Source organism: Pyrgilauda ruficollis, unplaced genomic scaffold, assembly GCF_017590135.1.
Source record: "Pyrgilauda ruficollis isolate IOZ18807 unplaced genomic scaffold, ASM1759013v1 scaffold4, whole genome shotgun sequence".
In the NCBI taxonomy this organism is placed as follows: Eukaryota; Metazoa; Chordata; class Aves; order Passeriformes; family Passeridae; genus Pyrgilauda; species Pyrgilauda ruficollis.
This window is the reverse complement of record NW_024525489.1, coordinates 12,696,572-12,757,519: the sequence shown is the minus strand read 5'-3', so window position 1 is coordinate 12,757,519 and position 60,948 is coordinate 12,696,572. Positions and strand designations below refer to the sequence as shown.

Here is a 60,948-nt window from a genome sequence, read left to right as displayed (position 1 = left end):
AGGCCCAGTTTTCAGTCTTTTAAATTTCTTTCTCTATGGTCCTGATGGAGAAGGATGAAAAAAAAACTAACCTAGAAGAATCCCAAACTGAACAGTTTATCCTTTTCAGAATATTCTCCCTCAGTGTGCCTAAGCCTTTTCTACTGTTTACTAATCCCTCCCTTCTGCCAGTCCCCACCACTGGGAGCTATTGTCCAGCTAATGCAGAGCAGACCATGCCAGTAAGCTCCAGCCAAATTCAAACCATTACTTGTAATGTGTCTACCACTAAAGTATCTGCAAATAACTGTGAAATCCCAGAGAATTAAGCTTGAACACTAAACATCAGAAACTGGCCTCCTGATTCTTATTTGCTATAATGGCTCACTCAAACACATCTGATAACTGAGGAACTGCAGCTGTAACTGTCCAGCAGAGCTCAGTGCCTTCCAGCCCTTGACAGCATCTTCCCCACAAGTGTGTCCTGCATCCCACCTTCCCTGTTCCCATCAGAAACAGGAGAGGGGGTCAACCTTGCTGGTGCACCTCTTGGACTGTCACTTGCCCCCCAGTATTGCACTCACAGGGCTCTGCTGAAAGCCCAGTGACACAGCTACAACGCTGAGGTGGCACTGTGCCTTCCCCACGAGAGCACCTTAACAGCTCACCATGTATCCCTGCTCACAGCTGGGCCTTCCCCAGCACCCAACACTTCCAACAGCACCTTTCCTGTGTCTCTCCTGATACAGCATCAGAAGCTACCTGATCCTTGAAAAAAAGAACATCTTTCTCAGCAGGTGTCCTGAGCCCCCCAGGAAGTGTTTGCTGTTCTCTGTTTGCAGATCTCTTCCCATTTATCAGGCCAGCCTGGTCACTCATCACCTCCTGATGTTAATGCTGGAAGATAGGGCCACTGAGTGCAAGAGTGGCAAAGCTGTCATGCTCCAGCTGGGCAAAAGTGGAGCCTCACTCAGTAAATATTGACATGTCTGCAAGCAAACAGAAAGCAGCTTTCAGCAAGCAGCTCTCAGGCTCCCTGAGCTGATGCTGGACCAGGGATGCCTGATGCTTTGTGGTTATGAGCTGCTGTTTACAGAGGGCAGGATATAGGAATGGATGTCCAGCAGCTGTGATGACAGTGGCAAATTGATGGACTCACAGGAGCCACCAGCTGCATGCCCACTGCCCACCTGCAATACAACAAGTGGCTGCAACCACTTCAGCTTCTGGAAAAACAAGCTGTCTTTTCCATCCCTCAGCAGCTTCCAGACAGGCTTTCTTCATGAGGATACTCAAGACAGTCTTCATTAAAAAATAGATAGCTCAAACCAGATTTTTGTTCCAAGTCTTTAGTTCCCCCACTTTTCTGCCCTAAAACACTGCCGTTGGTATTTAGGTGATTGCACATTCTGTAAATTGTCAGATTTAGGCAAGTCACAGGTGCAAGTGAGTATAATCGGAGTCCTTCTCATGGATCTATGGAATTGAGTAGCCAGTCATTAGTAGCATTAGCTCTTACCCTTTACAAAAACTACAATTTAACCTGCATCCTAAACTGGGAGTGTTATGCTCCCATTCAGACTATTGCCTGGTAGCTATATGACCACATTCCCTGCACAGATGGAGCAGAGCCCTTATTTAAAGAAGAGATGGGACTGCAAGCAAAGGCTAATGATGGATTGGGTTCATTTCCTGACCCACCCTCTCTATGACTTTGAGCAAGTTATTTGATCTCTTAATGCTCTAGTTCCCATACATGAAAAGGAAGTGATAATGCTTTCTTCTCTTCAGGTCTTTTTTAAAAATCTTCTTAGACTGAAAGAATTTTTTACTTTTTTTTCTGTGCTTCTGTGTTTTCTGTTTGTTTGTATTCCTAGAACAATTAGATTCTGATACACAGCACAAGTTCCCTAGTACAGCAGTAAATGCAAATAATTGTCTGTTCTCATTTGGAGTCTGTGGGCACCATGAACAGCCAATAAACAAATGGATGACGCAGATCCTTAACTGACGCTGTATGGCTCTTAGATACAGGACTAAGGAGTGGAACAGTAAGTTCACAAGTAAATTCCAGGAGTCATCATGCATTTAATTCCTTTCAGCTTTCATGAATGTGCAAGTTAATTCTTCACAATACTTTTCCACTCCCTGGTTTGTTCCTACTACCTGCTGCTTGCCCATGGAGTAAAGACAACAGCTAATCCCCAGCTCCTTTCCCCTGCATGAAATAAACACTCCAGGCTGTGCTCTGGGGAGAGGGCAGGTGTCTGCCATGGAGCACATCTCTTCTCTTCTTCCTCCCATTTTTCACTTCTAAATCAAGCTGACAATTTCTTAGAGGAGGGATGTTATCTGTGTGAGGCATCAAGCACAGTGTATCTGTAGCACAGCCATATGCTTGACAGGCCATTGGTGTGGCAGAGTTTCTCATTTATTAATTACCTAGAATATGTCAGTCACACAAAGTTTTCTGCCAGATAGCTCCTTTGCTGAGCCAGGTGTTGGGTGACTACAAGAGCCATAAGCAAGGAAGAGGTGGGTGGAAACCATAGCCTAAGGACAATGGAAGGGAGACCAAGGGTTTGGATGGTGCAGGACTGGATGTCTCACTGCTACAACAGCTGCAGCCCCAAGCAGGGCCAGAGAGCACCTAAGTGCGTCTTCATCAGCACTGCTCTTCTGCTCCAAACCTCAGCTTAGACAAAGAAACTATTTGGTAGCAAATAATTTCAGTTGTCCCTCTCCTTTGGTCACCCCTGCTCTGTTGGGCCTCTGCAGAGCCCTATAAGGAAACCCACAGCTCCAGGCTGGGGTCAGTTCTTTCGCCAAGATCACTGAAGATCACATCAAAGCCAGTGCCAAAACTTCTGTGTGCCTCCAGGCCTGGCAAGCCCAACGGTACAAATGAATTGCACGGAACAAACATTACAAAGCACATTTCTGGAGAACCATGGGAAGGACAGAGAAAGAAGAGAGAAACACAGCAAAGGATGAACAGAAAAAGAAAGGGACATAGTAGACACAACATGGACCTATGGGTTAATAGAAGCACAAACTGGTGATATTGACTTTCGTCAAATATTCATTGAAGAATGGTTTGCACAATCACAACCAGAGGCAACATTAACAGCCGGCACTGAAACACTGCTGGCAAGCTGCATTCTTCTTCTAAAAGCCACCCATCCCCACCACTGCAGAAGAATCAGCAGAGCTGTCAGTATATGCAATGCAGAAAATTATTCCAGGAAAGTTTTCCCTACAAAGTGCTTCCATTATACACAGGTAGAGAAAGTACACCATATGCCACCTATGCATTGAAGACAAAATGCACAATCCGTTTATTTGGTCACTGGTCTCTCCCCTCAACACAGTAAAAAGTGTGCCTGGACTGCACCTTCGCCTTCAGAAGAAGATGAGCAGTAAATAATTTATTTGGAGGCTTTTTCTGGCACAGACAGATGTGTTTAGACAGGGAAGGGAAACACTGCTTGTTGAAAGGTCAGCAGATACTGATTATGAGCAGGGGAATGTTCTCACAGGAAACACTGAAGACTGTGCAGAAGTAAACATACCTCCAGTGTGGAGTGGAGTGGCGTGGTGATCCAGCTGAGTCCCCCTCTGGGGACTAGCTTCCCAAGGATGATGCACAAGGCCCTTGGGGTATTTACACAGCCTGTTTTCTAAAGACCAGCTGCCACTCAGCAGAGTTTATCTTCTTTTCCTGATTATTCAATCTGTGTTTTCTTTGCTCCTTCTGGCTGCCTTTTCCTCCAGTTCCTGGAACTGTGAGCAGCTGAGGCTTCAGTAGCACCTGTGTGTGCGCCAGGCACGGCAGCTGCCGCATCCACGGATGTGCAGTCCATCCAGCACACACACTCCCACACCACAGGGCAACAGGCTACTTTCAGATTCTTCTCATGCAGATTTGTTTCTAACTCAGAAACTTTATGTTTTCTTGGAGTGTGAAAACTCTTAGCTTCTGGTATGTCTGCATTTTGTGTTTCTTTCAATGAGGAGGGCTTCCAAAAAGACCCATCCTCTCGTTGCTACCAAAATTAGGAGAGGAGAGGCATTTCCAGCTTGTGACAAGCCTGGCTGAACTCTAGCAGAGGCAGAGAATGTAACAAGTGAGGATCTCACTGGATCCTTGCATCCCTCAAATGCTCCAAACTTCAAGAGCCTTTCAACAGAAAGAGCATTTGAAGCAAACACAGTGCTGGTGCTCCTACAGAGGGTCAAAGCCCCTCTTCTGCTGGCAAAGGCTTGTGTGTCCATGTCTGACAGATCTCCCTGCAGGGACTCAAACGTCTAAGCTCAGATATTTGTTGCAGTCTCTGCTTTGGCCTGGAGGAGCCCTGACTTGCACAGCATTTCCAAACACACAAAGATTGAGGAAGCCAAGCTGAACAGCTGGCATCCCTTCCACATAGATCTCAGCTAGAATTTTGCTTATTTCTTGCAACAAGGCTCAGCGTGATGCACTCTTCTCTGTGGAACAAAGAGGGCACTGTGTACCAAGCTTTTGCTGGACAAAATCAGTTCAGTGAAATTCCCATTTGCTGTTTGCCTGCTCCTAGGCTGCTCAAAAGGCCTGCTCTTCACTACCTCCACTATTTTTTGATCCAACAACTGTAACAATAAAAGACGTCAACGAGTTACCCATAGAACACAATTCACATCTGGTTTTGAACACAGTACCTGAGAGAGAGATAATTTTGCATCCGCTCCAGACCTTTTCTAGCCATAACCTTGCAAAGAGAAAATCCTTATAAAATATGATTTTAAAAGGAACTTTAAAAAGCACTTACTAAACAAACAAACAAACAAAAGCTTCCCTTGCTACCTTCAGGTTGTATTAGCATTAAATCTTCTGCTTAAAAACAGTGGAGGGGAAGATAAATAGTAATGTTACTTACTATTCATGATTGTTCAGAGTACCCAAGGAGATGTTGTTTAAACTAAACAAAAAGAGATTTCTTTCATTCTGCCTTCTTCCAAACCACTTCCTATAGGGTAGGAATGACTGCTTGATGTTCCTACTACTGAGGAAGCAGGGGGCTGCTCTGGTGGGTGCAAAGCCTGTGAATATTTACTAGGTAGGATTTCTACAACATACAAGGGAGTTCATCCTCAGCCAAGGTTACTTCTAGCTTAAGCAATCAGTTCAATGGACTTTAGTATTGTTATACAATTGTAACCAGAAGTCCTCTGGGAGTTTGGACCATGCTGTTGTGCTCTCACAAGTAATTTGTGAGGAATCTCTCCCCTCAGGAGTCTGCTTTAGTCAGTAATGGGAGACAGCTGTGAGTTTTCTTTGGGAGAGAGGATCTCTCAGAGGCCAGAGCCCAGGCCGTGCTCTAATCATCTCCCATGATGTTATCTTACAGCTTCTCTTCAGAACAAGTAGACACCTCAAAACCACTTTTAACTTTCTCATCAAGTTCATACTGTAGGTTTCTAATTTTGTTTCTCCATATGAAACATTGACCACAGCTGCTTTACTTCTCTTTCTGCAACTGCAGTTCCATTGACTCTGCATTTGCACTCTCCAGATGAGATCCTGATCCAGCAAAATCAATGAAAGCTTTGACACTGACTTCTGCTGGACCCAGGCTTCAACCAATAGTCTCTGGCTGTTGTTAAACTGGTATTTTAACCTACTCCTGATTTCAGTTTTTTTTTCACAGCACTATTCTTCCAACCAGTCAGCAATGCACACGTCTAACAGCATACTTGGGATCCTATTTCTCTTTACATCCAGTAGATGATGTTTAGAAAATGGCTGCAGCCTTCACCTTCCCTCATCCAACTCCATACAGCTGTGGCACATAATTTCTAAGACAAATGATCTCAAGCTGAAAGGATGTGATTCTGGGTTAACAGGGGCAAAAATAAAGCTGTGGTCAAATGAAAAGGAAAGTTCAGGTGGTTTTGTATTTTAAAATTGATTAAGCATTTGCACACAGAGACTCACTAAAGTCCTAGAACTAGGCAGATTGGTCAGAATTGACCCTAACAGCCCTCTCCCAAAACAATTATACCTTAGCTCATCCCTACTGGTAATGGTAGCTGTAAAACAAAGAATGCTTGAGGACACCATGTGGTGGTCATCTGGGAAAGGAAATTTGGTTCAAAAGCACTACCACAGTCCCAGTCTGCGGGTCTTAGGTGCTCAGAAGCCGGCAATAGCCCATCCCACAGCGATCCTACCATGCCAGGTCAAGCTTTGCAATGTGTTGTTATTAGTCTGAGGTGAACTGTGTGAAATTCTGAGGCAGTCTAAACCAGGAATCCACCACACCACCCACCGTCCTGCCTTCAATCTGCTTTCTTTCCAATGGAAATCTGGAAGCATGGGAGGGAGGAGAAAGAAGAGAGGGCAGACAATTACACACCCGGGCTGCATCCTGACAAACAAGCACATGTGACTGCAGTGCACATCTGGGCCTCCAAGCTGGAAAACAGCCCCAGGCCTCACAGTTCAGATGCACCTCTACGCCTCACAAGTTGTTTTAAGCAGGAAATTGCCCTGTGGCTGGCTATGAAGCCCAAACGACTGGCTGTGAGAGACCCGCACCATCTTGCATGGGCATGCTCTGTGCTGCTGCATGGGCAAACTCACAGGGGGGACTTGGGCATGTGGTTTCTCTTATTGTCATAAGGAAACTTCCGCGGCTCAGATCTGCAATGACCTCCAGACCTTGCTGGCCAAGGTCACTCTGCTGCAGGAAATTCTGAGGTGGAGGTTGGTGGAAGCAAAGGCAAATGTAACAGGAAAGCAAGCTGGTACTTATTACTGTGACACCACTTGTAATCCCACACAGACTAAAGGCCAGACTGGGAGGAGGATTCATTCTGCAAGGTGCCCAGCAAACCCAGAGTGACCTCCACCCTTGCAGTTGTGAGCTGGACTCAGGTAAAGAAAAGCCTCCAAAGCTGCAGCATTTACTTGTTCACTTTTTTGGTTTTGCTATCAATTGTTTAAAGATCAAAGAACTGGAAAACAGATGAAGCCAAGAAAGGCAGGAGTCTGAAAAGAATGTGGCTCAGGCCTACAAATTATGATTTTATAGAGTAGATCAGATTTTGGGAGTGATGCAGACAATGACAAACAACTCTAGACAAGAAGGACAGAGGTAGGAAATAAATTTTAGGGGATTAGGACTCTGGATCAGGTTATTAAGAAGAGTCTTCAGGCATGCCCATGACACCAAAGATTGCATTCTCTCTTTAGACCAAATAGAAGCCTCTATACAGACAAGAAGGAAAAATACCAGAGCTCTGTAAATAAAGAAATGTCAATAAAGGTTCAGTTGTTAAAACAATTTCCCAATGCAGAGAACAAAATACTTTTTACATGGTGGTCTATTACTTCTTTCAGTGACAACCCTATCATCTCAGTTTAAAATTATGACTTAGCTTTTCAATAATAGCTATGTTGGAGGCACATATCCATTTAACATTTGGAATTTTTCACATGTAATTCCCTTATGAATGGGAAATGTGTGTTTAAGATTACTAAATGAATAGAGACAAATTCTGCCCTTTGAAAATTTGATATAAATTATCTGCTCTAATATAGATTTACACTTGTAGTTAAATCAGAGTAAATGAGAATAAATTTCGGCCTCATGATATTCAGCACAGTGGTAGGAATGTAACACAAGAAAGGGTTACAAGAAAGGATTTAAGGCAGATAAATAAATAATAATAAGCCTCTGTTTCTGAAAGGAGATATTCAGTCTACCCAAAGCACCATCCAAGTCATTAAAGGATTCCCAGGTGCCAGCATTTGGAAAGGGTATTATCTATTCAAACAGTTTAGGCAGAGGTCTCTGCTGCTCTCTCTCCTGGGTCATCTCAGATTTCCTCAATCTCTGCCCAGAGCTGCACTGAGGCAGGAAAGAAAAGCTGGAAATTTCAGAGGAGTAACATTTTCTCCTGAATTAGACAGAACATATTTTTCAGTCTTGCAGTAAAAATGAGGAAACCCCTCCTTTGTTAGTGCAGCTGCAAGGCTGCCTGGGTGAGGGCCACACACTGCATGTGGAGAAACAGCCTCTGCAGCAGATGCTGTGCAAAGAACCCTCTTTTCCTTCCCCTTTTTGGACATAATTTACCTGGCTCATCTCTATTACTGGGAATAGAAACCACATATAAATGTCAGCACAATGCAACTGGGTTTTTGAAACAAAGTAATTCAGCAGCAGGTGGAAGAGTGAATCCACACAAAGGCAAAAGGCTTGCTGAGGAGATGGCCAAGCTTTGGTGGCAAGAGTCAGTGCCCCAAAGATGGGGATGCAAACACCTCTCTGGATGTTTGAGGCTTGGAGGACACAGACAGTTATCTGAAGCTGCACACCCCACCTGAGCTAGTCTCAGGCTCCTGTACATTTTTAAAGGTTAGAAGACATAAGCAGGTGCCTCAGACTGAGTAGAAATTACATATTGGGAGGTATTTTCTGCGGGGGAAAAAACCAAACTGTTGAAAACAGCAATCACTGTAGAAAGTGACACTGAGAAAAGGCCAGTGATCTCTGACTATCTGGCAAAGAGAGACATGCAGATGTCTCCAACAGGAATAAGCTCTGCCTGGATAAAAACCAAGACTACTACAAGAAGAATATTTTCTGGAAACCTTATCTTTAGTTAATGAGATCTGCCCCATTAATCGTTCTGATCCCAGAGCTCCCTCCATGCACTTCCTTACTTCTGCTCTGGGCTCTCAGGTGCTAGGCCAGAAACACCCATCCCATCATCAGCTTGCCACATGCATCAGGCATCACCCCAGTCTTCACTGCTTTTTTTGCTTAAACACTTTAGAGGGATTCTGCCTGGAACCACCTGAAAGCTTCAGACTTGTTGAGCTCTCTTCCAAGGACAAGATGATTAAACCTTGTTACACCAAGACTGCGGTTACTGCTGGCTGCGGATTCATTCTGATCTGTGATGTGCAGTCTTGGTCGTGGCTCTGAAAAGCCTAAATCAGTCAGGTCCCTGCATTATAAGGCATGCTCTTCTACCATTTTGCTGGAGCAACTGCAGCTTGTAGAGTTGAGTGTCAGTCCTAAAAATTGAACTTACAAAGATCAGGGAATGTCATCAGCAGGTTGCTTCCAGGAAATCGCCAAAACAATTTAGCAATATTCCATGCACGGACCATCCTTGCGGGATGTCTGGAAACCCCTCTATTAGTTATTTGTAAATACATTAAATCCTAGTGCCAAGACACTAAAATGACAGGTGGGATAATACCCATACCAATGTGGATAACACCTATACCAATGCATTAAATCCTCCTGAAGCCTAACCACAGTCAGAACTACACAGACAAAGCAATTTCTCCCTGTGCTGTTCTGACTTCCACAGGATTCCACAACAGCACCTTCCTGCTCAGGCTGTCAGCAGTCCGACTGGCAGCATGGTATGTGCAAAGTCACAGGGCTACATCTCACCCCTCTGGGTACCTGAAAAACAACCAAGACAGACATGTGTGCTCAGCTGTCACCTAGAAGCATCACAGCAACTCCAGTGATGCCCAGGCAAGATGATGTAATCAGCACATTGGTATTTCTTACCCCAGTAAACTCTCCCTGCCCCCTGTGCCAAGAGAAGTCAGTATGATAGATGCTATTAGGGGAGTGATGAAAAGCAGGAAACAAACCTTAAAGACATAGAAAATTTCATGTCACAAAATGACAAAGCTCTTTGGCTCTCATGCTTGTCTCTTCCTGAGTAAGGCAGGATAACCACTTTTTTTGGGCATATTGCCTGCCCAGGATTATGCCAAAGAGAATCTCCAGGGAAGGTTTGTGACAGTCATCCTGCAGATTTTCTCTGTATCTCAGCACAGCTGCTCCCATCCTGACCTACTAGCCAAATTTCTTGCTGAGTTGTTACTGAGAGCTACTGCAGACATTCCAGAAGTGGAGGAGTCCAGTTCATGGCATACACACTGCATTTTCACCCCCTCCCCTCTGTGTCTCCCTATGACTGCACACAGCTAGCTCAGGTCCCACTAATGGAGAAAATGGCATTGGTCCTGGACAAGCCAAAAGACCCACACTTTTTTCCTTTGAACAGTGTGCAGTCAAAATATTTCCAGCATTTTTCCCTGTTTAGTACAATCTCCAAGACAGAGGAAAGTGTCTGTATTATATCAGGTAGGGACACTCCTGATCCCTTCTGTTGCTGTTAAACCATCACTTGGCTCTAGTTCCTTACTTTTTATGCTCAGCATAGCTCAAGGCTTCACTTTGCAGTTCTTGAAGTTTGTTCAGCTGTTTGTTATCCACAGTCTCCTCCTTTTCTGACAAGCAGCCATCTATCTTTCCTTCCTTATTGAGAAAAACCCCACACTTTCCTTTCTTGCTTACTATCTTTTACTATCCTTAGCAGTAATGACTTACAAGCAGGAAAATTATTCAAAGCTGAAATGTTTATGAAGTCAGAGACAGTCTGAACTTTTGAGATGATTTGAAGGAAAATGAGATTTTATATTCAACACACCTGGGAGTAATAACCCTTATCCATTTTTTTGCTGCATCAGAACCAACTGTGGATTTGTCCCCACCACACAAAAAAGCAGGTGATGGATAGCACTATACCTTGTGATCAGTGTCAGCCCAACGGATGCCCAGGATAGTGCAAGAGTTGTTCTGCAAGGGGGTTTTGAGGACAGCCTTATTAATTTGTACCAGCAGAAACAGAAGTGACATAACTATTTTTCTTTCTTTGGAGATGAGGTATATTAAAGGACATGTAGGAAGATGAGTTCACTTCACTACATCACTAAAAGTGTTTTCAAATGTTTTGTGGAAGGTGTGCAAGCATCCAGGAGCCACTGTGCACACAGCAGCAACTCACGTGTATTTCAAGATGCTCAGTTCTCTAAGCTTTGCTACCTTGCCTGGGATGAGTGGAAGGGAGCCTGAGACTGTTTTCTCTCCCAAAAGGATGCCAGCTCTAAAGGGTGGAGCTGGGAGAAGTAGAAGCTGCTTGGCACACAGGTATGTGCATGCTCTGTGTGAAGGCAGGATAACTCAGTCCTCTGATGGGAGCTGCTGGACTCTGGACCTTCCCTTGCTGAAGCAGTCATCTCAGAAAAGCCACCTAGCCAGCTTCCAGCTGAATGATGCCTGGTGCCTCTCTTCCCTCCTGTCTGCCCGGTGCTGAGAAGCTCCTTGTTTCAGCCCAGGATGGCAAGGAATGGGAGAAACTGCTTTCGAACTGTTTAATAACAGTGATGGTAACCTTTGACCTTACTGAATAGCAGTGCTTTTGACCTTTCATTTGTTAAATAATGCAACCACTTACTTCCCGATCCTTATCAGTGTTTAGTAATTGGGGTCAAGACAAAGGGAAGCAGAGTTACCCACTACACTTTACTGAACCAGGAAGAATTTCCTTAAGCTATAGATATTCTTTTTGATAATCTTCAGTCAGGGCAGGCAAAGACTAGAGACTAGGTGGCTTGGAAGATCCATAACAGGCTAAAGAGCCTCTCAGCTGTTAGCATCTGGTTTGAATCCAGCTGTGGTTGACAGTGGCAGAAATTCATTAGGATCTTGGGTTGCCTCTCTGACTCATGTGAAATGAGTCTGGCTTGCAGTTCTGCTGTTCACTGGACAATCATAGCCCTAACATAAAATACTAACAACACTCCTAGAGAAATCAGTGATTAAATGATTCTACAAAGCCTGAAAATTCCTATTTCACTGAGCAAATCGGGCACAGGTAGGTGGCAACATGGACAAATGTCTGCGGTCACTCCTGTGTGTCCTGCCTGATTCCGGTCAAAGAGAAGGTGGTTAATCTTCAGGAATCTGAGTTGCCTTTTGTACAGGATAAGTAAAGCTAATGGGTCAGCTTGTGTGCTGTACAGCCCATTAAACAGCTCACTTGACAAAAAATCAGGTGACAACTGTTACAGGCAGCGGTCCCAGGATCAGTGTTTTTTTTAGAAGTGAACAGGAAACTGATGAAAAAGAAAGAATTTATGACTTTACAATGGATTTAAATGTAAGTGCATGCACGTATTTATTTATATAACACATATATATAAAAGCTCAAATTTCCTGAAGACGTCAAACAGAAATTCTATTTGTCTAAGCAGCTGCACAATCTCATTACTTATTTATTGTATTTTGTGTTAAGCTAGACGGCAAGATTTTTAGGGCAGGAGCTGTTTCCTGGATGTCTGTGATTCAGCAAAATAAGCTGCCAAAGAGCAATCCAAATGCTGTAATTTATAAATAAGCCATTTATTTATAGAGGTACATGAGCTAGATAAGATCACAGAATCATGGAATGTTAAGGGATTGGAACAGACCTTACAGCTCATCTAGTCCCAACACCCCCTGCTATGGGCAGGGGCACCTCCCACTAGACCAGGTTGCTCAAGGCCTTACCCAACCTTTTCCAACACTGCCAGGGTTGGGGCTTCCACAGCCTCCCTGGGCAACCTGGTCCAGTGTCTCACCATGCTCACAGTAAAGAATTTCTTCTTAATATCTAACCTAAATTTCCTTTCTCTCAGTTTGTACCTGACACCCCTTATCCCATCACTACAGTTCCAGATGAAGAGTCCCCCCTGACAGCAGCAGAAGGTTGCTATGAAGTCTCCATAAAACCTTCTCCTAGCTGAAGAGTCCAAACTTTCTCAGCCTGTCTTCTTCCGGGAGGTGCTTCAGTCCTCATAAATTTCGTGGCCCTCCTCAGGATCTGTAAGAGTGACATTGTAACCAGTCAAGCTGGTTGACTGAGTCAGTGAGCTTCAGCAGGGGATTTTTCCCCTGTTGTCCGTGTAAGAAATAAAGCAAATGGAGCCCTTTGTGGTATCCCGGTGAAGGCGCAATGCCATTGTATGCGTTTTGGACTTGGCCTTGGATTTAGGCCTCCTGAAAGTGAGGAACACAGCGGAGGCAGACACGCACCCGCACGCCTACCGAGCTGCTGCCCGTCAGCGCCTGTGTGTCCCGGGCGGGGTGGGCCGAGCACGGCCCCTCCGGCGCCGCCCGCCCCGCCCGTCGCTGCTGCGGCGGAAGCGCGGGGTGACCCCGGGCGGGCGGGCCGCGGTCTCCCGGCAACGGGGACACACAGCGCGATGGAGGCGCTGTCGGTGCCCGCGGCGCTGGCGCTGGTGGCCGGCGGCGGCGCGGGGCTCAGCCCGGAGCTGCGGGCGGCGCTGGGCGCCTCGCTGCCGCTGGTGCAGCGCGACTACCGCTTCGAGCGGGTCTGGTTCTGGGGCTGCATCCAGGGCGTGCGCGGCGCCTACTACATCGCCCAGGGGCTGGGCCCCGACCGCGCCGCGCCCCGCAGCCGCCTGTACAGGTGCGGGGCCGTCCCGGGGAGCAGGGACCGGCCGGGCCGGTCTGGGGCTGTGCTAGTCGGGGGTGCTGTCCGGATCTGGGGAGGGAGTCTCAGGGAATTCCCTCGGGGGCCTGGCGAAGTTACCTCGAGCCCTGTTCTTTACCGGGCTCGGCCCTGAGTCGCGCTTGTCGTTGGCAGCTTGAACTGCTTGGACTGGAGCCTCCTGACGCCAGCCACCGAGGAGATGCTTGCACTGGCTGAGCAGGTGAAGGGCCGCTTTCAGGGGGATCCTTCTTTTGAGTACAGCTTGGTTGAGATAAACGCAGAAGCAGCTGCAAGACTGGTTGAAAGTGGTAAGGAGGTAAATACAGAAAAACGTTTTCGAACTGTTCGCTACATTTGTGCCCCTCACGCTGCACAGGTGGTGGCTTCTCCCCGCTTGTAACGAGCAGCATGAGCGTGTGGTCAGGCAAAGGATACACAATTGGTTAGAGCACAAGGCTTATAACACCAGGGTTGCAGTATCAATCACTGTATGGGCTGTTCACTTAAGAGTTGAATTTGATCCTTATGGGTCCCTTCCAACTCAGAACATTCTATAACTCTGTCTGTAATTCCTCACTGTCATTGTGTAGCAAGAGCTGCTTGATTGAATTTTTACTTCAGTTTTTGCTGGAGTTCAACAGGCCTCAGAAATAGTAAATATGCTTTATTATGCACAACTGGTACAGATCCTCACTGTGGTTTCTGAAGTTTTAATAGTAACTGCAGGCAGCATTCTTTATAAATTAATACATAAGTCATAAGTATGTGAATTGAGAGGGAGGAAAGAACAAATGAAGGGATGGATAGTTAGATCTCTGGTGAGTCTAAACTGTCTGCTCCTAACCATGTTTTCTGTCCTATGTTATGAAATGTCTTTTGAGGTCCTCTTAGTGCCATTGAACTCCAAGATGATAAGTCCATTGTGTCACCTCAAGTTTATTTTCAAAAATGAAAACAAGGAAAGCCCTGACTTCAAAATTTCCCTATTTTTCTTTAAAGCCTGTGATCAAGGAGGAGGCCCGCCTCATAGCTACGATAGAGCACATAGACAGAGCAGTTGGTATCGTCCCCCGGGGAGCATTTGTGAAGACTCCTCTTGGGTCTGTGCATGAAAACAGACAATTTGAAGGTAAATTCTCATTGTCTTTATCAGGATCAACTGTACTTTGGTCGTAAAGGCTGTAAATTAAGATGACTTTCTCTAACTGATGTTTTGATTTCAGTTGGGTTTTTTTTTTTTCCCTTGGATAAGATGCACAGGGAGGAGAGAACCCAGTGCCACTAATGTTCAGGTTCAGTGCCACTAATGTTCACTAATGTTCACATGATTCAACTCTGGAAGGTGAGAAGAGTCAGTAATAGTTCTGAGTCATTAAACTGAGTAATTTGTCTGTATAAACTGTAGTTTATGGCAGTATTTAACAATTGCAGAAGTAGTGAATTGTCCATTTAGATATAGGATATGGCCAAATGGGCACAGAAGTTGTCCTCAAGTCGGTACCTGTTGGTTATCTGGGGCTGCAGTCAATATGGTCTCCAATGCACAGCAGCAGGGAGTGCTGACACCTGTTTCTGACAAGCCTTCTGTGGAGTCTGTCAGAGAAAGATTATGATTCTCTTCTGGGCTGTGGGCATTAGAGAAACAATGTTATACTCAATAGTATAATGAATGTTACCCTAGTTCATTCATGTATGTAGTAATGTTCACCAATGGTTGTTCACAGGTCTGTCTTTGGTGGAGGCAAAAAAGTTAAGTTCCTATTTCCATTTCACTGAGCCTACTAACCTGAAGAATAAAACCCTGCTGGAAAAGGCTGACCTGGACCCATCCACTGACTTTCTAGATTCTCTGGAGCATGATATCCCACGAGGTAAAGGTAGCAAAATCAACAAATGCAATGAGAGGGAAGGCAATGGGGAAGTTTGAGTAGCCTTGGAAACGCTGAGGGGACTGGTGTGGGTTACTGTAGAGGTGGTGTGAGAAGCTTCTGTGACTCTCTAAAGGAACTTTATCCTTTACTAAATATTGTAGTTACTTCCTGTTTTAAGCAATTCTAAATGCTTAAAATTGAAAGATATAAGTGTACCAGGCCTGTCACATCCTCTCAACAGGTGTGGTCACACTCTGCCTCAGTGCCATTTTCCCTCCTGACTTCTGTGAAGCCTGTGGCAACTGGTGACTCTATTGGAAGAGATAACTCCACCAGTGATAGAGAGAATTTATGTGGTTTGAAGTATTTCACACCTCTTGTTCCACCCAGTATTTATCTTCTTTATCTAAATGGGCTCTTATTAACACCAAGCTGATATCTGGAAGAGGCTGAACTGAAATGTCCCTTGGATAAACTTTGTTGGAATAGTCTGCACTGTGGCAGGATTGTACACCGTGAAAAGAGAAAAAAATACAGGCATACTGGATTGTATCTTCAGTTTGCATCTCTACTCTTCTGCTGGACAACTGCAAATGTATTTAAAGTCTCTTCCAGGGATCCCTCTGGCAAGATATTTCCCTAAAGGGATGGGAGCGGCTTGTTATTTGTTTCTATCTGGTTTTGCTGATTTGCTGCAATTTTTTGGATTGGACCAAGTATTTTCATGTTCTCTGTCTAGGGAGATTCTAGGGAAACAATTCAAACTTAGATTTTTTATTTTATTCCTGTCAAGGAGTAGTAGGATAGGATACTAGGTGACTTGTGTCAGACGGAATTGAATGGATGGACAGTGAACTGCCAATGTTGAAAATAGCTTTTCAGATTCTCTCTCCCTCCTTTCCTCTCTCTTCTTACCCCCTCCTCCTGATCATCCCTTAGGCAAAAAAAGAACTGGGAATGTGAGCTCCTGCCTGAATTCTGAACATTTTTGACAGAGCATAAACCACTAAAATCTAAACTACTCTTCAACTTACTGGGAGTGTCCTTATGCAGTCGTTTTCCAAAGGTGTAGTCTGGGCAGACTGCACATCTTTACATACACTGGCTCATCGAGGTGGCCCTTTTGACTCAAAGCAGAATTGCAAGAGGGATTAGATCCTAATAAGTTCCTAAGAAAATTTTATCTGCAGTTTTGTATGGTAGTTCAGGTTTTGCTACTGTTTGCCTTCCCACTGCTCCCCTCTCTTTTTTCCTCCTTCCCTCATGGTGGGGAGACACACCTTGTGTTAGACATGAAGATGGTGGCTTTGTTAAAGTCTTCAAATAAAATTCAACTTGTAGCTGTATTTTACCTGGTAGAAGATAGAAAGTGGGGCTGAACTGTGACACTGTCGTGATTGTGTTCCCGTGGCAGATTGATGTCTGTGCAAGCATGACCCTTTAGCCCTTTCCCGGGTGGATGTTGCTGTTAGTGTAGATTTCAGTATCCTTAAAAAAGTTGCTTCTGAAAGACTACCTGAGTTAAAGTGCAGCTGAGTGCTTCTTAATGTAAGGGAAGATTCTTCATGGAGCCTGTGCAGCTCTGCCTGCTCTGTCCTGAATTTGGGGATGAGGTGAAGGAGGTGAGGGAGGTAAGACAGGAATTGGTTACAGGATCAGCAAGGCATGTAGCCTCTCTAATTGCATTCTATCACATGTGGATAGGAGCTCTGACATTAAAGAAAGATCAACCCAGCCTCCTTTAACAAGCATTCGGTTTGCCTAAAAGTACTGGTTGCTTGTGAAAATGTGGGAGGGGAAAAAACAGGACAGATACAGGCTTTCTGCTGATTTTATCAGCATGGCTTTGCCAGATTCACTCCTGGTTGTGAGATACTCAAACTCTGGTTCTCAGATTACTTTCCTTGAGCTCTGGCAGTGCATGTTGGTCCTGACAGAGAAGAAAAAGTAGACAGAGCTTTTTCTATTTACTGACATATTGTTCATAGTTGTGTCAAATCTCCTCATTTTGACCTGAAGTTTTTCTTGCCTTTCTTGGTTAGATCCTGTCTTGAACAGTTATTGTCAGAGCAGAAGCAGGAATTCTCAAATTTATTGCATGTAGAATTGTGACTGAAGCTAGAATTGTCTCTTTTCTCAATAAATACATAAGAAGTGATTTGGGGCTAAGTGACATTGGAGTGATGCTCCCAGCCTGCGTTGGCTAAATTCCCCTAGCATCTTAAAAGACCTAAAGAATAGAACTGAGAGAGATTAAGGGCTGATTTTAACCTGTCTAAAAGTAACAACTCTTTTGGAATAGTTTTCTCTATTAATTGGAGACTTAGCATCTGTGATGGCTGTCAAGGGGGTAACTGTCATAAGATATATGGTGTGTCATTATAGGAGAGCAGAGGTGTCTTACAGAATGGAAAGTTGGAGGCAGAGAGAACATTTTATATGACAGCTGAGAGGTGGGAAGAAAGGAAGTTAAAACTGGGTTGAATAAAGGCAACAATGGTTAAAGCAGGGTTTAGTGCAAAACTGGAAAACCTGGAGTTTTGTAACAAAACTGTCTGCCATTCTTATCTTTACCAGTGATATCTGTGATGTTTGCAGGTTCCAGATTCTGTCTGTGTGTCTATCAGGTTATCTGTGCACTTTAAAAGTTCAGAATATGTTGCTGCTCCTCCTTTAATAATTCTGTCTGTTTTTTTCTTGGTATCTCAGCTCCCACAGACAAGTGACTGACTTAGCTTTTTTTTTTTTTTTTTTTTTTTTTTTTTTTTTTTTAATGCATTTTTAAAAATGCATCTAGAGAAAAGTGGGAAATGAGAACCTTGTCTCGACAGCATGAACATGGAGGGGTTGTGATACAGATCTTCTGTCACCACAGTATCAGATCATGTAATGCTTCATCCTGATCCAAATGGCCAGCTGGCCAGAATGTTGCATGCTGGGATCTGTAGGTTTTGCTGGCCATATGTCTGCATTAAAGATAAGCTTGTTTGCTCTAGTCTAAGCAGACAATCTGCTCAACTTTATGCACAATTAGATGTGGCCTTTCAGCAGCTGGCACGTTGCCAGCGTTGTCCTTTCTGCTGCATGGAGTTTGGAACCCTGGACGTAGTATTTCAAGAACTAGGGCTGTGGCAGTTTTACATCTGCTTGTAGATAATGGAATGGCAAAGCAAATAGCAGTAATTCCTAGCATGCCTACAGCATTTTCACTTGATGACTTAATGTTTTGAAGATGTGAAATAATAGACACATTTCAGGCACTGATAATAATGGGGGAAGTGAAAATGGAGGGGCAAGGTTGATTTCACTGTGACCCTGGTATCAGATCAGACTGTGCCCCATTCTGCAAGGATAAAGAAAGGGGATGAGTGAAAGCCTGACTTAGGAGTGTAGAATGGAAAGCTTGGAAGGAAGTGAGACAAGGGATGGAGAATTCAGGTCTTTGGCACTTTCAAACTGCAATTCAGAAAAACAATAACTTGACTCCGAGGGTTTGTTACAGGTTACTGAATCAGATCGCTTTGATATGGAGATAAGGGACGCCAACAGAACACTGCTAAAAACTGATGTAGGCGGGGAGGTATGTCTAGATAGGAAAAGATATGAGTGGAAATAGGACCTATATGAGAAGACTTTCTTAAAAGTCATGACCCCCAGTCAGTACATAGCTGCTTTTGGCTGAAAACCTACCACAGTTCACTTGTAGATTAAGAGTAGAAATTAGAATTAAAAAAAAAAATCAATAAAAGGAAATGAAGAAGGTTTGGAATGATTAATGATTGATATAAATTGGAATTTATAATAAGTAGAGAATGACAAAGGGAACCAGACTAACTGGAGTAGTCCATGACAACAGTAAGGGAGATATTTTTTTAAACTATATTGAGAAGAAAAGAAAGCATAGTAAAGGTGCTGGAAACTGTCACTAAATGGTGATGGTAAAAAGGCTGAAGAACTCGATTTTTTTCTGTTTTCTTTTTGGAAAGAATATGGACTTGCATCAAAGACAATAAAATACTGTTTCAGACAGTTTTCAGAGTGTTTGCTAAGGGAGGGTATAGTTAAACAATATTTACTGTGGATCAAAAACATTAAAATGGCAGAGTCAGATCAGTTACTTCTGAAATCATTATCTCAGGAGACTTGTGGCATAATAATCTTTAATAAATCCTGGCATTGCAGAATTATTCTCCTAAATTTAATCTTCCTTAGCAGCTGTGATTCAGAATTCAGTGAATGGGAGTATTTCTGGGAGAGGCCAGAAAGGGACCAGTGCTAATATTGATATCCTTCAACTTATTTATGAATGATCTAAAGTTAAGGGTTGGTGGAGAGCCAAATAATGACAAGGCAGGATTGATACAGAGATCTGGAAAACTGGGCTTACTTAAATACAGTACATTTTGGTGTACATAACTGCAAAGTCAAATGAGGAATGTAAGTCAGACTTTGGGAATTGTATTCTAGAAACTGTGGCTCTGAAAGGAAATCCAAGCACAACCCACTGAACATCAGCTCCCAGGCTGATCCTGAGTCTTAAAAGGGTAACTTGATCTGCAGATACATAAACAAGGGCATAGCAACTAGGAACAGCGGGGGTGACTTTACTTCTGCATATAGTGTTAGTGGAATCATAACTGGATTACTGCACATTGGAAAACTGGAGAGTTGCAGAAAAGAGTCACAAAATTATTCAAGGGCTGGTGAGAGACATAAACAGTTCAATCTGTTTATCTTGAGGAAAAGCCTGTGAGAATGGCTGTATTACACTGTGTAAATACTCTGTGGAGTTTAAGTATTAGGTACTGAAGATCTATTTATTATAGCACAGAAAGGCATAACAGGAATCAGCAGCTAAAATTATATCCAGAACTAAAATGAACAATGTAATACAATTTCTAAGAGGGAAAAGATTACCAGTTAGCAAGGGTAATGGATGAGCCTATGTCTCTTGGTATCTTAACATCATGCTGGATGTCTTCCTGGGAACTGTGTTTCAGTCAAATGCAAATACAAGTTGATAGTCCCAGATATGCATAAGTGACTTCATTTTAATGGGCAGTGGTATGTAGGAGTCCAGATTCCTGGTATGCCTGGCCATAAACTTGATGGCAGCCATGGAGGGTGATGTTCAGCTTGGACTTCATTGTCAGTGACAGTAACACAAAGGTGACAATGGGTTCCAAGTGCAAGTCAGCTCATTCAGCTGGCATTGCTTTCTGAACTATGATATATGAGGGCTCAAAAGAGGGCTGAGGAGATTCCTCACTTACAGCATTGTGGATCTTTATTGCTGGGAGATATTTTATAGCATCAGTCCAGATGGGTATGCAGTGGCAGGGTGAATCAGCGAGTCTTGTATACTTGCCATTTCAAGATGAAGGTAGGGCAGAAGAAGTGCCTAGACAGAAGATCATTCCAGCTCCTTTACCATTTGACTGTGGAGAAAGTGACAGCCACTTGAATTGTAGCTTTTTCTTCACTCAAAAGTGCAGTGGTTTTGGAGCACTCCTTATACAGCATTACAGACAAAGGGATTTGTGGCCATTTCTTTGGCTGAAAACTTTGAGCACGAGCTTTTCTGTAAGCTTGCTGAACAGTAGCCTCAGTTAGAACACTAACCTCCTGTCATCTGAGGTTCATTAACACGGTCTTTATCGGTTTAGCAAAAGCTGGTGCCTAATGGGTCCTTGAAGATGGAGGGGCTGCATTTCTAAGTGGGAGATAGTTTCCGTGGCTGCTCTCCAGGGCCATTTTGGTAGCCCCATCATGGCTGTCCCAAAAGTCAGGGTGCAGGAAGGAAGAAGGCCAGGAGGCACGACCCTGCTTTATCTCCATACATTAACACAGCTAATTAACTTGCTTTCGATCCCCCTCCCCCCTCCCTCCTCCCTTCAAGGCGATTAATCCCCTATCAGCCTCGGTCTCCAGCCATTTGAAGAGTCTGTGTCTGCAGAGGTATTTACAGCCCCCAGCCAGCCACCAGAGGCAAGGGCCCTTTATCAGGGCTCTAAGACAAATGGCTGCCTATCTCCCTAGTGGCCTTGCAAAATCCAGGGAAGTGCTGTGCTGTGCTGGCCACCTACTTTCACCCAACCTCCCTTCTCCACTAACATTTCACAGATGTGACCTGAGCCCTCCCCTTTCATTGCTTAACAATAAGCAGCACCTCCCCAGCTCTGTGAAAGCCGAGAGCAAGAGCACTTTACTCCTTAGCCTGCCAAGAGCCACACGGGGACAAGGCTTTTCAAGCTGTCTCACTGAAATCCAAACTAAAAGACTCATAATAAATGAGAGGGCAGTACTTGATGTTTGCAAGGATAAAAAGAGGTAGCGAAAATGTAGACTAAAACACCTAGCATGGCTCACAGCTGTCTTCATTCCTCGTTAGGAGATGTGAACTTTAGGCTTGGTGAATGTGTGGAACTGAGCTACAGAATCCCATGGAGTTACCTGACATTAATACAAGTAGTTTTGACAAACAAGCTTTAAAATACAGTGTTAGAGAATGAGAAAACCAAGCGAGTGTGCATCAGAACAGTAGGATTTCTGATTTCTGAAAATCGAACCCAGTAGCTGGCTTAGTGGATTGTTAGTAAAAGCATTGGTATCTGAATTTCTCTGTTCAAACTGAAGTTGGCCATCCCTAGAAATAATTCCAGGATGACTCTAGCTGCTGCCTTCCAGCAGGGTGCACTATGGTGCCAGCATTGTCAGTGCTGAGCACAGAAAACGAAACCGTGAAAAAGTAAAATGAGAAAGAAAATCACCAAGAGCAGCAGCAAATCAAGGAAAAGGTATGTCCTGAGTTTCCAGACTGTGTGTGGCATTCTGGCCTCCTGAACTGTAGGTATAGAGAATATGTTCTCTCCCTTTCAAGATTAGCCAATTTCTGGAATGATCACTAAGCTTTTCAATGGCTTTCTCAGCATCCTTAGAGATCACATGCATGTGAATGGACATACACAATACATAAGCAAGTCCCCTACATTCTTCAAAAGTAGGGTCACTCTTAATTTTTACCAGTGATGGGTAGAGGCTGCTAAGGCCATTCCTGCAGTGACCCAAGAAAGCTGCCCAGGAGCAAGATAAGATGCTGTCCTTCCTACAAGCTGGGGTGCTGCCAGCTCAGGAGTTCAAGATCAGACTGAACCTCTCTTGTGGCAGCACGGTAGGAGGACTCCTGGGCCAGCTAGTATTAGAGCTTCTGACAGGCTGATCATGGTCTGCTTTGATTACTGGAAAGGAGCCTGTTTTCCTTGGGCTTTGTGTCTTTGGGTAATAAAGCAGCGTATTCACTGCTTTTGGGTCCTGGGTCTATATCACCTCAGGGCTTTGTTTAGTCAGACCTTGGATGAGTTTATACTGGAACAGGGCTGCCCATCAGTTGAAAGCTGTGGTGGAGTCCTTCACCCTCCAGACTGCTGTAGGGAAAGAATGAGGACAGAAGCAGAGTTTTCATAGTAACTTTCCAGGGTTGAAAAGGGTTTTTTTAAAAGGGTTTTTTCTCCTCAGTGAAAGAAATCATGACCCACCCTGTCTTCATTTAAGCTCCTGGTTCCTTGGACATAATAAGGAGATGAACTTTTTGCTAAAATGATGGGAAATGCTGATAAAGCCTTATAGAACCAGAAGCTGCAGGCTTATCACCACATCACTCCGCCTTGGGCTAATCTTTTCTCTAGCAAATGATGAAAAATTACTTGTGGGAGAAATCCTAGGACAGTTTGTGTGTCACTGAAGTCAGAACAAGGTCAGCTTTTGCTAGGAGTGATCTGTTTCTGAAGGGGCTCCAAGGAGTGGCAGCTCCTGCCTGTACAGTCATTGGCATTGGTGCCCTATAGCTTTGCTTTGCTGTTTGCTGCCCATTTGGCCACAGGGCTTTTGAAAGGAGGAAGCCAGTTAGCATCATCTTGTTTTACTGTACACAAGTATCATATGGATTGAAAATCTGCATGCTGAGAGGTGTGTGGCAGTGTGTAAAGGGAAAAGGACAAGGAACAGTTCATCTTTGGGTGTATTTGTACAGCAGTTACGCTGAGCAGAAATAGCTAGGCTATCACAGGCATTAAAAGATGCTTAGCCTTTAGTGTTCAGAATTAGCACTGCACTGTGCTATGTGGAAATGCTCAGTATGACATTATTCTCAGAAACTGGTAAACTCTTCGGGTAATTTAGTCCAGAATTCGTATCTAGTTTAGTACAAAAACATCAACAGTTTATAATCCATGCCATCTGTTCCTCATCCCAAGCTCTTTTAACTAGCCTTGCTAATTTGATGATGAAGTAAGAACTACAACTGGGGGACTGACAGGGTTTGTGGACTTGCCCCTCCTGCAGGAGAGTGAACTGGATGTGCTCTAAGCATTTGGTGGGTTTTGAATCCCAGCATCGACTCCTTTGTGTTTTCTCAGAATTCAGAGATCAATGTGAGGTTCTTTGCCCCTAATCCAGCCCCTGTTCATCATTATCACCTCCTCAAAGTGGCCAGTGCTTTGTTACCAGGAGAGGAAAAATCTTACAAGGTGGCCATAATCTCCTCTGAGAATCAGACAGATATTCTCCCGTGGGTAAGAAAGTGACAGTGACCAAAAGCTCTAGGGGAAGCAGGCTAGAACAAAGCTGCCCATTGCATCCTTTCATCAAACTGTTAATCTTTCTTTCAAAGACACCACATTTGTTTGGTGACAAAAGCCCCAAAGAAGCTGAATTGAGCCTGAAATCCTGTAGCAAGATTTAGAGGAAGCGTCTTTCATTCTGAGCAGGGAGGGGCGAGAGACTCCTTTTTCTTCCCACCAGCCAATGGGCTCAGAGAAACCCACGAAGGTGACGGATTAATGCAGGGGCTCCCCAGGTAGATGCTACGTGACTCCTGGCACGCTCCAAAAACGTTTCCACAGCGACCAGCTGAACAAGAAATATGGAGTGTGATGAGACCCGGCATAAACTTGTGCTTTGGAAGGAGGTGATTTGCCATGCCGAAAGATTTCTAAATTTACTACAGAAAACCCAAGATTCAGTGATCTGTACTGTAGTTGTCAGAATACAAATAGCATGGATTTAATCAGTTTTTCCTACTCCTTTTAAGTTTTGATTGTATATGGTCTTGCTGTTTCCACTAGTGCACAGCCCTATTCCAAGCCTTTATTCTAATCCTTTCTGTGCAGTCTACATCTTTCTCTTAATTAGAATATTTTTGTTTTGTTTTGTTTTATCAGGTGGATGGAGGACTAAAGGGCAAACTAACAGGCTATAAGGGAGGCTCTAATTTGATATGTATTACTTCAGTGCTAGCTTTTTCAGTCCTTCCCATCCTCTGGTGCTCATTTATTTCTGTGTATTGTCCCTTCTTTTGTGTTGGCATTGCTGGCTGTGCAGATTCCAGCTGGAAAAATAATGTTATTTCTCTCTAGTATATTTTTCAGCCAGACTATTTCCCCCACCTGACTCGCTAAGCAATAAATAAACACTTTTGTGGTCTCTATGATGGAAGAATGATGAGGGTGAGAATAATGGTTTGAGGGCAGAGGGTGCTTCAGCTGAATTAAGCAGCACTGTTGTCGTATGTCTAAATATGGCCTGAATTTCATTTTTACTTGGAGGTACCTGAATACTGTGTATCTGGGACAGCACTGCAATCCCTGTGTGTTCCTTGTTAGCAGGAAACAGGTTCTTCATGTGTAAATAGAAGGCCTGGGCCTGTCAAAATCATTTCTACTGCAGAGACATCCCCAGTGGAAGAAGATAAGCCTCTAAAGTACGACCATTTTACTTTGGGTTTTGGGCATGGTGGTATGTGTGTGTCAAGGACATGGCAGGAATTAGGACCATGCAAGAGCCGCTTGGCAGCATCTGACTGTAAGCTGTGCTTTCTTGGCTCTGGAGGCTTTTAAAAATAGTACTGAACCTGCAACCAGTCTGTGTTTTTGTTTAATTATTATTAAATAGTTATATGGGGAATTGGAAATATTGACAGCAGTGTTAACATATGGGGTGCAGGTGGTGTGTCAAGCAAATGGAAGAGATTTAGTTTGCAGCCAGTAAGTGGCACGAAGGAGTTTGGGCCCCACATAGGACTGTTTGGATGTGTCCTTATGGCTGGTAGGCTGTGTGTGAAATGCCTGTGTGGCACAATTTATTGAGAGCCAAAGCACGGTGACCTTTCCTTACAGCTGCTCTGGTTTACAATTTGTCTTTGTTCCCTACAGACAACAAATTAGAAGTAGGAAGCTCTTCCCTGTGTAGGATTTTCTGTTGGAGGGAAATGGCAGCTAAATCCCACGGGTGTAGTGAGGCTTTGTCAGCTCTAAGTGCTTGGGGTCATGCAGCCAAGCAGCGGCTGCTTTTGCAGAGGGAAATGGTTATGTTGCCCCTCTCCGGGTGTTAATATTTGTCCTGTGACTCCATACTTCACTCTCACTCAGGACTCACTGCAGCAAGAGATGTTGTAACCTGCTCTTGTGGCAGCATAATGTGTTAATGGTAAGTGCAACCACACTGTGGCTGCTTTTCCCTTGAGACATTTTCTCCTTTGAAGAAGAATTGATAATGTCACTTTTATGACTCTCTGTGAGCTTTTGCAATGTGGAGCCTCTCTATCAGGCTGTCTAGCTCTTAAAGCTGTTTCTTCTCAAGCTTGCCCTGAAATGAGGCATTGCTGAATCACCTCCAAAGCAGCAGTGTTATGAGAGGTCATCCTGCAAGTGGACCAGTTACAGCAGGAAAGTTCTTCTGCAAACAGCCCTCTTGGAAGGGTTTTGTTTAAAAGCTCATGTCTCACGCACCCTATTGCTTCTGTGGATTACAAGATTCAGCCCATAGCTGAGGCAGACATGGGGGATAAGACAGGGATTTCTATTGGCGACTGGAAAGGAAGAAGAAGCTGAGAAGGAGGTTGACTTTTGAAATTCAGCCCTGGTGTTCTGGCAGCTGTTGAAGGGCCATAAAAAAGGCAGTGGTTTAACAGAGGGTGAGCATCAGGATCTTCAAAGCACTTTCTTGTTTGGGAAAGATGTAAGGAACTCCTCAGAATTCCCGCCTGTGTTTGGAGGGGTGGAGGCTGCAGCCTGATCCAAAGAGGGAATAGGAAGCTCCAGATCTTCATCCAGCGGATACTTTTCCCATGCTCTTTCCTCCCACACAGCAGCTCCCTCCCTTCCCTTCTGGAGCAGCAACAGGCAATAGTTTCAGCACAGAAAGCCTGCTTGGCTTTCTTAAGTTTGCTGGGTGCAGCTTAAATATTAACTTGCTCTTTTAAGAAATGTATTTTGAACTTTGGGAACCTCACCAGAGCAGTGTTACTGGTAGGAATCTCTTGTGTGAGAGCAATGACCAGTTCCCTGCACCTCAGTGAGCTTTACATGATGTGTGCAGTTAACTCTGCTGCCTGATTTAGAGACAGCACACATGGAGATGCAAGTTAAAACTGGTATTTAAGTCTAGGAAATACAACCTTAACTTGCTGTCTCTTAATTTTAGTTGTATTCTTTCCAATGAAAATAATAATATTTTAAAATCTTTTTTTCTTGACAACTTTTATCTAGGAATCTTGGTGTACCTTACAGACTAATGCTTTGAGCTTCCCAGTCTCTCAGTTAGAGACATATTGTCTGACACAGGGACTGCCATGGAATATTCTCAGCCAGTGATGGAAAGGATTTGGACCCAGCAGCCCAATTCTACATTTTTATAGTACTACAGATCTGAAGCTATCTATGTGATGGTTTTACCGCAACAACCATCTGTAATAGCACAAAAGTTTAAAATACAAAAGAGAGAAAAAGAAAAAAAAAAGGATGAAAGTAGCATTTAATTTTCGTAGTTCTCATTCCTTTTTATATTGCATTATTAAATGCATTTCTAAGACTTTCTTTCTCTTAGGGAAGAAAAGGTGGCATATTCATTTTAAGCTATTATTGCATACTGTTCATTAGTTACTGTTTAAAGTACTTCTAGAATGATTTACGACATCAGTATTTCAAACTCCGGCAAGAAAGGTGGGCCCTGCCAAAAAAAAGCATATTGTTAGATATATAGTGAGGTTTGAGCTGTGATAGCAGACAACCCAAGTATCCTGTATCTTTCTGAGAGAACAACTTTCTCCATGTCTCACAAGTTCAAATTTTGCTTTATGCAGCATTTCCTCAAATAGAGCTGATGTGATGAGGTGTGGGGGAAAAAAAATAATGAGATAATGGGTTCTAATTTTTTCCCTTTATGAAAAAGTCCAAAGAACCCAGAGAAGTTCCAGAACTTTAATGTAAGCTCTTCTTAGAAGATACACCAGCATTGTGTATCAAATGCAGTTTCTGAATGGGCTTTGTGTGTTGCAAAAGTCCAGTCTGGAAAAGTATATTGAAAAAAATCACCTTTGATTAGTTAGAAAAATGTCTCTAGTGATCCACTTAGAAGGTGGAAGGTGGCACTGCTGCTACTCTTTGGCTCTGCAAAATAAAGAACAGCTCTAGGATTAATCATCATTCTGGCTGAAAACAGGATGCCAGTGAAAATGACATTACAGTTCCAGACAGCTTCTTGTAATTTTTTCCTGTTCTCAACCTATGTTGTGCTGGTCCAGATGGGATTGCCCTTACGTAACCTGCTTGTTTTTGTACAGGCCCTCATTTCACAGGAAGGCTTATGCAGCATCAGCAAAAGTTTACTGTTCATATTTGTGTAGAACTACATGCAGAATGAAGGGCCAGAGAGGAGCTGGAAAGTATAACAATAATAATTAATATTCCCCAAAGGTCTCACATTTATGAAATGACAAATTTGAGCTCTTTGAGAGTTGTCAGCTTGGACAGATGATAGGGAAATGTAGAAACTGCACATCACAGCCTTCAGAGATGTAGTGTGAAAGTGAATGGAGCCATTTTCAATTGCATCTGTCCATTTCTGCCAGGTGTGAAGGTGCATGGGAAGTTCCTTTGATTAGTGGAGTTAACTGCTGATGAATACTCTGCTGAGATTGATAAACCACTCTATTGCCCCAGAGCACAGATAGGGGAATTTGATTATGTTGAACTTGATTTACTCTACCTCCTCTGTGAATTTATCCAACAAAAAGATGTCTAAATCCAGATACAGTTCCTAAGAGCATTGAAAACCCTGTTTTCCCTCTTACCTTTTCCAGTTGTCATGCTCCAGGCATTTCTTTTTGTTCTGTGTAAATAGTTTGGGGCAGAGGGTTCATCTGTGTAGGTGAACATATATAAACAAGCTATCACATGTACCCAGGTTGTTAGATGCTTCCAGTACATTCAGAGGCATTAACAAATTAGATAATCCCTAAAGGTTTTCACCACCCAGCAAGGCAAGGCATAGTCCTATTCTTGACAGACTTGCTTCTCAGAGGTCTGGTCCTAAATCAAAGAAAATGAGAGTTCCTCATTGCATTATCTTTTAGTCAGAGAAACTTTATGAAAAGTTTATGGTGTGTCATCATCCCCTTCCCCACAAACCAGCGTGTAAAGCTGCAGCAAGTACCAGCAGTATTTGGAGGAAAGACTTGTATGTCATTTATACAAATTCAAGCTGAAGAACTATGTGCTGGGAGCAGTCATTCAAAGGAGAAATTAAGAGTTACTTGTCTCTATTACATTCAGACCTAGTTGCCTGCTACTTGTTGATCAACACTCCTACACATGGTCCTGCTACTGTCACTAGCAAATGCTGGAAACTTTTAGAGACAAAGTTCAAGAAACTGAAAGCTTGTCCTTTGACAGCAAATGGCTGTAGTGCTTCAGTCACCGCATGATCTGCCTTGTAGCAAAGTGTTCCTCATCTGGGTTTCCATGATATCCAATTGATGGAATTTCTTAAGAACATGCAGATCCTCTCAGTCAGGATTTGCAATCCCAGTGGCTGAACCATAATAGGCATTTTTACTCCAGGTATGAAAAAGATCCAGGCCAGTTTGTGTCCATATGAGTGGCACTAGAGAGACCGGATGGGAGATTGGGGTTGCCTTGTGCGTGAAACCACTGCTTGTGAAGATATTAGCTCATGTTGTACCTAGGACTTGTGTAAAGAATGTCACAGAAGGTGAAAAGATGGCACACACCTGTATTGACTGTCTGATATTAAGTAGTCCTCTGCTTTACTGCAACCCCAGTTGTTTGTATTTAGTAGAAATGTGGAGTAGAGTGAGTAAGTTCTCCAGAGCAGAAATCTCCTGACTGTGAATGTCTGTTTTGTACTTCTGTCCAGCAGCTCGAGTCAGTCTGTCAGAAAGGAGGTAGGTATTCTTGCTGTTCACTGAGTTCCACATTTGCACATGACTGAAGAGGGTACTTTGAAAGGTAGCAGATCAGAGATGACACAAGACTTGCATATTATAGTATAACAAACGTGGAACTTGCTACTGAAAGAGGCAGAGGAAACAGTGGTGTCCAAGAAACTTTTGAGAAGTACAGCAATACGAAGTGAGGAGTTAGGAAACAGGTGAGCAGCACAATTCAACACACCTGTTTTTACAGGGTTTTGAATTGTATTGTTCCTTTCTGATTCTGTAGCCACCACATTAACATTTCCCCTCAACTTCCCTCCTTCCCTCAGCTACTGTAGTTTGCCATGAACTGCACGTGAGACAACACCTACTGCGAGGGAGCACGCAAGAGCCCAAGGCTGCACGAACGCAGATTGCCCAGCTAGCTGCTGCTTTGTGCCTGCCAGGCAGGCCTGACAGCCTGTGCTTCCTTGCACCTGCTGGTAGACCAAAGCTCCAAAAGCTGCAGCCAGCCCTTGGGTCACATCCCAGGGAGACATGCTGTAGGAACCTGGGGTGTTAAAGCCCTTCAGCTCTTTGTCAGATGTGACTAAAATTGGCCAAGAGTCACGAGTGAGTGGGAGCGGGAGGACACGCAGCTGACAGCAATCACAGAAGCCCTTCCCCAGGCTAACCGTGACATGAGTAAGCATGAATCATAGCATAAATTGATGAGCCTAAAATTAATGAGCCTAAAATTATCTACAAAGATGAGTACTGCCTAAATAGCCCAACACATTATGTGCTTTCTGCTTATTCTGGAATTGGCACATTTTGGCTTTGGGTACAGATAGGCTGACTGCTTGACTCTAGGCCAATGGTAGCCTGACAGTTCCAACCACAGTTTTTTAATTTGGGCCTGCTCCTGTTTTTTTTAGATAGAGACTCAGGAAGACCCTTCTTCCCTACATTGTAGCCTCTAGGTAGTACTGATTTGGTGCTGAAGGTGGTATTTTCTTCTCCTGGCAGGTCCTTGCCCTCCAGCACTGAATCCAAGCTGATGCTTCAGCCCCCTCCCTCTGGCACAATTCCCAAGCTGTCATGTCAGATGCAAAATAAATACTCAGAGGCTCTGAGCTCCTTGTATCCAGAAGAAACTGCATTTTCACACTGGCTCTGAACCTCTTCTGTGGAGCCAAAACAAAATTAATGTGGAAACTAATCCCTCTGCCCCTACCACGCACATCCTCTTCAACAGTGGAGCCAAGAAAGACTGAAGAGAATTAACCTTTTCCATATATTTCTCAGATAGGAAATACCCTACTTTTCATTTTCTCATTTTTTTCCAGTTGCTGCATCAAAGAAACCAGTCTTCTCTGAAGGAGGAAAGCACCTTCTTTCTCTTCCCACTACTAATGCTAGAAGTTTATTTTAAGGACAAATTTCATTCCTATGCAGGATTGCTATAGCTCATCTTGGCTCTCTATAGCTATTAGCTACAAGTAGGTGGCAGAGCTTGTTGGAGTAACTGCTGCCCACTCAGATAGAGCCAAGAATAGCTGCAGCCTCTCCTGGGGATCAGCTATACCAGTCTGGAGCTTGAGGGTCCCTTCCTGTGACGCATATGACATTACCACCATAGCCATGGGAATATGCTACTATGTGAACCCAGACAGACATCTGGAACCAGGGCAGCCTGCAGTGCTGAACTGACAAAAGGAAAACAGGGCATCGAGATTTATGTTCTCCCCGACTTTCCTCCTTTCAGGTGTCACAAACTCCAGTGCAGCCTTGCACACTGTTAACTGGTCAGGCAGAACCCATGGCAGCCCTTCTCTCACTTAGGTTAACTTGCTGTCAGAGCACTGCCTCTTTCTCTTTTTCAGTGATTCACTTGCACATCTTCTCACACAGGCTCCTGGAGTATCCAGCTGGAGAAGGGAGGCACTGTGGTGGTGCTGCGGAGCCTGCTGTGGCTGGGACTGACATTCTACCATGTCCCAATGACCAAGCAATTCGGCTACGTCTACTTTGGCACTGGTGAGAAGAATCTCGATCTGCCCTTCATGCTGTGACTCTTCTGTCTGGGAGAAGGATTCAAGAACTAGAAAAGATCTACATTTTATACTTAGGAAATTTTGTTTACTGCTTGTTCTAATAAAAATGTGAAACCTCTGCACTTTGAGCAGGATTCTTCTGTGCCTGGATGCTGGCCCTGATTATTTTCCTAGGATTTCATTGTATGCAATCCTCCCTGAACTCCAAATGGAATTCAGAGAATCACAGAATATTCTGAGTTGGAAGGGACCCACAAGGCTCGTCGAGTCCAGCTCTTAAGTGAATGGCTCATATGGGGGTTGAGCACAACCTTGGCGTTATTAGCACCAAGCTCTCCCTGTAATGTGTCACTGTGGATCTTTTAGATAGTAACAAATGGCATTTTCTTCCCTGACAGGCAAGCTCCAGGTCAGAAATCAAACCCAGGCCATCTGTCTGATTACAAAAGAACTAATTTGGAAACATGAATGAATACCTGCTGTCATCTATGAATGACAAAAGCAGAGGGAGTCAGGGCAGAAAGCTGATATATACTGTACGAGATCTGTATTAAACCCTGAACTCTAAAAAAGCATACTGAAGAGAGTATTTTGCTTTTCAGATGTTAAGATTTTACCAAAATTAGAAGGATCTTTCCAGCTCATGTCACTAAAAATGTAGGAAAAAATAGCTGTAGGCATCACCTGGTCTTGAAAAATATGCTTTTTTAGGTTCATCTTAAGACAATGGTTTAATCCAGTGACTCTTCCTTTAGCAAAGCTCACTGAGCAGAGCTACCTGGGCTAGAAGACAGAGTAACTTCTCTATGTATGAGAATAAAGAAAAATATTTTCCTTTCTGAAGTGCTGTAGCTTTCAAAGCTTTATAAAACAGATACAGTCAGCCAGAGATTTTATCTCAGTATGGTTAATGAAGTCTTGGCTCTGTCTCCCAAAGCAAAAGGTCTTGGCCAGCTCAACGGGCTGAATCTAAGGCTTTTGTTTCACAAAATAAGGCTAAAAAGAACCATTTAAATCTAATTTGATTTCCTGGATAATACAGGTTTATCCTTACCTTTGGTTCCTGTCCATGCTGATGGTATTAGCAGATTATTCCAATAAAAGCAATACAAGGTTAATTGGCATAGTAGTACATAAAAATTTTCTATTGATTTGTAGTCCCCAGATAAATACCAAAGAAATGGAGCCAAAACAATAATGACCATGATAAATTTAATGAGCCTTTCATACCAGGCCCATAATTAGCAATGGTCAGTAGGTGGAAGATCTGTATGTGTACTACACAGGGAGAGAAATGGTGCCACCTTTTAGTTACAGGATAGATAATCAGTTCCAAACTATCCCAGGAAGCAACCATATCACTGACATGGAAGATTTATGAAAAATTTATTTGCCGGGGGACAAAAACCAGGCAGTCATCAAGGATGTCAACACTGTGTATTTGCCAGATTCAGGAGTGAAGAACAAGCCAGGAATTCTTAAGGGGACATGTAAGACACACACCTGTTTGCCACTGCCACAGGTGTTCTGCTGAAAATTATGGATAGTACAGATTATAATAATAAAAAAAATAATTTCAGTAGTCAGTAACAATATCTGTTACTGCTGAAAAAATACAGTGCTGCAGAGAAAGTTTTCTTCCATCTGTGTCACAGGTACAAAAGCCCAAATGAGGCAAATCTGAGTTGAAACACAGATTAATGGGGACACACCACTCACTGCTAGGAAGAGAAGGAAACATCCTTTTCCAAACCAGTTTGTGGAACATAAAGAAACAAAAGCCTACAGATCCTTTCTGGCTTTGAAGTAGAAGTCTTTGACCCTTTCATCAAATCATCCTGCACACTGAACTTTGCTTTGATGGCTCTTGTATTCTCCTAGAGAAAAAGATCACAACTGGACACAATATAGAGTACTGAAGGCAATGCTGGAATAAGAAAATTTCAGATATTGACAAACTTGAAAAAAAAAACCCCAGCAGAACAGTGGACAACATGTGCTTACTGACTATGCTAGTTCTGGCCACTAGTGGTTTAAACAGAGAGGCTTTTGTGTATATTTGATATTATCCTTCAGCAAAGGGTGTCCGACTGGAAAGGGCTTTTTGCACCACTTAGGGCCCCTCTTCCAAATGGGCTTTGCAGATCTGACGGGCCAGCGGGTCAGGTACCTGTCAAAACAACAAAAACACATTTCAGTTTGAGACTGATCACTGAGAAAATGTTCCAGCTAAAGCAGAAGCAAGGCACTATAGCCTTTGCCTCCTTAATATGCCTCTTTATGAAAGGAATAACCATGAGAAGATCCCTCAATTCAGAAGGGACCACTGGAAAGGAATTTTTGTTTGTTTTGGAATTTCTAAGCTCATCTCTCTACTGAACCCACTGGCACCTGCTTGACTTCCAGTTTCACAAAACAAATCAGGTGTAGTCTCCAGGCTCCTGGCAAGTTGTCCACCTGCAGCTAAATTGGAGTGCCAAATCCCTTCATTGCAACTAAGTCCAAGACTGAATGCATCTAGCCTCTAGGGGAAGTGTTATTTCAACAGCTGGTCTCAATAAGGTAAACTAATTACAAAGGCTAAATTCTGTGAGAAAGCTTCTAAAAATGAATAAATTTACTTTGGGGGGGATAATTAGTTATTACTTCTGCATGCACTGGGTTTCTGGCCTCATCTTGTATTTTTACGTCCATATTTGCTCCAGTGTTCTCTGTACAGTATTACTGCAGCTTGCTAGTGCAGGAAGTCAGCACCTACAGTGTAAGAGGTATTAAAATGGAATTATCATCACAGCTACAAATCTCTGTGAAGAGCAGTGTCTGGCAAATATCCTCTGCTTTTTGCCATTTGAAGTTTTAGACTTGGCTTTGCAAACAGGCAGGGGATTTCAGATCCAGAATCAGTTACTGGAAATCTTACCCTGTGGCTGGGTGGCCTGGAGTTTTGTTAGGCTTTAAATCTTTTGCTACCAGTAGAGAGGGGAATAGAGGTCCTTAGAGAAAGAGGAGTCTTTTCAGACAATAAAGATCCAAAGTAAAACCTTAGCATAATCTGCACAAACAATGCTCCAACAAATTAGAATTTGGAACAGACTGATAAACTTTGTCCAGCGATGTTTGCACGCCTCTGTTGAGTAATCCCATGGTCTTAATGTAACCTCACTCACCCATCCTCCCCACAAAAAGCTTTGTTACCTTTTATTTGCATTGTGCAAATTTGAGATATTAAGAACTTTGGACAGGGACGTGTTTGAAGGCATTTGGCACATTCCTGAGAACTACAAAGAAAGCCTGCTATGCCAGGCAGCTACAGACTGTAGAACAGCAGCCATTTAGCACTTTTCTTCCTCAGTACTCCCTAAGAGCACAAACTGAAAAATGAATCACATGTGGAGCTTTCTGCCTTTGAAATCAAGCCACTTTCAAAATGCTTTGTTTTGAGGAGTTTATGACAGTCAAAACACCTAGAAGCACCAGCAGAAGGGATCTGGATGATGACACAGCAAGATCCAGCCACTTGTTTTCCTATACGTGCATTAAACTCATCCCTTCTGACCTGCAGTCCTATGCTAGTGCATTAGTGGAATCCCTTACATAACAGCATCGGGACAGGAAGTAGGAGAGACATTCCTGTCTCTAATTTCACATGCAAGGGGAGTTCAGAGACCAAGCGCAGGTCCCCACTTTGGAATCTGGCAAAGGACAATGGCAAGGCAGCTCCTTTGGGAGAAGCTGTAGAGGTATTAGATGAGCACATGGGCTAGGTCCTCCTCCTTTTCATATTCCCCTTGCTGCAAGGGGGGTGCTGTAGCATAAATTTTGGTATTGCAAGACTACACTTACAGAAAAGGAGGGAAAAAATCCCAAATTGTTTTAATGCATCAATGTGCCAAGTGCAATTCTGGTCACGTGTCCACACGATTACGGGAAAGTGCTCCTATGATAATAAATGATCTCACTGGGAGAGTAGTGAATGTGTGAATGTGAGATACACATCAATGCTGTATGCAGGTTTAGACACACAGTGGCTTTTTAAGAAATCCCTCTGTTTCTGTGTGGGGGCTGGAAGTGCACACCCCAATTCTGCATAGGAAGGAGGATTTAGTAATGGCCTGATTTTAAAGCTTTTGTTATTTCTCTTTTGAGCAGGTCTAATCCAGCCCTCTGGTCCAGGCTTTTGGCTTCCTTTGGGGACTGCAGGCTGGGGCTTTTCATTGTTAGCTGAAACAGACATTTGGACGCTTTCCCTTCCTGGAGCACATTTGCTTTTAGGGCTTTTAATACTTGCTTTGTCCCAAACTCAAACTTGTCCTATTTTGTTTGTTGCCTCTTTTTTTTTTTTTTTTTTTTTTTTTTTTTTTCCTTTGATTCAGCAGTGCAAAAGCCTGATGCCTGGGAGCAGTCAGTCTACAAAGTTCCTTCTCCCCTTTGACTAACTCCATTTCCTACTGATTTCACAGATTTGGGTTTTTTTTCTGTGAGTAAAAACAATCCACAAAACTCAGAGAGGAGAGCTTCAAAGCTCAGCACACAGGACTTTCCTACAAACTCTGCCATCCGTGTAAGATAGGGTACACCTTTTCTCACCAAGTGCCCCTACTTTTCATTGTATCCAATAAGATTTGTCTTGGGGAGTTTTTATGATCACCTACAAACATACACTGGCAGAGTGTTTGAATTTTCGGAAGTAGCTGGAGGTTGTCAAGACAGACTCTTCAGGTGGAGAAGAAATGTGGCTGGTCCGCAGTACACTTCAGTGTGCAGAGCTCCCACTCTAGGCAAAGGGGGCATAACTGCCAGTCTTGGGAATCATGACTCACCTCAGGGCTCTGCTTGCCCCCTTTACTACGACAGGGTCCTGAGCAAGAACAAGAATTCCTAGACTCCAAGTGCACAAATGAGTAATTTATGCAAAAGAACCGTGATAAGAACCCTGGTGGGATTTCCTTGATGGGAAATGGCAAGATACAATCAGGATGGAAACAACTGTGGTTAATTCACCTGCAGTCATAGTAATAGCCTAAAATCTCTATAGCATGTGGAAGTCTGTTTTCATGGATTCTGTTCAGTGGGCAGGCCTTCCCACTTGGAGGCTGCCACTTTAGACCTAAGAGTAGGCACAAGGCTTTCATGTGCAGGGTAAGGGAAATGGGAAAACCACATACACAGCTCAAGCAAAGGCCATGCTGGTACAATTCAAGTCTGAACTTCTGAACCCTCACTGAATTTTTTCAATATGGCTTTTGTTTGGATTAAGAGCAGAAGGCAGAGGGCTCCAGACTGCAGGAAGCACTCGATCAAAGTGCTGGCGAGACTGCCTCCTCCCTGCCACATCCCTTCCCATGACACCTCTTGGCTTTGCTCACCTGCAGCCCCTCTGGCTCTTTGCTTTTGAATACACAGTTGTGCTATGCACAACACAGTTCCCATGCAGATGGGAGGAACCACATGCTGCTGGAGTGAAATGCTGATAGCAGAGAAACCAGATTCTGCTCCCAGGGATGAGAGATGTCCACAGAGCCTGAGAACTCTGTAATTCATGAGGAATTTGTAGGGAGCCTGCCTCTTCCTTAACACAGAACAAGTCCTCCAATTCAGGTGATGGAGGTGGATACTATCTGTGCCAAGTTATGCTCTTCCAGTAGGAAGCTGGAAATGGAGTGGCAGCTGAGCACTCAAAATCAGGTACTCCATAATCTTACAGCACCTCTTGCTGACAGACCCCAGAGTCAGAGAACCTGTGATATCCCCTAGTCCTTTTGGATAGGGAACAACTTCACAGTGTTGTGTTTTAACCAATACTTTGGAACTGCCAGAAGAACATGAGTGCTATATTCATATTAAAAGAGCATCTAGATGCTGGCTTGAATTTAGGGACTGTTCTGTGGACTGCTAGTCCACATTTTCCATGCAAAAACTTCAATGCTGTAAACTGCTGAGCTCTTCAGGTTTCCATTACTAAAAGGAAGATGTTCGACCTACAGCTGAGCTTGACTGTTTCCCAAATGGTTCTGGTGTGTGGTGGCCTGCATATACATGACTCTGGAGTATGGGAACAGTCTGTCAACCTACACAGTACTGGTGAAATCACTTAGAACTTCCTCAGCCTCACAGGCTAATGAAAATATTTTGTTGCTGCAGCATTTAACTGGAACATGCCAGGCTAGAGCATGAACAAATGCAGAAATAACAGCAGAAAGTTTTGAAAGGGAGAATACAGGCTGAGGATGAGGGAACAATCCTTGGCTGCATGACAAATTTGCTTGTGGAATGATCCCCTGGAAAGAGTGAAAGCCCCAGACTGGGCCAAACATGAGGAAAATGAACTGCAGGGAGTAATTCTGCATTGACAGGGTAAGCTTCATTTGTTTTCAATGTCCAACTTCTGCAGGCAAATGATACGTAAGAGAAGGTGAGGACATGAGACTCAAGAGTTCATGGATGATGTGGGTTACTCCCACAGCCATTTCTTCAAAAGAACCATAGCTAGTAAAGCAGTTAAGTGGTAACATTCATGAGCTATCACTGTCAAAAACAAATCAGGCAGAAAGCAAAAAGGCAAAGAATTGAATTTCAAGAAATGAGAAATATCATGGCAAGTCTCACCTGGACAGTGTCCCAACTGCAGGGGATAGAAGAGGGAGATTAGGAATGCTCCCCAGTTGAATCCTGACCACAAGGTGTTCTTATATATCTCCTACCACCCTCAGCTTAACTGACCACAAAGTTTAGTATTTCACTTTCACCTTATGCCTTCTTCTGCAGTTCCCAATCTCCTCCTCTGTGTTACATGACATCACGGATGAATGTTTCATACTATAGTAGACAGCTGCATAACCAAGTACAAGGCAGGATTTGCAGGTCAGATTTGCAGATATTCTCAAAGCATATTTGCAGATATTTGCAGATATTCTCAAAGCATTCTGCTCTTCTTGAATTCCAGTAGTGGAAACAGGATAAGAAGATGGAGTGGGTAGAGGAAGGCCAGCTGCCAAATGACCCAGTGCAGATCAGGGAAATCCTTATCTCTTTGCAGAGAAATCTGGGGCATGTAGAAGGGAATGTCCAAAGTTCGTACAATTGAGATAGTACAACCAGTTCAGAAAACAGAGCAGGAATTCTGCTTTTTGGAAAACATCATTGAATAAGCACCAGAAGAGCACCTTCTTCAGAGGCAGAGGGGTTCTGCATGATAAATCCACACTTCACAACACTAAATCAATGGCATGTCAGCACCCCTGACCCTTGTTAAAACAAGGCAGTTTGCTGATAGTTCCATATGGTGGCATGATACCTTTTAATCTTAGCTAGGTGCTAGCCAGTGCATGCCAGACTCTCTGGATTTGAAGCAGGCTCACTTTAATCAGGGTGACAGTGACATGGGCCAAACATTCTGGCCAAGACAGCCACAATTGCAGTAAAAATATAGCTGAGGAACAGCTTTTTTTTTTTTTTTTAGTGCTTTCAAAAGTATACATTAATGCAGCTCCTCAGCTCTTTATATACTTCCTTAGTACATTTGCCCAGGAGCTGTAGAGTTCCGCCTATGTAGCTGGCCTGTACATTGTCTAAGGGACACATCAGTTTTTCATCAGGCTCATTTATCCCTCTTTTGGCAACAAATGAAGCTGCTCTCAAAAATACTGACACAGTCTCAGAAGAAGCCTGGCCACAGGGAGCACCAACCAGAACTTTGCAAGACAGGAAAAAAATGAAAGGGATTGCTCATCCAAATGAAGTAATCTGCCAGACTTCAGCCAGGTCAGAGTTGCTGCTCCAAGTCCACATGCAGTAATTCAATGCTCAGGTCTGTATCATGGCAGAGGCACTGGGCTCTGAGTCCCAACTGACTGAAGTGATGAATCTCCTTCAGTCTCAGGTAGTGTGAGTGGAATCAGTCCCTAAGGCTATCTTGGACTTTAGTCCTGTCATTCTAGCAGCTGATGGTGTAGTATGTCAAAAGCTCTACCATGAGCAAAACATTCTTCAGCTCACTGTAAGATGGCAGGCAGCTCCCAGACACTACAAATTCCCACAGAAGTGTGTGAGGTAGTATCTGGAGTACACAGTGATTTCTCAGAAGCCCTTCCTTTACAAAAGTGAAAACTTTCTCCATTCAGAGTAAGAGAGACATCAGATTGCTTACATCACCTGTGTTTCTGTCTTGGAAAAGCTTTAACAAGGGGCCCAAACACATTATGAGGCATCTCAGCTTCTCCTGTTGACATTTCCAGGGCCATAGCAGCAGTGCAGAAAGGCACTACTACCTCTCATCTAAGCAGAGTGGTAAAGATGGCTGTAACAGCCAATACAGCGATCTCAAAAAGAGACGAAGCTCAAAGATTTGGAAAATACATCACTTAACTGTGTAATGCACTGCCTGCTACAACAGGCTCTCTTTAGATCCTGTTGATCTCTTCTTGAACTGGCACTTAAAAATCCAGCAGACATAAACATAATGAAGGAACAAGCTAAGTCAAGTGAAAAGCCCTGATATTACATGTTTAGAGGATGATGCAGACATGTTCTGATGGCATTGAACAAGGCAGCTTGTTTGACTCCAAAGTTCAAGCCCACTTCTACCCCTTTTCTCCCCTGTCAGTTCACTTGCATTTGGCAGCACCACAGATTGAGTGCTTCCCAAGTTAGTGCAGACTTACAGGAAGCTTTAGAAACAAGTACAGAGGCAAAGACAAGGTAAGCTTGGACAAGTCATTTATGTGGGAAACTTGTGATAAGAGCATTGGCTTCATTCCCAAAATAAGTACCAGCTAAATGACTTCAGTCATTCAGCACGTGGGTGTACTTCAGGCTAGAGGAAGGAAGCAATTTGTAACTCCTGCCTTATGCCATGCCAGCCACTGCTCCGGAGAGCAACCAGGGAAGTACAGGTGGGGGCTCTCATGGTCAAAATTCATACAGAATGGCCAAGATTTTGCAAGGCTCCAACACACAGAGCTCTCCCCTTCCAACAGGCTGATAAGACAGTATCATGAGGGACCATGAGAACACTCCTGAAGTACTCCTGCACTTTATCCTAGCTCTTGGGACTCATTTGTATAGTGTCAGCCCCACCACCAAAACTTTCAATCCCATTTCTTGATCTTATTCTCTTGTCTCCACTTAGACCCCAAATCTGCCTACTTCAATGCTACTCCAAATTGTCAGCAAACAGCTTTGCACTCTCTTTCTAAACTGCTTCCACTGGGCCTGCTACATTCGCTCTTTGGGAAGAGAAAAACAAGGGTAGTGTAGGGAGGGGCTAGCAATGCAGTAATCTCCAATTTAATTAATTTAGAGGTGTAGCATACCTACTTGCATGCAGAATGTATCTGGAGGTATTCATTCTTTGTTCTTACTAAAGGTCTATAGAACAATTTGTAAGAGTCAGGGCATCAGATCTGGAGTCCTGGTGTGATTCCAGCAAGATACTGCATATGCCATTTCCAGTCTCAACCTGCTACTCAGGGTTGCAATGTGAATGCTAACAAGATAATATGCTCCACCCCACAGCTGCCAGATAAGACACAGATACTAAAGAATCCTCAAGACTTGTAAGACACAAGGAAGAAGTTATTACAGTTGAAGCATCTGATGGCTACAGGGCTGCATCAAACATGAGAGTCCTCTAATCTGACCCTCACTGATACTCATTATGCAGCCTGCCAGCATTTCCAAGAGCCTCTCTCAAATCTCCACTGTAGAGTCAGACCTGAAATGCAGGAGTCTCCAGCCATCCTCAGCCTTGCAGTCTAAGCTCTCCCAGCGACAGCCCCATGGCCTCTGGTAACCCCACAGTTTGCTAATGCGAGGTTCGTACATGCTCTGACATCCCCATGGAAACAAAGTGTGAGGTTATAAACACGGGATTAGCACCTCCAAGCGCCCAGCACAGAGCAGGAGGAGACTGCAGGCTTTCCCTTTGCTCACCAAAGGCCAGGGGCCATTCAGGATGGGGAGGGGGAAGAGCAGGCAGAGGGCGAATCACTGACTGGAGGAAACTGGGATGGGGCGGAAGGTAACAGGCCTGTGATGGGCCCCTGCTGGCTGCTCAGCCTGCCCTCCTCACTGCTGCTATCACTGCCTGGGCACCCTCCTGCTGTTGGGGGCTAAAAAGGCTAAGAGAGAAGGGACTGGAGAAAAGAAGGTTCAGTGAGGTCTTACCAATGCTCATAAGCTCCTGAAGGGAGGGTGTAAAGAAGAGAGGGGCAGGCTCTTCCCTGTCACTGGTGGTCAGTGATAGGACAAGAAGCAGTGGGCACAAATTAAAAAAGAAATTCTGTCTGAATGTAAGAAACACTATCTTGTATGAGGCTGGTTCTCTGGAACTAGCTGAAGAATCTGAGGAAGGTCTATCCTTGGATATACTCAAAACCTGGCTGGACATAGTTCTGAGCAAGCTGCTCCAGGTGATGCTGCTTAAGCAGGGAGCTTGGACTAGATGATCTTCAGAGGCCTCTTCCAACCTCAGCTACTTTGTGGTGCTGTGACTCCATCTGTGCCATCCTCCTGTGACTGCCTTACTGATAATTAGTGATGAGGAGGTGAGCACAGCTGAGGGAGGGCAGGCAGACTCTAACATGTGTGGCAGTTTTAATCTTGTGTGAATAAATGGTTTATAGGAGATATGACTTGTCCTTAAAAGTCTGCCAAGGGAATATCATGACAGATCTTCTCCAAAATGCTGAGTACTCTTTATGAACCCTGCTGCCTGAGGCATTTCTCACCCAGTTGTAAGCAACTGCTTTTCCCTTTCCAATTTATTCCTGAATAAGAGAAATGTGGAAAGACAAGACTATTCACCTGTTCAGCTTGGGTTTCTTGGGAACATGCCCTTCAGGAAGTGGAGGCCTGTGGTTTGGCAACAAACCTGAAACAGAAAAAGATGTGAGAATATTCTTTGGTGTCTCTTTGGTTCTATTGCATTCAGAATTCACATTACACCTCATAAGGCAGGCAACAGCACAATGAAAGCTCAAGTACATTAGAAAGGGTATTTTATCTTCAGTCACTACTGAACCTTCACCCCAGCCTAAGAAGCTGGGAAGTTGTGCTGGGTATAGGGAGGAAATATACCCCAAAGACACTATCACTTGGGCTCATCACAGAGGCTTTTACAGAGGACACAGGGCACTGGTATCAGATTCCATCTCCAGGATGGAAAATCTGACTATTAAAATTTTCAGTCCATTTAACTTGGATACAACTCAGGTACCAGGCATAAAGATCAACACAATACTCTTGACTGTGTCAACCTGGGTCCCACTCCCAGGGAAAAGTAAAAAAGTCATCACATGGCAGATGGCAGAGCTGCACATTACTAATGGGGTAGGTCAAGCTTAGGTAAATCAAGTAATTTCAGAAGCAGGTGCTTAATCATTAGTAACTGGAGACTGAGCCACTTCCTAGATCTTTCTGCAACACTTGTCTCATTTACAGGGATAAATGTCGGCTGTCAAGGCAGAAGTCAGGACACAGAGAAAGCAGAACAAGTAGTCTCTGTTCCATCACCCTGTCCCAGCACTTGGACCGTAACAAGTTTGCTGGATGACTAGACAATGACATCTCACTGAGCTACACCAACTGGGAAAGAGACCCCTCTCAAGGGGTTCAGTAGGTATTCTACAGTCAGGGGTTATCTCTGGCAGAGTTATGTACCTGCACGGTGAGCCATCTGCACACAGACAGCAATCTTCTTGTGCTCCTCCAAGCAGAGGCCTGTGACCCTTCGTGGCAGCATCCCTCCATCTGAACGGATAAACTGACTCAGCAGCAAGACATCCTGAGGGAGAGAGAATGGCAAAACCATCAGCACCCCAGCTACCTTCACTGCTGTGACTGCAGGTGTTGGGCTGAGCCTTGCATTGCGTACAGAACTCAAAACAATGTAAAACAAACAATTATTCCTCCCTACGCATTTTGTCTGCAGCTTGGCAACAAGTGGCTTTTGCTTGCTGTCATTGCCTGCCAGTTTAGCTTAGTAAGGTCACTCAGATGGTTTGAGTCTTCCCCTGACTTCACTAGTATAAACACATGATGTCAGCTGCAATCCCTGCTCCTTCACTGTTTCACTACTTGCTCCAAGATTCTTGCTAAGATAATGTGTCCTAGGTACTCAGAGTTACACAAGACCTACAGATGGATATTGTTTACACAACTTGAAATGCCATCACAGCTGTTGTCCTAAAGTTCACGGATATGTTAGATCACCTCTGACTCCTTCCTTGTTCTCTCAGAGCAGGACTGTTCTCTGCCATCTACTCCTCAAACTTTTATCTAGTTTCCCATGGTGGAGCTTCCATCAGGTCTCTCCAGAGGGGTGGAGGGCAGGGAAATGGTCCAAGATGTTGCATGAGGAAGCTTTATGTAAGAAAAGAATATGTTCTGATGAGAAAGGACTACTAGGATAAATTGCTGCACTCAGTCCTTCAACTGTGCGTGCATTAGGTGGGCTGTGAAAGTCGTGGTGGACGAAAGGAGCACTTGAAGCATGCTGAGGGCTTGTCTGTGATTCAAGAACAATTTAGACTACACTGCTGTTGACCTTTATAATTAAAAACCCTAGAAATGTAAAGCAGTCTTTTTAATAAAAACAAAATTAAAGGGATCTCTAGGATCAGATAGTATCACAGGGCTGGAATGACAAATTTTTAAACACAGCAGCAACAGCTGTTGCACAAGTGTCCCATTAACTGTACACAGTACAACAGCCCAGGATTCAGATCCATGCTCTCCATTTCCACACACAACACCAGTGCAAAGATACCTCTCAGGCCAATATAAGCAGGCATTCTTGACATCCTGACATGAGCGAAATTGGCCCAAATGGCCTCCAGAGACTTCTCACTTGTTTTTTCCCCTTGTTGCTGGTTGAGAGTTTACTTCTCCACGGCTGTTGTACGTTCCTAGCTGAGGCAGCAGGACCATGCAGAGGCTGCCTACAGGCTGAGGGGATCAGCCAGCGAGCGTCTGGGCAGCGCGAGTTCCAATGAGGCATGGCAGAACTTTGCACCCCTCAGCCAGGGCAACAGGCAAGAACAAAGAGTAATTGTTGCTTTTCATGTTGGGTGATCCTGACTGCCAGTTCACAGATTTACAGACCTACTCCTAACCCTCCACCCTTGCTGTTCTACAAAGAGCTCCCTGGAGCATTCTTACCTTCATTTACTGGCCTTGCAAAAGCAAATAATCATGAGCGAATATAAAGTGAGTATTCAGAAATCTAGCTAACTAGGAATTATTCACCCACTCCACTGCACAAGACCAGCTCAGCTGTCAAGGGGGCTGCTGGAATTTAGGACGCCCTTCTGGTAATGACTGATTCTTACAGATGCTGTCGTAGAATCAGGTTTGGGTTGCAAGGGACCTTAAAGATCATTGAGTTCATCCCCTCCCTTGCCCTGCTGGGCACTCTTTGTTCAATGCAGCTCAGGATAGAATTGGGTTTCTAGCTTGTGAGTGCACATCGCTGGGTCATGTCCAGCCTCTCATCCACCAGCACCCTCAAGTCATTCCCAGGGCTGCTCTCCATCTGTTTATTCCCCACCTGTCTCAATACCGGGCGCTGTGCTGACCCAGGTGCAGCACTTTGCACATGTTCTTGTTAAACTGCATGAAATTCCCACAGGCCCACTTCTTGAACTTGCCCAGGTTCCTCTGGATGGCATCCCACCCCTCAGTTGTGACATCTGCAAACCTGACGAAGGTGCACTCAAATCCCTTTGTCTAAGTCATTAATGGAGGTACTAAATAGAACTGGTCCCAGTAAGGACCCCTGAGGTACACCACTTGTCACTGACATCTATCAGACTTTGAGCAGTTGACCACTACTCTCTGGATGTGACTACCAACCAATGCCTTATGCATCTAACAGCCCAGCCATTGACTCTATCTCCCCCTAATTTAGAAAGAATGATAATGTGGGCTTTACATGTCAAAGGCTTTAGAGAAGTCCAGATAAAGGGCTTCAGTTGCCCTTCCCTTGTTCACTGATGGAGTCACTCCATCACCAAAGGCCACTGGGTTGGTCAGGCAGGACTTGCCCTTGGTGAAACCTTGTTGGCTGTATCAAATCTTCTTGTCACCCATGTGCCTTAGCACAGCTTCTAGGGGGATGTTCCATGATCTTCCTAGGCACAGAGGTGAGGCTGATAGGTCAGTAGCTCTCAGGTTCTTCCTTTCCACCCTTTTTAAAAATGGATTCCAGTCACCTGGGACAAAATGCTGGTTACAAGTGTTAGAGACAAAATGTTGAGGGTTTTCATTTGTTTGGGGGTTTTGTGGTTTGTTTTTGTCCTTCCCACCCCCCTTCAGTACCATCCTCACTAATAGCATCATGACACGCAGTTTCCCTCTTCCTATAATTGGCTTGCTTTCTGCATCCACTTGTCTACAGTGAACACATTCAGACTGATTTTCAGATCCAGCTCCTTTGAAAACGTGGCATGTCACATAGGCCCACTGACATTTAGACACTGACTATAATACCTCATTGGTACAAAACTACTTATCAGGCACCCTACATAACGATGCTGTATCCAAGAACAAGAAAAGCCCAGCTGAGCAACCGGCAGTGGGCTCCTGGGAGGCCATCCATGGTTAAAGGGAAGCAAAGTATCCCTGAGCCCAGCTAAACATGGCCCTGCCAAGGAGAACAGTAACCAAGGCATCCATCACATGGTGCCAGCTGCACTGTAGAAACTGGAGGGAGGCCAACCAAAATGTCCAAGGGCACTGACTTTTGACTACTCCTAAAATACACTGGATTGGATTCAGAAAACCAGAGCAGGACTCCATCCCCCTTTTCCCTCTTCTTTAGCTGTCTGGATCTTCAAATCAGCAACAGTGCTAGCTGCCATTTAGCACATAACACTTCCCTAAGTGAAAAAGGATTGTGCAGCTCCAAGTGCCTAAAAAGAGAAAAACTTGTAAGACTATGCTGCTAGCCTTCCACATTACTCTGTGGAGAAGAGGAAGAAGGGAGATGATGGCAAATTTGAGGCAGTTTCAGTCTTTGCAGCCATGAAAGCCTAAGTAGGCCACACTTGTGAAGGGTGTGTGTGTGTGGTCCAAGTGATTTCTCATATTACCACCACACCTCATGGAGTCACAGGCTTGTTATCAAGTGTTTCCATGCAAAGGGGGTGGTGGGAAGCGAATGGAGATAATATTTTTTTTCCTCCCTGTGGGAAAAAAAAAAAAATCAAGAGAATCTGTTCTCTGTTATCATCTCTGACCAACAGTGTCACCAATTGACCAACACCCTGGTGTGGCAGTCATTTCTTGACTGAAATCATCAGCCATGTCCCAGCTGCTACAGCTCCAAATCACAGTCACGCTGCTTGGCTTAAAATGCTGCACACTTGACCAAAGGTTTGTCCATTTCTGAAGATTCCCCACAGTTAACAGGCCAGGTGCCTCTCCCAGAGTATTCACACAGATGTATCTTACCACTGGGACAAAGGAGACAGGTACAGCCAACTTCACAGGGCAGCTGTGGAGGGAAGTGAACAAGTACATGGAGCGGTCAAATTAAAAAATATGTCTGGCAAGTTCTCATGGTGCCGTCATGTTCCATGAAATTCACATTTTGTGCTAGTGGACAGCCAAGCCTGTAACCACTGATTTGTTTTAATCACTGGACAGCTCCCTTGAGGCTGGACCCAGATTCCCACCCCTGTAATCTGCAGCATTTGATGAAAACAACTTGGACTGAATTAATCTAGGGCTAATAGGCAAAGCCTGCAGTTCGATTTCCCCTAACTGTTGCCAAAGCAAGATGACATATTTACTGCCTACTCAAACTAATGATGTTTGAAGTGGATAAGGGGGGGGAAACGAAAAACAAGTTTAGCCTCCACTTCTAAAAGGGCTGGACAAACTTGCTAGATGGGGCACTATGTACCATGTATTCTTGTGAATAGAAGGTAACCAAAATGCAGAGGCACCTGCATTTCATTTCACCTGCTTTGGAAAAGCAGGATCCTTGACTGACATGTGATTCATTAAAACTTTCATTTACCACAAGAACAGTTCTATCTGTGCAGCCAAATTACTACTGGGCTGTATCAGACAGGTCTGCCAGTCATTATTTCCAGTTATACAAGAGTCTAGTTTTTCCTTTCTCCCTCACTCCTGGGAGCTGTACATCATTCTCCACGCATTTTGTAAAAGAATTGCAGGTTTCAATCCAGTTGCATCCGTACAATAACCAAAGTAATTTTTTTATCTCTGATGGATACGAAAAAAAATCAACTGAGATCTCAGTTTCACTGGACAGACAGACACATGCAGACCACAAACTGTGGGAATTTATATATTAAGCTCTGTTACCCTGAGCCACAGCAGAGGATCAGGACTGAACTGGGAAAGACAACTGCAGCCCTTTACACCACAGCTGAGGCAGGTTGGAATCATGACCTGCTAGTGCTCACAATGCCTGTTCAATTGATTAATGACTTAGGAGACACAGGTCCCCCAGTTCTCTGACAGCCAGAGTAACTCATTATGCCACTACTTTAGACTGTGCTAGCTGCACATGACAAAAGGAAAGCCCTGTGAGGTCATATTACTCAACTCCCTCAGGGGCTAATTCAACACTTCCCTTTTCATAGTGCCTCATTCAGTCCAATTACAAGCGTCCCAAGCAAAAAAGCTCACACTTTCCTTTCTGTGCAACAGACTGATCTCAGCTTATCAATCTCAAAGGAACCACCATCTATTCCAATCTCTCACCAAGCTCATCTTATAGTTTATGCTGTATGAACTAGGCTATATCTTTAACAAAAATAGCTGCTCTCAATTTACAGACATTTAGGACAATTAACCATCATTGACAAAAATGTCGCACTGTTTAATTGCCCACAGAGTTAAATGCCTGCACTTCACTACTTAAGCATCTCAAGATTCTGTTGCTCACCACAGCTGCAGCAGAGAATAAAATAGCAGAGTACTTCAGTGCAGAAAAGGAAGATCTTTATTCACCTTTTTATTCACTTTAATGCAGAAAAGGGAGATTTTAACATTTGAAAATCCTGAAAATATGCAACTAGTACAAAGCATTCAAAAACATAAGGGACAAGTAGAGAAGTGGTCTACTCCACAATTCAAATTTCTCCTAGTTCTAATCAGCCCCACAGAGGGATGCTTCTAAATATGAGGTAAGAAACGTCTGCTATTTCAAAATACCAGTTCACAGTGCTCTCTTTAGCTCTTTGTCCAGGAGGAGCACTGGATATATACACACTAGATGCACGTCCATTCAAAATCTGTGTGACAGCTGAGATGGACATACTCATAGATTGTCTCTCAGCACCACGATTTCTTAGAAATTATCTTAGCAATGATTCTCAAGACTGGCTGCAGAATCTCTCTTCACATTTAGTTTTCTCTTGCCTGCTTTAATGCACAGTAGAAATCAGGATCTAATAATCAAAGTGAAGTGTGGAAGAAAACTCATAACTTAGTTCACCCTACAAACACATGTAAAATTCATGTTTCACACTGTCTGGTGTGACCAATTTCTAATCCTGGAACTCAGACTCTACAGAATCACACTGTCAAAATTTCTTTGGTTCTTGATGGCATTATCTCTCCAGATACTCAGTGGAGTCTTCTACCACACATGGCAGTAGGAACTGAATCTATGTAAGTCTACATACAAATTTCCAAGATGTAATCCACTGCTATAAATTATTTCATCCCTGAACATCACTTTATAGTTTCTCAAGGGCTGTTAATGTGTGACTCATGGAATGCTTTCTGTAAATCCCTAGAATTACTGAGTTTAATGATGCTGTTTACTTCTTGCATTTTTAAGTCACATAAAATGATATGAACCTTAAAAAAGTATTTTCCAGAGTAAGTAATAAGTTGTTTTTGATCACTACACAATTCAGCAACCATGAAAAAGAATTACAAGTAATCTCTACATTTGAACATGGGCAACACAAAACAGACATGATCCAGTTTCGTAGCTTAGCTTAATGGTATTTTTCATTTCACTCAATTTATTACGATCTTCAAACTCACTGTATATCCAGGTTTCCCACACTGTTGAGAAACCAAGGCAGGAAACACTAAATACTCCCCTGCCCCCAACTTATTTCATTGTTTAATATTGCACCCAGCCTGAGTAAGAATCACTGACAATAGGAGATTCTAAATGCCTCCATTTCTGCAACACAGGCTTTGAAAGACACTAAACATATTTCAATTACACCTCACATCTGTTGCTTCACCTGTCTGGAGTAATTAAAAGTATTTTGTCTGGTACTATTGCCATATTCTTCATAATTCAGGAGTCTTAATCAGTCCTATCCAACAGGTTATTTGCTTTTACTCCTAGCTGACACCTTTCGTTTGGAATTTGCAACGATTTACTTACCAATCAGCAATCATCAGCATCACTCTCCTTCCTCTCTTATCTACTTAGTATGTCACTTGCAGTTTTCAAACCATTTGGTGATTCCCTAGGAATTTTTTTATGCTTTAAAAAAATCCTGTGAGTGAAGTAATGTATTTGTTAGCTAATTCCTTCAAGACCTTGAGGCAACATGCAATACAGGCCTGCTGGTCTGTACCTAATTCAATTACCTAATGCTTAAGTTATTTCTGTATTTGTTTTTTCCTGTTTTTTACATTTGCTGATTGCCATCAATATACAGATACTAAAACATAACTTTTCCTTTGCATGTGTGCACTAGGACTACACACAAGCAGCACAGTCATTTTGCAACCGAAGTGGCTTTCAGTCCCCTTTTCCTCTCAGTAATGGACTTTCTCAAACATTTCTTTTTCTCCAATGTATTTGTATCCCCCATCTCTAATCCTATTGACATTAGCTTATTCTGAGTTTTCTGTTGCCTTATCTTAGTAACAGCATGTTCCTGTCTGCCTTCCTTGTTTTCTAATTCCAGTGATGGGTTTTGAGCATGCAAGGCGGGAACTTAGTCCTTTTGTAAACTCTGTGTTTGAGTGACCTCTTGTAAAGTTACATTCAGCATCTGCTATATCATGCTTCTTATTCTGAAGTGTTCGTGACTGTTGTGCTTTTATTTTAAAGCACTACAAGATTTCCTTCCCATATTCTAAGTTTAGTGTTGTTAGTTATCCTCTCATTAGTTAATAAACTTCTCATTAGCATTTCCTACAAAATGCTTGAATAGAACCTGTTTTTCCTCTTGCAGGTAAGTAAAAATGTATGCTCCTTCATGCTCATGAAGAGTTTTAAAAGCTGTATGAAACAGTTACTAACTTAGTGAACAATGACAAATAAGAAACTGTAGTGCTTAAGTCATGTAAGTGACCTAATCAAGTCTTCCGGCCTCTCTGGAGCTAGGCCTGTATCCACTGACTAAATGCTACATTCCACTTTTGATTCTCTGGGAAGTGCAATGGTGAAAGGCAGCTGGGCACAGAAGAGCTATACAGCCTTTTCAGATCAGATGGCCACACGAGTAATTCCAAATCTCCTCTTTGATACAAGCTCATCCTTTTTCCCAGGAACACCATCAGCCAAGGCAAACAATTACTGTGTAGGAGGATCTTGCTGCATCCAAGAGAAGCAGAGCTGGAGTTAAGCATCTTTATTACACCCAGGAAAAAACAAGAGGGGCAGTTTGTGGGGCATGTAGATCTGAGAGCAATACTTTTCTAGTGATGAGGGGTGGGGGAACCCCCTCATTAAACTTACCACATAATCATACTTATGCTTCAGGTTCCAGCGACAGATGGGACACTGGCCAGAGGGGTTTGGAGGAGGTGGTGCTTCAGCTTCCTCTATAATTCTCCCTTCAATCTAGGAAACAATTCAGAGTATGTAATGATCAGGCACAGCTTGCAGCTCTACCTGCACCTGTGACTCAAGGTTATTTTTCATCGAGTCTACAGTACATTGACCAGTTCTGTGAGGATGTAAGGGGAACAGTACCTGCATCATTCAACTTACTTTTAGAGAGATATAACAAGCTCTTTGATATGCTTATGCCACAGACTATGGGGAGAAGGAAAAATTCAGAGGGCATAGAAAACCCTTTGGCAAATTCTTGTGTATGTTTTCCTAAACGTAAACTAGCTGACAGTCAGTGTGTGTTTCTCATCTTCACCTGAGTTCCACTGACTGTAGTACTATTTTGAACCACCATGCCTTGAAAGTGTAGAGGCCCTTTAGCCAAAAGCTTTAAAATAACTTTTTTTTCTGGGAATATGAGAATGTCACAGAATAGCAGATGCATGTTATAGCTGAAAATATATAGGGGCTTGCTGGATTATAAATCACCAGCAGGGAAAACTCTGAGCAAAATTTAAATTTAAGAAAGGATAGTCAGGAAATGTCTGTGGGGGTTGTAGATTTATTTTATAATACCAATATTTTATTCCATTTAATTCTCTGAACAATTCTTCTACAAGATTTTAAAATTATATTTTGTACATCACTATAAAGTGGTGGCATCTAATACTCAAATTTTCCCACAAATAACATGCAAAGAGATGTACGAAGTATGTAAAGGAAGAACTTGACAAATTTGTTTCCTAATCATAAATGTGTTAGAAATACAAAGTCTATCTGCATGTGCACTTGTCTTTCTTTTTCTTTTTTGAGAACTTACTAATGGAAACAAGAGCTATCTCAAATTGCACCTAAATGGAGAGACAATAAAACTAAGCTATTTTTCTCTCCAAGATATTTTCGAGTTTCCTCTGGTGAAATTAAGATTAAAAGCCAATTATGAACACCAGCTGTCAGTCTCAAAGAGTGCAAGCACCAGAGTTTGAAAAGAAAACCTGGGTGGAATGCAAGATTACTTTAAAGAAAACATCAGGTTCTGTGCCTGCAAACCTGGGAAGAGAAAAGCATGACCTTTCCTGTAAGTGTACACTGAAAAATGGCATCCAGCTGAACTCAAAGAACTGTATCATATGCCAGATTTCTGCATTTCTGATGATAAAACAGAAACAGGTAAGTTACTTGTAGTTTAAACATCTCAGTACCTCACACAGAATTGTCAATTTTTAAGTAAGATTCCTCCCCCCACAAGTACAACAGCCAATTTTACAAAAACACATACTTAACTATGAATATAAGATGTAGGCCAGTATCTAATTTTCTATTAATCAATAAAGTTATTTTCAGGGAAGCCCGTGTATTTAGTCTTGATTCTTGCCAGTCTGGCTTCAGCCTGCACTATAACTGTAATTCCATCTTGGAAATAAATAAAGATTCAGAATGCTACATCAATATCAATTTTTCTTGAGATAAATTTCAGTGTACAAGTTTTGGCATTTACTTCCCAATTGCTGAGGACTTCTATAGTGTTAATCCGTCCAGTTGCTATTTTTCCATTAAACTTCTAAAAGGGAGTGTAGGGGTTCTACATTCTCAGAATGCTGATGAAATCTGTATTTCTCTGTATTTATTAACTGGTTCACATCAAACACTTCTTTCAATACTGATTAAAAACAAGGACACAGAAAATGAGCAGGGAAATATGGATTCAGGGAAGACTGATGTAGAATTGGCAGGATAAATGGAGTGACCAATGGATACACTGAGAAACATATCAGCCCTTTGGTTTGTCAATTTACACCATTTTTGACAACATTTTCCTCATCTAGGGGCACTGATGGATTCCAGACTGATGCTAGGATATTACAGCAAATATATCCAGATCACCAGGAAGAGTTACTTTCATAAAGGGCTCTGCTAATTTAATGCTTACTTTTTCTACTTCAAGCCTCAGTTAATGTTTTGGACTTTTGAGAATATAATTTACATCCCCTTTGAAAATGATTGAGTGCAAAATACAGCAATCCACTGAGTGTGTTTTGCTGGTGTGCACACTCCCCTCTTGTTTTGGTTAAAACAACCTCAGGTCACACATGCAAGTTCTTCCCTTCAGGTTTCTGGGCAAAGATTAGTATTTAGTACTTGAAGGCAAGAAATAGATACTTTCCATCACACCTTAAACTTATTTTTTGTTGACAGTCTTATAACATCTGGCTAAGTGCCATATATTTTAGATATGTAATATCAAATAGAGTAACTTATCTGCTCCATGCAGGTTTCAGACATGACAATGTCTGCTACCACAAATACAACAAAGTTTCAACAAAAAATATTTCTGACAAAAATACTTAAGAATTTCAAAGGCATAAACAAGCAGGTTTTTTTACTTAAGAATTTCAAAGGCATAAACAAGCAGGTTTTTTTCTGTTTCATTAATAAGCAAAATAGTCCATCCCTTTCTTATTATTTAGTACATATAGATTAACATTTAAGTGCACTCTCTTCTAGCTATTCCCAAATTCCTCCTTAACTCTCCTCATCTTTTATATATATATATATATATCAAAGTATCTGTGTTATCTCTTCCCAGACAAGGCATATAGTGCTACTGTCATATGCAATGTGAGCAGAACAATGCAATCTCCTTTCCCCTTCAGTAATTTCAGTGCTTCTAAAGAATGACAATTCTCTTGATAAAAGTGTAACACATCAGATGGTGCTAACTATGCAAAGTTTTAATTCTACTACTTTAATTTTTTCCTTCCAGCCTTAAACTGTAGATAAGAAGATGCTCTTCTTTACCAGTTACTTCAGACCTTCTGTTTCATTTTCAGGAGCAGTTTTCATTTAGTATTTAAGGTCTTCCTTTGAAAACACCCCTTTCACTTTTTTTTTTTTTTACCGTGTGTGTTAGAAGATAGAAGCTTTGTACCACCTGAAGTCAGCATGGCACACACTGCGGATAACAAACAGAAGGCAGATCAAAGGCATGGTGTGTGTGGCATGTAGGCGGTACAGACACGTCCTGCAATGCCACATTGCACTGCCAGCGCAGGATGAAGTCACAAAGCCACTGGCAATCCTCCCTAGTGCCTGTCCACACTCAAGACGATGCCAAATAGCACCAGTTTAGGAAACAAAACCATCTGAAGAATGGCCTCTAGTGTTTTAGATCCTGAATGCCTCTGGTCAGGGATTCCGACTTTAGCCGGGCTGCAGCGAGGGGTTTGGCGCTCACGAGTGGCTCTCACTGGAGGCATCTGTCACCAGCAACAGAGTGATGATCCTGTCTCCTTCAGCAGCCAAACCCTCCACTGCCTACCTGCACTCGCAGCAAATCCCTACCCTGGCTCTGCATTCACACCCTGAGAGGTCTTTCAAGCAGAAAAGCGTTCCCTTTTTTCCTTTACTCGTTGGGTAGGGCACGGACACACACACGGCTGAAGGAAGGAGAAGCCATGGCAGAAGCAGCTACCAAGCAAAAGAAGCTCAGGGACTTACTGTGGTCGTGTTGCCTTCAGTCACCTCCACGACTGCAAAGGAAAAAAGAGACGGGAAGCCACAATGAGACCCATGCAGCATGAAAGAAGTAGCACTTGGGGGGCGGGAGGAGAGGACAAATTACAGTGACCGCAACCATCTCCCAAGGACAGCGGCGAGGCAACGGGGCGCGGGGCCGTGCAGAGCCCCCTGCGGACTCACCCTGGCGGAGGGCTCGGGCCGGGGGCGCGGCCCAGCCGCTCCCCAGCAGCCCGGAGAAGATCCGCCGCAGGCCCCCGCGCAGCAGGCTGGGCGCCGCCATCTTGCCGCGGCCGGCGCTGCCGTCACGCCGCTTCCGCCGGCGGGGGGCGGCGCTGCCGCCGCCATTTCGGGGCACGTCCCGCCCGCCCCGCCGCCCGAGGGGCAGAGCCGGGGCCGGGAGGAGGAGTCTTTTGCCATACCCGGCGTGTTGTCGGTGGTGTGGTCCTCCTCATTGTTTTCGTTTGTTTCTTTTAAGTTTATTGTGGGCTTGGATTTTCCTGTTTTTCTTTTATTTTTTTCCTTTGTTTGTTTGGTTGGGTTTTTTTGTTTGGGGGCTTGGATTTTCTGGCGGTCGTATCAGCTTGGGATCACAGCATCAGGGATTCAGCTAGGTTGGAAAAGACCTCTGAGGTCATCGAGTCCAACCCATGCCTGAACGCCACCATGGGAGCTAGACACTGGGAGTGCCGCATCCAGTCTTTCCTTGTACACCTCCAGGGATGGTGACTCCACCACCTCCCCGGGTAGCACATTCCAATGTCCAATCATCCTTTCTGTAGAGGAATTCCTCCAGCTGTCCAATCTGAATCTCCCCTGCGCAGCCTGAGGTTGTGTCCTCTTGTCCTGGCACTGGTGGCCGGGGGGAAGAGGCCGATCCCCGCCTGGCTGCGACCTTCTGGGAGTTGTAGAGAGCGATAAAGTCATCCCTGAGCCTCCTCTTCTCCAGCCTAAAAACACCCTCAGCTCCCTCAGCCACTCCTTACAGGGCTAGTGCTCCAGACCCTTCACCAGCCCCTTCTCTGGCCAGGCTCCAGCACCTCAATGTCCTTCTTGCAGGGAGGGGCCCAGAAGTGGACACAGCTCTCGAGGTGAGGCCTCACCAGTGCAGGGGGACATCACTGCCCTGGTCCTGCTGGCCACACCAGTGCTCATCCAGGCCAGGGTGCCATCAGCCACCGTGGCCCCCTGGGCACAGGCTGCCTCTTGTTTAGGAGGATGGAGGTAAATCTAGTGGTAGCAGTGCCTTTGTGTTGTGGAAGCCTGAGTTACACTCCTGCCACAGCTCCTGAATCTCCTAGCTCTCCAGTGAGGGAAGGCTGAGAGGTGGTTTTACTGCAGCTATATGGCTCCTCTGTTTGGATGGGCTCTGGAGTGCTTCCCACATCAAGGAGGGTTTCAGGCCAGCTGTGGGATTCAGGGAAAGGGTTTGTTTCAAATCACAGTTATCAGATCTGTATGTTCCTGAGGTTCATGCCTGTTCCTGCAGTGTTTTGTGCATTTCAGCAGGTAACAATTTGAAGCAGTGTGTTGTCTGCCTGTATTATCAGATCTGTATGTTCTGGAGATCCTGAGGTTCATGCCTGTTCCTGCAGTGTTTTGTGCATTTCAGCAGGTAACAATTTGAAGCAGTGTGTTGTCTGCCTGTAAGTCTTGTAAACAGTCGGTCTAGTTTAAGCACTTTCCATTTTTGTTTGAATATCACTTGTCTTTGACAGTTTGAAGGCTGCTGAGAGATCACTTTTCCCACCAGCTTTCTTAGCATACCTCATCGCTTGACTTCTCATACCTCCCTTTGGTGCAAGGTAGCCTAGAGGTGCTTGCTCATACTCACATAGTCCACTGGGGTTTCAGATACCAACAAACAATTTGTCTTAGATGGTAATGCTGCATCTTCATGAAGAGCGTACTTGAGTTGAACTGTACTTGAGAGCAAAGGTCATTCATGGAGTTTCTCCAAGTGCTTGTTTGTTTTCTGTCATTTCAACTCTTAAAAAATCCAGAAAGTGAAAACTAACAGAGTAAATTAAAATCACTTGTGAGTCATGCACGCTGATGGACATTCATGCTATTCTGTTTCATCAGTGGTCAACAGTGCTCATCCAAGGTGTTCTGTATGTTTTTCTGAGATTGTATCTAAAATGTGGTGCAAAATGTAAACTGCAATATAAATGTAAAATTTATTGTAAAATATAATTTGATCTTCCTATTACAGGAGGTCCTTCCATCTCCTTCCTCTTGTGTGTTACACTTCCTTCTTGTTACAGTCTACTTTGCAAATATCTTTCAGTTGCAGGTCTAAGCTCTCAATTCTGGGACTTTCCAAAGAAGTGGGAATGCAGGCAGGGCTTCTGTCCAGACTCGTGTGCTTTATGCCAAGCAGCGAAAGCAGGGCCATCCCATTTATTCAGAGAACAAATTGAGTAAGAATGCTTGCCGGAAGAGAGCTCTTCCTCTCTCGCCGCTTTATGCTATATAACGATTTCTAGAATCAGGGTGATCTCCAACTTGTCCAAAAACTTAAACATAAGAGCCAAACAAAATATTTACTGCCATCCAGTCTAGGAAATATTTCCTTATGAGGAGAAGGAACATCGCTGGGCACAGTGGTGTAGTGAAGTCACAATTTTATGGGTTGGTTGTTGTTATTTTTTCTTTATAAAGTGAGTTTTATCCTAGGGGAAGAAACAACCTAACAGAAGAATTTACTCAATGGCTTAAAATAAATGCAGTTTCTTCTGTCGGCTTTGTTGCCTTTTGTTGCCTTTAATTTATGGGATGGAAATCAACAGTTGATAAGCGCAGTGCTGGCTCACCATGGTAAAGTTATGTAGGCAGAGGATTAGTGGCTGTTCAAAAATGTCTCCATGTCATGGGACTTTTGAAGCAGATACTTAAGCAGTAGTGTGGCTTTTGGTCAAACAGAGAGAGACCAGCGACATGGTGGTAGTTCAAATGCAGTAAGTACTCCACCTGCTTGCCTCACCTTCAAACAAATGCTGTCTCTAAAGGAGTTTTAAGTGACAAATAATTTAATGCAAAGAAGGAAGATCGTTGCATTCTTAAAAACCTGCATGCTTGGGTTGAGCGATTTGTCTCTTCTCCTGAGAATTATTTTTTTTTTTTGTCTTGTGAATATTTCTACAACTGTTAGCAGTGCAGACCATCGAGTCCCAAGGAGAAAAACAAAGCATGTGCCAATTTGAGTTGAAGCCCATAATCTATTTCCAAATTTGGAAATTTGACATATTTCTGATTTCTTGCAGATAATTTTTGAATGTGTTTATTTCATCAAGCCCTTGTGTTCAAGGAAGAAAAAATATAGCCCTGAATACGATGTCCCCGTACATGAGAGAAAATAAAGTGATTTTCTTTCTGTAAGCTGGTTCAGCTGTAGTCTGTGATTTGTCAGCACTGTGGTGGGTCATCCAGTTTAGCTAGAACTGGACGTTTCCAAGGAGCAGAATAGGATGTCACTGGCAGTTGAAGAAATAGTCCTTTTCCTTTTGAATAAAAATTAAACCTCTGCTCCCAAATGTGAATCTGGTCAGGAGCAAGGAAGTACCGTATTTTAGTTGAGAAACTTGTGCCCTAACTGCTCACAGCCTCCAGAGATTTTGTGGGACCATTCTCAAAGAAATTGTATTTTCTTGTTTGAACTGCTTTGGGATTACATATTGTCGATGGTCTGTAAGGCTCCATTTTTCTTTTCATACTAATTTGTGTTCTGTTCTTGTCTGATAATGGACTATGTTTTGTTATTTTTCTTGTTTCTTGTAATGTATTAGTGTATCTGCTTCCATCTACAAAGAAACTTTTCTGGTCCTGTGAGCCTTTTCTGGTCCGCTGGACATTAATGGATGACATGTATATTTGCTCCAGAGCCTTACCCATGCAAATAGCTTCTGAAGGCTGAGGCTGTTCCAACCAAACATGATTAAAAGTCATAGGAATCAAGATGGAAAAAGCTATTAGGTCAAGTAGTTCCCACACGCACCCCCAGGACCAGTGCAGGTTTGTTTCCAATGGTACATTCTTGGTGCTTTCCAGAAGGGGTCAGTGCAGGTCAGCGCTCACTTTGCATCCAACAGCCCTTCCCCCTTCTTGAAAAATTAGGAAACCTGAATCTGGTTACAAGTAGGTTGCAAAACGTCTAGCATTTATGTTAAAGTCTATAACTTGATGTTGGGTGATCAAAAGAAATGTGTTCAAATCCAACAATTGATCATCCAAGATTTTAAATGAGGAAAATCAGTAAGCTCTTCCAAATTACTTGTTAGATATGTACATACATTAGGTGTGTACATACATTAGGTGTTACAGATCCTAAGAACCATTCTGGGGATGCTTGGCTGTAATGAGAGTGACACAGATTCACAGGCTTATCCTCGTGAGTTGTCCATACTTAGAAACCACATATTACTGTAATATTTTATAGTTACGTAGACAAAAACCTGGATAATTCAAAATTCTGATCATAAAAGACAAATGTGACAAAAACTCTCATAAGTCTAAATAAGGGAAGAGAATAAAAATCATCCTGCACCACAATACAGTTCATCCTACTCAACCATGGAGATACAGGAATGTCCTTGAAGATTGTCTAGGCTCACAGTTTTCCTTGAAGATTGTTTGGTGCCCTTTTGGGCATGGAGGTTCCTGCAGGGTTCATCACATGTGAATCAGCTGTCTGGTCAAGAGTGGCCAGATCTCATCAGCAGGAAGGGCTGGCCCATTCCACACCACAATAGTGTACCCCAAATGCCTGTGTCCATGAAGAAGTGACAGCTAGCTTCTCAAACTGACTTTAGAGGGTGGAGGAGAATGACATTGGGACAAAAATTAATAGTTGGAAGTGTGAAGGGAGACGAAAAGGTGGCTGGAGATGGTAAGAAGGAAATGCTGCAAAGAGAGCAGAGAGAGATGGCACTGGGATAGAAGAACGAGTGACTCACTTGAATATAACTTGTTTATATTTTTAAGGTTTTCTTATTTTCCCAGTGGATATGGCTATTTTTCAAAGTAAAATAACCAAGGAATAATTTCATTACGTTTCCTTCCAAGATTTCAAGCTAAGTGTAAACAAGAAAAATCCAGTGGGAAAATTAATACGACTTCCTTTTGCGAGAGCATTTCAGTTCTGTTTCTCCCCCCACCACACTCCTTATACTTTTTCGCTGCTACTGTTATACCCAGTATCTGTGGCATTGCTGACACCAGCTAAAATACCTCAGTGGTGGCATTTATTAGAGGGAGAAGACTTTAGGATCACTCAAAATTACTTCTGATATAGAAATGATAAGTTCTGAGCTTCTCAGTGCTTAAAAAATACTGATGACTTTTGATGCTTTGGGAATGTTCCATACAGGCAAGTTAAAATGTTGGAAAACAACTGAACCACTTGCACTGGATTTGATCTCTGGCAATTAATATTTGGGCTTCATGGAAGAATCATAAGGAACAAAAAATCTGTAACAATACCATGGCAATCAGACCGGCAAACTTCCAAAAGCTTTCATTTTTCCAGATGTTAAGTGCCTTGATTTTCCAACCCAGGTAAAGGAGGGACTTCAGAAAAACAGGCAATAAAAAAACCATTAAATTTGTAATGGTTGGCTAGCATAAAGACCACTTCATTGCTGAGTGTTCAGATACCAATGTTCTGAAACACAAGCAGTCTTAATTTTCATTAAATTAAATCAAAGGCTTTATCTGAGACATAAATCAAGATACATTTTATAAGTTTTAAAATACATTTGTATGTTTTTATAATAAAAATATTGCTTCCTCAGATGTTTGCAGGCTGCACTGTAACAAATGCTGCATCTGCCTTCTACAACAAACATGCTTGTAAATGGCCAGGGTGAGCAGGAGGAGAGCGGAGTCCTCTGGTTCGTTCACATTAGGAGAGCACTGGGGTGGTCTTTCATTGGGGAGTCATGGAAACCTGAAGACAGCTGTTGGTGTCAGTGTTCTGTGCTGTTGGCTGCAGCACGTAGAGCCTTGACTCAGTTTCTCTCTTGTTGCCACCAAAGCTTGAGATTTATTGGAGAGGCCTTGGGACAGTGTGCTTTGTGAAAAGAGTAGGGGCTATGTCATAAGGATGAACTTTTCAATCCTCTTCTTGCTCATCTTCCCGTATTTCACTCCATGAGATTGGAATGGGGGAAG

At 43.4% G+C, this 60,948-nt stretch overlaps 2 protein-coding genes and 1 long non-coding RNA gene across 3 annotated transcripts; 1 reads left to right on the top strand and 2 right to left on the bottom strand.

Moving 5' to 3' along the window:
- The first annotated feature begins 13,084 nt into the window (after positions 1–13,084).
- On the top strand, positions 13,085–32,709 carry RSPH9 (radial spoke head component 9). The gene is made up of 5 exons (XM_041476987.1): positions 13,085–13,311; positions 13,489–13,651; positions 14,335–14,464; positions 15,060–15,206; positions 31,330–32,709. The coding sequence occupies exons 1-5, from the start codon at positions 13,085–13,087 to the stop codon at positions 31,488–31,490; spliced, it is 828 nt and encodes a 275-aa protein (XP_041332921.1). The 3' UTR covers positions 31,491–32,709.
- On the bottom strand, positions 27,033–31,333 carry LOC121358619. The gene is made up of 3 exons (XR_005955916.1): positions 28,333–31,333; positions 27,575–27,649; positions 27,033–27,209 (listed from the first exon to the last, which is right to left on the bottom strand). It is a non-coding gene; the product is annotated as an uncharacterized LOC121358619 (long non-coding RNA).
- Positions 32,710–32,841: 132 nt separating the features above from the next.
- MRPS18A (mitochondrial ribosomal protein S18A) lies at positions 32,842–55,104 on the bottom strand. Its single transcript, XM_041476988.1, has 6 exons — positions 54,961–55,104; positions 54,760–54,791; positions 51,166–51,270; positions 43,131–43,254; positions 42,276–42,342; positions 32,842–33,642 (listed from the first exon to the last, which is right to left on the bottom strand). The coding sequence occupies exons 1-6, from the start codon at positions 55,058–55,060 to the stop codon at positions 33,498–33,500; spliced, it is 573 nt and encodes a 190-aa protein (XP_041332922.1). The 5' UTR covers positions 55,061–55,104; the 3' UTR covers positions 32,842–33,497.
- Between the last annotated feature and the right edge of the window lie 5,844 nt (positions 55,105–60,948).

Coding starts and splice junctions, on each gene's coding strand:
- RSPH9 (XM_041476987.1), top strand. CDS start 13,085: ATGGAGGCGCTGTCGGTGCCCGCGGCGCTGGCGCTGGTGGCCGGCGGC. Junction 13,312..13,488: donor CCCCGCAGCCGCCTGTACAG/GTGCGGGGCCGT, acceptor TGTCGTTGGCAG/CTTGAACTGCTTGGACTGGA. Junction 13,652..14,334: donor TGGTTGAAAGTGGTAAGGAG/GTAAATACAGAA, acceptor TTTTCTTTAAAG/CCTGTGATCAAGGAGGAGGC.
- MRPS18A (XM_041476988.1), bottom strand. CDS start 55,060: ATGGCGGCGCCCAGCCTGCTGCGCGGGGGCCTGCGGCGGATCTTCTCC. Junction 43,255..51,165: donor AGCATAAGTATGATTATGTG/GTAAGTTTAATG, acceptor TCTCTCCCTCAG/GATGTCTTGCTGCTGAGTCA. Junction 33,643..42,275: donor AAGAAACCCAAGCTGAACAG/GTGAATAGTCTT, acceptor TTGTTTTGACAG/GTACCTGACCCGCTGGCCCG.